Source organism: Panthera pardus, unplaced genomic scaffold, assembly GCF_024362965.1.
Source record: "Panthera pardus isolate Hobbes unplaced genomic scaffold, ASM2436296v1 HiC_scaffold_21, whole genome shotgun sequence".
Lineage (NCBI taxonomy): Eukaryota > Metazoa > Chordata > Mammalia > Carnivora > Felidae > Panthera > Panthera pardus.
Window position 1 is genome coordinate 35,464,465 of NW_026526777.1, and position 60,948 is coordinate 35,525,412.

The following is a 60,948-nucleotide window of genomic DNA, read 5'->3' on the forward strand; positions in this document are numbered from 1 at the left end:
CCTCTGGACTCATCAAAGTCACAGAATATTAGAGCTGGAAGAGTCAAGTCCTCTCAACATCATGGAGCTGACATAGCTGGTTAGAAATAGTAGTAGTCATAGTTATAGTTGTAGTAAGAGCAACAAACACAGACAGCATTCACTATGAGCCAGGCACTGTTCTAAGGTTTTAAATATAGTAGCTCATATAATCTGCACAATAACCTTACTGGGTAAATACTATGGTCATCGCCATTTCTTGGATGAGGACACCAAGACTCGGGAGGTTAAGTAACTAACAGGGTTCAGAATATGTCTCCCCAAAATACGCCATTGGGCGTGTTGATTACGTTGAGCTGAAATTAATCAAGTCCCAAAAGACTCAGGAAGAGATTTTTACCTCCTGCTTAACTGCCTAAAAGAATGTAGAAAGAGGACCTGCTCCCAGAGAAGAGAGCTATAACTGAAAGTTACCACAAAGATACAAAGACAGGTGTGGTAAGCTGGGGGAGATCACATTCCCCTGTGCGTTCCATTGTCTCTGCCTGTCATGGCAAACACTCCCTTACCAAGCTTTTCTTCTTCCTAACTTCCTGTGAATTGTCTTCCTCCCCTCTGAAGTCCTATACCCCTACACTTATCCCCTATCCTTAGCATAATAACCTGAATTGCCTGACTTCCTGTGGGCCGTATATTCTTATGTAAATTTGTAAATTTGTTTTTCTCATATTAATTGGTCCTATGCTAATATAAAACTTTTTTTTTTTTTTTTTGAAAGAGAGCGCAAGTCGGGGAGAGGGCAAAGGGAGAGAGAGAATCTCAAGCAGGCTTCATGCTGAGCGCTGAGCATGGGGCTCGATCCCACAACCCTGGGATCATGACCTGCACCGAAATCAAGAGTCAGACCCTCAACGAACTGAGCCACCCAGGCACCCCAGTCCTGTGTTCATTTGATTATTGGATGAGCCAAAGAATCAGGAAGGGTAGAGGAAAAGTTTTCCTCTCCAACACAACTTTCACAAGGTCACATGGAATCAGAGCTCAAGCTCACTCAGGTGAGGCCAGGACCCTTGGTCTCTTAATTCACCACCCAGTGTTCTTTCCCAAACACCAGGCTGTTGTCTGGAACACAAAAGCTAATAAATATCAGCAGCCAACACCCTCAGAATCTTCCTCCTGAGTCTGCTGAGCCAGACAAGAACTAAACAAAATCATCACAGAGATGCAAAAAAGAGCCCCTTGACTTTATTTCAATAACATTTGCTGACCATGTGTTCTGGGTGCTAGGTGCTGGGGGAAAGTCAGAAATGAATTACAATAGGGTCACTGCTTTGAGGCAACTTAAAAAGTAATAGAGAAAGATGGAAGAATGCAAGTGTTGAACACCAAACCACAAGGAAACAAAGGTTCCTGGGCCTCCCACCAAGCTCTCCTGCATCGACACCAACTCTCAGGGTTAAGACCCTCAGGTGAGGCTGTAATTAGCCAAGGGAATGGGGAGTCAATTCATATGTGTCAAGAGTCTCATCAGGGCTTACAAGAATGCTGGGAGGGAGCTAGTGTTAATCCCATTTTAGAGATAAGGTATTTGAGGCTCAGGACGGTCACTGATTTGCCTCCAAGCTAGTAGGTTTGCAACATATTTGAATTTGAAACCCTCTTCGGCCCCAGAGCAAATGTGCTACCCACTCTATAGTACTCCCTCCTTCCACCCACTTCCATTCCCCAGACTCCCCTCCCAGCAAAGCCTTTACCTGTGGGTCCCATTTGGTGAGTGATTGATGAGGATTTCTGAGCAATGTCAGCCCCTCCTCCAGGCCTGGCCTGGCTGCTTCGCCATTCCAGAACAAACACACGTTTGATCTACGAGGCTACTTTCTTGTCATGAAAGGATGTGTCTCCCAAGTGACCTCTTCCTTGGTAGTTGGAGAGAAAGTGTGATAAAAAGCAAAAGCCGTGTCCTTTGAAGATAATTCATACATTGGCCAATAGACGCGATAAAGTAGCTAGAAATCCAGCACAGGCTACAAACAAGTCCACATTAAAGGCATCTATGTTTAATAAAACTAATAAATCAAATGCTGTTAGGTGGCACCTCCTGGCTATGTTTTAGGCCTATAATTGGTGCACGTGGATAATACAAGAATAAAAGGCATTGAGTCAGCAGAGGGATGCTAACCTCTGAGGTGCTCCTCAAGTATTTCTAGGATTATCTTCACGATTTGTTAGGGGAAGTTTATCGAAAGTAGAGTCTCCCTTTCTTAGCAGAGCACCAGGCTACCCATCTATGCCCGTGAGTGGGGAGGATACCCTCTCTCCAGGGATCTCCAAGGATGATGAAAAAGCCAGAGAGGAAGATAAAGGAAAGGTAAGAAAGAGGGACAAAAATAATTTAAGTACGTTGATTTGTTGTGCAACTCATATGTGCACTTTCTGTGTATTTTCTGGGTTAATCCTCACAAAACCCTGTGATGTATGTGACATCATCCCTTAATTACAGGTGAGAAAACATGTGTCAGTTCAGTGACGTGTCCAATGGCAGACCTTGCTGACGCGCAAGCCAGTGAAAGAAGATGCTAAAGAAGCCTGGCGTCTTCAGCCTCGGGAAGATGGGCTACGGGAATCGCTGTTACAGATTTCAGGTCAGTCTAAGATGATTCTTTAAAGGATGGAACCCCACTTGCATTAGATCAGAAGAGACCAGAGGACATGGGCTTAGGTACAGGAGAAATCGGCAGTAGCCATCCATGAAAGCTGTTGGATCTAAAAGGAAGGAGTAGAAATTTCCTTGCCTGGGGAAAACCAAAATCTGCCAGATAGCTTGTTGTAGTAATGTTGTAGAAAGGACATTTGACAAGGTCCCTGCCCAGGAGCTGGCACTTACAAGCAGCGTGACTTTCAGCTAGTCACAGCCTCTCTGACCTTCAATTTGCTTGGTACAACAGAGACAGTAATAACTAATTTGAAGTATTTGGGAAAAGCAGTAAATGAAATGATGTATATAAAATGCTTGGTAAACACTAAAGGGCTATCAAGCATAAGGATTGTTATGACTCCACCTTTCTGGAACTTTTAATACATAATCCAGCCCAGAGACAGAGGGATGGACTACATGACTTACTGTGGCTCCTCTTTACCACCAGAAGTAGATTATTCAAAGCTTCAGAGTGAAGTCGAGCTGCTTCTAGGGATCATTAGCTTTATAGCTTTTAGAAAACCTCAGCCTAAAATAGAGATTGCTTATTCCTCCCCCTCCCCAGTGAAAGGTTTCAATGACATATTCAGCTCCATTTCTGACAGCAGAGTTGAGAGCTATGGAACAGGTCAAGGTCACCCTCCTTCTGCAAGGAAGAGAGGCAATTTGAATGAAGAGCTGGAGGGAATTCATGATTTGGGGCTAGGTGAAATTGGCCTTTTGCCTCAGAGGCCATTTAATGCCCTGGGATCCTAGGGCCCCTTTCAGACCAACTTTACAAACGAAAACAAATAAACAAAAAAAGACTGTAGGACTGTGGCCTTAATTATTATACCAGATTGATTAGTCAGGGACAGATGGCCTGAGGTCTAGTCCCTACTCTTCCTGTAACTCACCAGACACACACCAAGTTCATCTCTTAATCAATATCGTAAATAGTTATCTCCTTTCATTAAATGAGAGATAGCATCAATCCTTAATGATGAGTAATTACAATGCCAGGCTCATTCCTTGTATGATGTCTATAGAAAGGGCTGTGCAAGCTGGTGGAGAGGGACAGGCTGGAAACCTTTAAGAACTACACAGATGTCGAAGCATATAGAAAGGGAAATTGGTACAGGTATACTTGGCATGATTAATTTTAATGGCAAAGCAGTCCGAGATCTTATCTGCCATTTGTTTTACCAGTGAGAAACCACAGGTGCTTCATATCTACATCCTTATTCTCTCGATATGCCCATCAAAGAGCTTTCCGATTTTTAATAGGAGAAGAGCGTTTGGGGGTTTTTGAAAGAGTTTTGTTATCATTTTGAGAAACTTTCCCCTGAAAGTCACCAAAAATCCCTTACAGGACTAATTAAATCCCCAGAAGTGGCTGCATTTGTTAATAACTTTGCAGATCAAAGGCTAAATTAACATCAGTCTGGTACAGGCAATACATTCTCTGATGGCAGACGTAAGCTCAGACCACACAGAGGCGCTGCCCAAAGGTTTTTCTCTTACACGACTCCTAAGCATTTTGTAGATCCTGAGAAGTTGGAAGAGGTAGACTAACTCAGCTGTCTTCTCAGGGCTGACAGTCACTATGGACGCCCTGCTGGTACAAAGCACTGTGCTGGGTCGTGAGTGGCCAAATACGTACTTTACCCCATATTTCCCTCGGGGAGCTTACCATCAAGATAAACAAAGAGCTATGTTTCAAGTTGCAAATGGCAAAAAAGGTTCACCTGGTTCAATGCCACATGACTCTGTGGGTAGTTGTAAAAAACTCACTCTGACAAAAAGGTGATCAGGGAAATTCTGGAAAGGTCCAGTGAGAACTCGTTGAGCCTCTGGTATCTGCACAGTATTTTTCAGCTGTGGGCAAATGGACTCCACATAGAGCAGTATTATAAAGTTAATTTTCTCAGTGTTCTAAAGGATTTCCCATCTGTCTCATGGACATCTGACCCCAGCATTAGCTGCAGGACATTTCAATGCCTACAAAAGTATATTATTTGGTATGGCATTGGCTTTTAAACTTGAACTTCACCGTCCAAATGTAATACTGCCATTCCTTGCATTGTGAGCTTATTCCTACTTTTTAAAGTGTGTTTCCATTGTGGGACCATTTCATCTTCACAGGATTTCTGAGATCAAACAGAAACTATTAACCCGAGGTAACTGAAGTCCAAAAAGTTGTTCAAGACCTCACAAAAGTCCTGAGCAGAGGCAGGCCCAGCCCCAGGGCCTTTCAGCTCCCCATCCAGGTGGGGAAACAAACACGTCAATGCAGTTATCTGACATCGAGGCAGGAGAGTGTGATTCATGGTTGCTGGCCAAGCGTCCACAGATCCTTGGAGAAAAAGGCACCATCAAAGTACAACATATGAAGCTAATTAGTACAGAGGCCGTTCCTTGAAGATGGCATTTCATCAGAAGGTCACTTTAGAGGCTCCCCGAACAGTAGGTGACTCTGTAAAGCCAGCTTTTCCTGCGGTGCAGAAATTGTAACCACAGTTTGGCCATGCATCCCTTTCTCAGAACAGAGACCTGAACACAACGAGAAATTGCTTTCAGCTCACAGGGAGTTGGGTTGTGGACTGACCACTCGCCTTCGGCTTGCTCCGTTGAAGATGAAACCAAGCTTTCACTGGAGCCAGCTACTCGGGGGGCAAGGAAAGTGATGCAGAAGGAATCAATGCAGACTTTCAGCGGTGACGGGGACAGGGAGGCAAACAATGTTTATTGAATGTCTACAGTGCCAGGCCATTCTGCATGTGTGCTAGCCTTCAATACTCGACACACGCTATGGGGTAAGGATAATGGTACCTTTCCGGCAGATGAGGAGGACAACAGATGTACTCCAGGTCACCCGGGGCAGTAGGTGGCAGGGTCCCACCCAGCACACAAGTATGTCTGACCAAAAGCCCATGCTTGTGCATTCGCAATTCTAAGTCAAGCCAGTCCCTGAAATGAGGCTGAGAGAGTGGAGTCAGACCTTCGAGCGAAATCTACGTCTGGCCACACTTCTCCACAGGCAAGGAAGGACTGGCTACTTGGGATATGGGACCACTACAGAGTGAAAATGCAAGAGCTCTTGTTCAAAGATTCTTAAGAATTTTTTTTTAATTCTTTTAATGTCTACTCATTTTTGAGAGAGAGAGACAGACAGACAGAGCGCCTGCAGGGGAGGGGCAGAGAGAGAGGGAGACACAGAATCCGAAGCAGGCTCCGGGCTCTGGGCTGTCCTCACAGAACCTGACGTGGGGCTCGAACCCATGAACCGTGAGATCATGACCTGAGCCGAAGTCGGATGTTTAACTGACTGAGCCACCCAGGCGCCCCGATGTTTATTAAGAATTTTAAGACAGCAATAACAGAGGATTAAGCAAAGACAGGAACTTCTGAGCGCTGGGGCCTCGTTTAGCTGAACAGGTTGGATGTCCATGAAGTTGGTCCTGCTGCACCGCATGCAAGGAATAACAAAGGAAAGAGTCTTGGAGCTGGGGACAAACTTGGAAAGAGAGTCCAGTGGCAGAAAAAATGGACCATGTGGTCCTCGGGAGCCTTACATCTCATCTCATCATGGGCCAGTTCATCACACACACACACACACACACACACACACACACACGGAAGCCCATGCACACTGCCAGGGGGAACTCACAGATCAAGACTGATAAAAATTACATGGCAAGGCCCTGGGGGCAATTGTAATCCTTTTTCTAATCTCAGGAAGATTCGAAATAGCATCCTGGTGACACAGCGAATGCGAGAACATCACCCCTATTGCAGCTGTCACTTGTATCTGCAATCGGGTGAATTATAGAGATTAGCCACATCCAAGAATTACTGCACTTTTTGCATGGTTCTGTGCATGGCCCTCTTAAGGTGGAATTCTCAGGTTCGCAGTCAGAGTCTGGAGGAAGCTTAGGAAGTTCTGTGCTGCCACCCAGTGTTCGGAGCGCAGGGCCCAGGAGAAACTGCTGAAGGCCCTGCAACATGCTGGCTCCGCAAGGGGCTGGAGCCTTCCAGAAGCTACCGAGAAGAGCGTTGTAAATCTCTCCTCGGCCCCAGGCAAGCTTAGTTTTGCGGTCACATTCCACATCCCATCAAAGGTATGAAAATGTACCCACATCCCACATGAAATAAATTGGCATGTGACCATCTAAGACTTGAGTTGGTTTGGAGTCGGTTGACGTGCTACATTTTGCAGAAATTGATTTATTTTGATTTCGCAATTTTGTTTTGAATGATGGATCCAGTGTGGGGCTTTAGGGGAAAGAGGAGTTCTTAGCCATCATCCTAAGTCCGAAAGCCTCTGAAAAGCTCCTAGAGCCTAAGCTCAGCGCCTTCAGGGCCTGCTGCCGTGGGAAGGCATGAAAACAGAGGAATAGCACAGAGGAAGAGGAAACCCAAGGAACATTAGACCTGATTACCTCTGACAACCTGTGCACTCTAGGCATTAGCCCCCTTGTTATTTCCATGTCAGATAGCAGCCTCGGTCTGCTGAATTTATCTAGAAGAGTCATAGGCAAACCACAGCCAGGATCCGCTATACTCTAGTGCCAAGATTTCACTGTTAAAATAACAAAAACCAAAAAACCCTTGATCAGGTGTGCTGTCCAGTACAACTCCCAAAAACGGCCCCTGCCCTCCCACAACGATGGGTTTAGCTGCTAAAGGGCAAGCAGCCGACACCAAGCTTCAGGCTCTTGAATGCCTGAATCCCTCCGGAGGTGTGGCAAGTGGCTTTTCTTTACACGAGACAGTGAATGGGAAAGCCCCCTGTGACAGAGACCCGACATGCAAATATCAGTCCCCTGCACCTCCCACCTGGACTCTGGTTAACAGGGTCAGCCAGCTCCCGGATATGAGAGCACGGGAGTGAGACCAGAGGAGGCAGAAATAACCAGCTTTATATAAATGACGGCAAAATGCACCAAGGATGGAGGTGCCAAACCCAGTCTGGAAGAGGTCACGGTTCAGAGCCGAAACGAAGCTGTTTTGGTCACCTTATGGACTGAACTCCTCTATGTGCACACTCGTGGATTTAGGATTTCTATGGATTTAGCACGCAGTGGGGTTTATTCTGTGAAATAATCTTCTTCCTCTTTTTTTTTACCCCCTTTTATTACCTATTCTTTAAGCTCTTAAACTGTATCTCCAACCACACTGGTCAAGACCCTATTTCCTCCATTAACTGCATGTGACTGCATTTTACTACAAGCTTGTATGAACCAGCCTATATGGAAGGATTACTGAATCACATGATTCAGAGCTGGCAGAACCATCATGAAGAGACTCTAGCTCCACTCAGATCTGGTACCTTCTTTATAGTATTCCCAGTAGGTGTTTTTTTTAAGATTCTGCCTCAATGCTTACCCACTCAGCAAGGAATTTGTATCTTTCTGAAGCAGTCTGCTTCCTGTAAGTAAGGAAGAAGTATACCTGAAAAATCGTTCTTCCTTTTCTTCCCCCTTTAAGACTTAAACTGAGTGATTCAGTGATGCTGAGCCTGAGAGTTGGCATTTGATACTTCTCTGCTAGAGGACACAGTGGGAGCACTACATGGCCTCCGGGGTCCCTAGAGTGAACTGGCGACATTTTATGGGGAGACAACACACACAACCAACACTACCCTTCCCCTCCAAAGGCCTCCAAGGATCCCAGACTTTGGAGAAAGAAGCTGGTCTATTCACTCGAGGGACGATCAAGCATAGAAGACCTCTTTCTGGCACTTTTGTCATGGTCCCAGCCCGTTCCGAGAACCTGGAACTCTCCTCTGTAGAAGTCAGCCAACAGCATTCTTAAAACCAGAATCCTGCAGAGATAGGATCCACACACTGGGTATGAAACTACCACTCCAGTGCCACGGTTGTTACTTGTGGTTTGAAATGTGGCTGGGTGGGTGTTTGTTCAAAGGCCGAAATCTCAGTCATGGGCTTCTGAAATCCAGAAGGAAAAACCATCCAAACATGAAGGAAAGCTCACTGTTGCCTTTAAATTCTACACCACCTGCAAAAAAAAAAAAAAAAAGAGGGAAGAAAATCAGCTGAGTTGCCACGTCATTCAGGAGATGTGCTTCAGAGGGTAGACAGTGGTGTTTGGAATTCATCCATTTATGCATCCACTTGGGAGCTGGTGATCGCAGCCGACAAGCCCCTCAGCATGGTGCTAATATGCCAGGGATGCTAATGCCAGGGGATGAGCCAAGCAAGCCCAGATCCCTGACTTGTCTGAGTCTAAAGGGAAGGTAAAGGATTAAACAATTAAAAAAAAACTCTTGAAGCCAAGTTTAAGGAGAAAGGATTCTTATGGAGGATGTCTCAGGCTACCTGCATTTACACACTTTACCCCACTTTATTGGCGATGGCCTGGGGAAGATTGTCCCTAAACCAAAAGCTCTCCCACACCCCATCCTACTACGCTTCAGCCAGCAGGGTCTGATTGTGGGCAGTGCTTTGACAGATTATGTGAATTTCCTATTGCTGCTGTAACAAATTATCACACACTTAGCGGCTCCATACAACAAAAATTTATTTTCTTACAGTTCTGGAAGTCAGAAGTCCCACTGGGCTAAAGTCAGAGTGCCAGCAACCCAGCATTCCTTCTAGAAGTTCTACGGGAGAATTTATGTCCTTGCTTTTTGTCATTTCTAGAAGCCTCCTGCATTCCCTTGGCCCATGACCTCTTCCTCCATATTCGAAATCAGCTACATAACATCTTCAAATCTTAATGATTCTGACCTTCCTGCCTCCCTCTTACAAGGACCATAGTAATTACATTGGGCCCACCCAGATAATCCAGAATAATCTTTCCATCTCAGGATCCTTAACTGTAGCAGCAAAGTCTCTTTTGCCATGGAACGTCACATATTCACTAGTTTGGGGAATCAGAACATGGACATTCTGAGGAAGGGTTCTTTATTTTGCCTACCACATGTATCGTTTCTCCTCTGTCTTTTAGCACAAATAATCCATGTTCCTTAAAGAAAAACTAGAAAATACAGAACAGTTTAAAATAAGAAGGTACAGAATGTAGCCAGTTTTAAAATATCTCCATTTTATTCCTCAAAGAAAAACAAAACTCTACCGAATACTCTCCAATGTGCTTTTTCACTTCACGGTATAATGTCATCACCCTCCCACATGGACAGTGCTCTAACGGTATCTATCAGCATTTTAATGACTGTACAATGTTCTATTATGATATCGTGTTATAATTTTTGAACATGTAGTTTGTCTCCAGTTTCCTGTACTTGCCAATGATGTTGTAACATTCTAGTTCACACGTATTTGTATGTTTTCCTGATATTTTCTGAGGGTGGGTTTCCAGAAATGCAATTGCCCGGCCAATGGCTGTGGTTGCTTTTAAGGCTTGAAATACATATGGCCCAAGTGTGCAGGAAGTTAGTATCAATCCACAGACTTCTACCCCACATGCTCAGAATCCTGGCCAGGATCAGACTGTAAATCCCTTACCAAATTGATAGACTGATTGAAGTCCCACAATTGTTTTAATGCATATTCCTTTGATAGCCAGTAAGGTTGAATATTTTTCATATATTTTCTGCTTGACATTTTTTTGTTACTTGCCACCTTATGTCCTTTTTCTATACTAAAGGGCTTGTATTTTTCTTAATAAGTGTTGATAAAGCTGTATGTTAACCCTATGTCACTCTGCCACGGATAATTTTCTCAATTTAGTGCTTTTCCTTTTTTTAATTGAGTTTTTAATGCATAGAGCTTTTGCCTTCTTTTGGTAGTTAAATCGATTGGTCTTTCTCTCTCTCTCTTTTTTTTTAAGCGCCCGCCTTTGGTTTGGTTTCATGCTTAGTGCCGTGGTTTTGCAGTGTCATGGGCCTCGCCTCTCCTAATATTATATAAATATTCTCTAGTGGGGTTATTAATCCATCTTGATTGCTTGCCTGAAATGTATGCTCGTGTCTTTTGCTGGAAGAATTCTGTGAAGGCAGCCACTTGAAACACAAGGATGCAACTCCCTGCAGGGTTGGCATCAGGCTTTAAATAACGGGCATGTTCTGTGGCTGCATCCAAACGCTTGGCAGCAACATCTCTAATTGGGGTTGTACTTGAGGTCCTAATTCGTCGTGATTTTTAAACTAAGTAAAGAGCCTTCTGGAGAGAGAAGCTACCGCCTCTTTCTATTCAGTTAAGAAACATATGACTCATCTTTTGCTTTTCATGGTGGAGCAGTTTAGTTTTTCTGGCTTACTTCCCCTGCTCCGTTGGATCACTGAGGCGAGGGCAGAGATTTTATGATTTGGGGTCCAAGCCCTGTGGAGTTCTCAACTTGGGCTGTCCTGCTTTAGGCTACGGCCAAAGGGGATCAGGGAGTGAAGGGCTTAAGAGGATAGAACTTGAAGAGGCTACTGCAAAAGACCCATGGACGACTGCCCACTGCTCAGGGGAAGCCATCTCTTTGTTCTTGCCTCGCCTGGAGGGGTAGCTGTGGACTCATTCAGCCCGTGTCTCCTGCTGAGCCTGGGCTGATGCCAGATGGAAGCGGGACACCCAAGCTGGCATGGAGGGGATTCTACTTAGCAGGCAGGTCTCACTGTAATCTCGAGCTTGAAGACTTAGATGAAAGGACCTTCATTTTCCTGAAAATCACAACGAGTACCAGAGCTTTCCGCCGAACAGCTTCCCCTCTCCCTAGGTCTGCAAAAGCACGTGGGAGTAGAGAACCCACCGAGGACAAAGCCCCACTGCTAAGGAGGTCCCTCATTAAGGTGGGAAAGTGGACCACACCTGCTTTCTAGTCCATTTACTCAGCAAGCAGTTGGAGGCCAACTTCCACGCCTTTGTTCACGCTGTTGCCCCTGCCTAGTATGCCTTCCCCTGCACCCACCTACTGAAATCATAATGGTCAAGGCCCAACTCAGAATCTGCCTCTAAGTTAAAGCCTTCCTCGGTATCTCTCCAACCCTCCCTCCCTCCTTCCACTTCCTCCTCCTCCCCACCAACCCAGCAGTATCGCGGGGTGGCTTTGGGACTAAATGAATGTGGGTTTAAAATGACTCTCCTATCTAATCACTTCATACATTTAGAACCTTTGGAATGTTGACGTCACAGTTCTGAGCCTCAGTTTCTTCATCTGGAGGATGAAAAATGCCAGCCTTCTTAAGGGGGTTGTTTTGCAGATTAAATGAGATCACACATAAAATGAATAACAGCAGGTCTCTGGCCTCCAGGTGCTTCTATTAATTGATTAAAACCATGACACAAGATAATATCACTATCACAAAAGGGACACAGAATGCTTCAGCCGTACGGAGAAATAAAAAGAGGTTTTGTCATCCTGAATGATCTGGAAAAGTAAATGGAAGGGTGGGCATTAAGCCTCTTGAAGAAGGGGTAAAATCCACCAGGTAAAGCTGGCAGCCAAGGATGAAGGAGGGAAGTCAGGCTGTGTCCAGAGAACCAAAACAGCAAGCTTCAGCAGAGATATTTTTTTGAAAATAGAGTTAGTGACAACCCTGGAGTCAAAATAAAATGAAAATAAGAGCGTTTTTTTCTTTAGTTTTAAACTTTCAGAAATCAAGCTTTTCTGAGCATGGACTGACAGCATTAGAATTGTCTTCAGAAAGGTCAACTTGGTGATTGCGTACGGCACAGTTTAGAAGATATCCATCGGCCAGGGAAGAGGACAGTGCAATCACCCATATCGAAAACAGCAGCCTTAATTCTGGAGCCAATGAAATTGACCTGGATTGTGACCTGATTAGATGGGGGACAGGAGATGGACATGACAAAGAGGACTTACTCTTGGTGAGGTGGAGTGTGGTGGAGCCATTAAGGGAAAGAGAGACGCTCAGAGAACCACGTTTGACGTGCTGCGATGGAGACGCCAGGAAGAAGAACCATCCCATAGGAACTAGAAGCAAGAGAATGGACGTTAAGAAAGAAACTGGCATCCAAGATAAAGCTCAGGGGTCTAGCCATATGAATGAGGTCATGAAAATTGTGTGGATGGATGAGATGCCCAAAGACAGAGGGTAGGAAGAAAAGAGGACTGAGGACAGAAGCTTACGTAATGCTGACATTTAGGGAGTAGAAACGTGAAACGAGATCAGAATAAAACAATGTCATGTCTAAACGTGATATTTTCCCTTCATCTGCAATGTTCTCTAATGTTCCCTTCAGTTAAATTACCATCATCTTTCAAGGTTTAACAAAATTCTTACAAAACAATGACTAGTAGCTTGAATTTACTGAGCATGGCCCGAATGCCAGTCACTATATTAAACAATTTGTATGTATTATCTCTCTCCCATAACCGTACGATGCAGGTACATCAATTATGCCCATTTCACAGATGAGGAATTCAGATTCAGTAAGGCTTACCAATTTGCCAAGGTTTACCAGGTAATAAACAAACCCAGGGCGTCTGGCTCCAAAAATCAAACTTTACCTTCTCGGTTGTACTGTCGTTAACTAGTCTCTGGTATATTTGGAGGAAAAGCCACACGTCTTAATTTTTGAAGCTCTACGGTGCTTCTGGGAGCACCCCATTTGAGAACCCTGCAGTATTCTGCAATGGCTGATAGCAAATCTGGCCTCCTTGTTGACAACATGTGACTAACTGTTCTACCTCTTGGGTCTCAGTACCTCCCTTGCAGGGTGGGTGTAAAGGTTAAATTGGTGAAGCATGAGTAAAGTGTCTGTGTGCTGTTACCATTACGGTTACTACCGCCGTTGTTGTCGGTACTCCCCCTGAGCTCCAGTCTCTTCCTGAACCTATTCCCAATTTCCCTCTGTAAGTCCAAGGTCACTGGCACCACTCAGCTGTGGTGGTCTTTGTTTGAGGTGGTGGCCATCCCAGGAAAGCAGCATTTCACAGGGGCCTCACTGGTGATGGAATGCCCCAGGGGTTTGAACACTTGGGGTGAGACGCCTGAGGGCCGTGCAGCAGATCCAGGAGAGGGGTCTGAGCCCCTATTCCCTTCCTGCTAACAATGCCAATGCCTAGCGTGCCCTTGGGGGGAGGGGAGCCGAGAGCTGGGCAGCGCGCTTACAATTCAGCTTAAAGAGACAGTGTGGCGCAAGCAGAAGGTTCCCCCACATCAGCCAGCTCCTCCCCTTCCCCATCCAGAGCTGATGCGTCTGCTGTGGTCCCATTTGTGGCCTATTCCCAAGCAAGAGTCTACCTTAAAGCACACCCTCTACCCAGCCTTTCCCTTGGATTTTACCATCAGCTGCTCCTGCCAAGGCTCGCTCCCGCGCTCGGCTTCCAGGAGGGGAAAGCATATGGACCGCGATTTGTTGCCAAAACTGATCAGAGAACAAAACTCCGTTCTCATACAAATTGCACAGTACCTATTTCCTTCTCCTTGCCGACAATAAAAATGAAGCTCCTGCTCAGGGAGCTATCTTTCTTGAAGGAAGTATTTTTCATTCAGATCTAACTCCTCACTCAGTCATTTCTCACCTGCTCAAACACCCTGATCACCGGGGAAAAGGACTATAAATAACTAAAATGATAATTTTCTTAAGAACTGTGCTTTATACACAATAATATCCGGACCTTTCCACTGAAATCCGCTGATAATTTTAGAACTTTCCTTGCAGAGGTGGAAAAGGATCCACAGTATTTTTTAAATTTTAATTACTCACTGAATGAAATCTGAAAGTATTTAATTATTAGATTTATGCCTCAAGATAAGTTCAATGGTAATTACAGGATGTCTTTTTTTTTTTCATTCTAATTCCAAATAATTAAATCCCAAACACACTGAATCACTATGATTATAATTACAATAAAGGTGTCTCATATTTGAAACCAAAGTTTGGCTTTTTGGGCAACCTTTTTGCACCTCGCCGAAAGGGGGATGCTTTGGAAAGAAATCTGTCTCAGTCTCTCTAATGCTGCTTTAAAACAAAATAGAAAAACAGAATTGTCTGCAGGAGTGGTTTTCCACTGCAATACCAGCAGGGAGAAGGCAGGCCCCAAGCTTCCAGCTTGCTTGAGCGAAGTAGGTACAGCGAGATCATCGGGCAGTCGAGGAAGAGAGTCTGAAAAATACTCCATCTCCCGGACTTCCATCTTGTCGATCGGTTTTGGGGTCACTTTTCTGAGCTCCCCTTCAATTAAAGGTGAATGAATGAAGATGTGTGGGTTTGGGTAGGCACTCTTACAGGGAGGCACACACGGACTAGAAAATCTAAAGCAAGATCCGTAGAATAAGATCTAAGGAAGGCTTGGAAGGCATTTCACACTTGGACCAGGCAATGGTAATTAATTGAGAACGAACGTGCCTATCTTTTCCCTGTGTTGATGAGGCTGTTGAAAAACACTTGTTAGGATGGTTCAAGCAGCACAGGAACTGAGCTTAGCGTCCTGCACACATCTCCACGTTGTGCTTTGGGATTTGGGAAGTGGGAAGGTGGTGGTTTGTGGTTTCAAGGAGGAGTTGCAGGGTGGGGGTCCAGGAAGGAGAGGAGACGCACGTCTTTAAAAAGTAAATAAACCCAGCCCAGATGTCCTCCCCTGGCTGGTAGGCAGAAAGGGGAGCACTTGCTCATTGGAAAGCATTTAGAGGCCAGGGGGGTGAGGGCCTGCAAGGAGAGAAGCAAAAAGCCTATAAAGAGAAGGCCAGAGAGCAATCATAATACTTAGAAAAATGTCACATTAAAACCTCCAGCTGCCGGCGGCTGGAGGGAAAAAGAGTTCCAGACAATAGCTGAGGAAACAAGTTGAATCTTGTGTTCATTCCTGCGGTTAAAACAAGTCTGTACGACCACAAGGAAAATTCCATTCTCCTCCAACCTTAACTCCCTGCTTACCTGAGCTGTAGACACTTTTGTTGAAAGGCCCCTTGAAGTCAGAAGGTGCAACGCTCGCGAAGGCCCAGCGTCTCTTCCGCCCAGGATTTTCTCTCCTCTTGCACCCTCACATCTTGCATATCACCTCCTCTCCTCTGAGGGTCCCGGTCACCACCCTGACTAGGGCAAGAGGACAGAAGCAGGGTTCAGGAAAGAATGAATTCCCCTGCCACCCTCCCTGTCCCCACCACAGGCTATATTCATTTTCTAAGCCTTGAGAACCATGGATGGCCCATGAAATTATTCACTAATCGAATAAATGTTTGTTGAATGCCTGCTCGGTTTCAGGCTCCAGACGAGGCCTTTAGGGAGGATAACCAAGGTCAGGAGGCACAAGAAACATGAGCATCCTGCGCCTCTAACTGTTGGACGAACCAAGTGAAGCTTGGACCTTGCAAACATTGAACATCACCTTTTCCCTTCCTTCCTTGGGGTTTTTGTGGGTCCAGCCGGCAAGTGACCTGTCTGCTGGAGTCATTCCAGCCAAGTATCCCCCTCCCTCCCCAATAATTCCATCATCTCCTTTTTATCCCTATGAGACAAGCCTAGGTCACCTTGCTCTGGTAACTCTCCTATTGGAAGAAGGATATTATCAATAATTGTCCTAGGTCCAGAGGCAGGTAGAAGGCAATTCCTGATTCAGGGAGGTCTGTTTAGCATACCCAGGAGAGGGAGAATCCACTTCAGAGAAACATGGATGGTGGGATCCAACATGTCTCCCAAGTGAGAAAATACAGGAAATAATGGAATACTATAGGAAGGAGGCAAGGTTAGCAGACTGTGGTACTTAACGGAGATTATAGCTCGTTTATGGTCAAACTGGAAGGTCTGTGGCTTGCCATGGCTTCTGTTGCTTGTCTTTACCAAGCGTTCAGTAAACTTCAATATGTGTTTAGTAATATATAGAGAGCTGTGGGTACTGGTCAGTGCCCTCAGGGAGCTTGTTGTAGTGGTAAGATTACAATTTTAATAACCAGTTCTCCAGAGGGGGGGAGAAAGCCCTATTTTCTAGCTTTTGCCAATTTCTATAGTATAAATACTCCCACAGTGGTTGATTTTAAGGTACCAGCATGAGGAGTCCAGAGGAAATGCCTACAATCAGCTCGTGCTGGTTACTATGAACTAACTCCAGAACACCAAAGGCTTATACTCTAATCCTCTCATACAGAGAAACACAGGGCACATTGACAAAATCTCCTGATCAATTGACTGATTGGCATCGGATAGAAAATCTTTAGCCAAGACCCAGAGGGGAGCATGAGTTAGGGAGAGCAGGAAAAAATGACCACATCTCTAAACTGGAGACTGAGAACAGTATCTCTGTTTCCCCTTCTGGTCCCTCGGAAGCACGGAGCACCGCGGGCTGTTAGAGCAGGCAAAGACCGTGCGGATAATCAAGACCAATCCCCTCATCCAGGCCCTTCCAGAAGGGAACCTGGATCGTGTAGGCATGGGGTGATTTAGATAGGCTCTGCTTCAGACACACTTTCGTGGACAGTTTAGGACTGGGGTATTGAGCAGGAACCTAATAAACTAGGTTATTAAAGAAGAAAAACACTCAGAACCCTCTGGGGCCCTCTGAGAACCCACAGAGGACAAGTAACAGGCTCTACAGCTCATGGAAAGTGGATGGAGGTGCCACCAGCCTGAAACCACAGACTCTGACTCTGTCTGAATTTGTTATTCGGTGACATGCCCCGGACAACCCTCTCTGGCACCACAAAAACAAACCCGCACGTCCGTCAGGCTCTGGCCGCCTTAGCTTTTGAATCATTGGTGAGGAATAAGCTCTGTCTAGGAAGGAAAAAAAAAAATACATTCCCATGTGCAGAACCCCAGCAAGAATTTTCTAGGCTGCATCTCTTGGGCAAATGTAATGGGACGGCAAAGTCTTTGGTGCTGAGGGAGCTCCAGCTCCTTCCTGCCTGTAATTCATGATCCCTGAGACAATTATGAGCAATGAAAAGGCGTAAGTCAAAGGAACATCGAGTAGAGCGAGATTTAGGAAAATAACACATTACATTTAAATATCCATATATATTTAATCTGTGTTTAATAATGCAAAGAATACATTAGTCAAGGCTTAGGCAGATTCCATGTTGACGTTAGCTACAGAACAGCCTGGGCCTCTGAAGTTTCCCAGCCTTGGCACCACGGGAATGGAAACTTCTGGAGGAATGGAGCGTGTCATTGCAAACCTGGGGCACTGCAGAAATGCAAATGTTGGGATTGCGGAGGTCACCGCAAAGTCGGGCTTGCTGCAAAGAATAGAACGTAGGGTGAGCTAAAGAAAGCCAAGCTCCAGCCCCTAGGCAGACTGACTTCATCTGCCACCCTCTGCAAGGCAGGGCAGGGAGCAGAAGGTAATATCGCGGAGGGACAGAGGGACCAGGATTGCTATTCCCGTTGTTATTTTAGCTCAGCTCTCTTCTCCTGTCCTCGGGCTTTAATTCTAGACTGCCAGATGGGGAATGGCTGCCTGGGCCCCAGGGGAAAGTCAGAACACGTCTCCAGGGGGCAATTCCCCAGACTCCGAGGCTCTTACTGCCATCTGGAGGGTGAGTGTCCTCAAGGATGAAGAAGGAGTCACAAGCATGCCCAGCCTTTAGTGTAATCAGGCCTCTCCAAAAGCTGGAAAGGGAACCAGTGGGGACACAATGCAGTAGACGCCAAGTGACATCTAGGACCTGGAGAGAAGAGTCTGGATAGCCAAGAAGTAGAAGAAATCCCCCTGCTTTGATTCACTGGCACACAATGTAACAATCAGGAAGCCCCAAGTACTTTGAGCTTCTTGCACTATGGGCAGCTCATTCCCTAGACTCTAGAATCTCTCTCTAGGCTCTAATGAACTCACAGTCCCAATAAGGCAGTTTCAAGAACAAAGTTGCAACGAGAAAGTATCTCAAAGACTATCAAACCCCACCTCCTAAATTTTACGGAGAAGAAGACTGAAGCCCACAGAGGCAATGCAAGTCATCCAAGGTTGGCCAATGGTCACAGCTCTCTCACTCCAAGGATCTATCCACATACAACACTGCCCCTCCTATTAAGCACTACGTTCAGTTTTGACGGTCTGTAGTAAAGGAAGGCAAACCTGCATTAAATGCCAGGCATGGTGCTAAAAGCTTGAATATATATTATCTCCAAAAGAGTAAACACTAGTCCAGCTCAATAAAAGTTTACCATCATATAGAAAACTTGGCTGTAATTCTGGCTCTGTTATTTTTCAACTGTATGATGTTGGATTGGTCATGGCACTTCTCCAGGTGTCATTCTGCCTCTGGCACCTAGTGTGACCATCTCCCTGGTTTGTAGAACCTCCATATGTCATCCACTGAATCACAGAATCAGTGCTAGTCCAGTCCAAAGCACAAAGGAAGAGACGGGGCAAAAGAAACTTAGATGGGGAAGTGAATGAATGTGCCTCTCACAAATTCACAAATGCCCGAGGGAAGCAGAACGGTGATCAGGTTCAGATATGACCCAACCTATATTCTTGAGTGAGCACTAAAACACCCCAGTTTCCCCACTTGCACTTGGAAAATGCTTGTCCCAACTCCATTCCCTGTGAGAGTCATTCCCTGAGTAGACACCGTCCAAGTTATTCCCGGAAAAAGATGGTGGGAGATGCAAGGACCACCTCCCTAGTTTGTTTCAACCTTCCTTGCAAGAACCGAGTCCCTAAGGATTCAAATTATCTGGAATTTCCTCATCCCACCCAGGACTCCTCCCTTGGAGGGAAAGCCAAATTACCTTTTAGTGTCTTTTCAGGTTAAGCCTAACGTGGAGAAGCATGCTCATTCTGGCAGTTGGCACTTGGAAAAAACATGAGCTGTGACTCACCAGTCATTTTGAGCCAAGTATTTTGAATTTGCTCAGGACAGGAAAACGGCCAGGGGGGTGGGCAGGGGAGGAGAGGGGAGGACCCACGTAGTTGATGGCTAACAACTAACCAACTCTGTTCCAAAAAGGCAAGTACAGGGGAGACTCTCAGAACATATGCTTCTGTTCTTGTTGTTTCGCTGCCAGGAGCCTCCTAAATCATTGTGAAATGGCTGCTTTCTGCCTGCCTCGATCATGTATTATAGGGCATTAATAAATAATGGGAGGTTGTAGGACCAAAAGGCGGGAAAACCCAAAGGGAAGGTGATGGAGAGGCATAATTTAACAAGTAAATGAAAGAAGCTATTAAATCATAGTTAAATTATGCTGGCACTGGAAAAAAAAGGGGGGGGGGATTTCTCACTGCAAAATGCTTTCAATAAAATATGAAATTTCTCTCCTGGCTGACAGAGGCATCTTCCAATCATAAGGATAGAAGTCTGTGACCTGTGGCTCCCATTAGATACCGAGCTCAGGCAAGGGGCCTGAGGAAGGAGAGTTTCAAGGTGTTTCTCAGTCCATATTTTTCCTAGGATGGTTCCACATTCACCATTTGAATACCCATCTATGATCTGCCTCTTGCTGGTGGCCCCGGTAGCCAGTTCATTAATTTTATGCCCACCTTTCCATTGACTCCTTTTGGCATACTTTGGGGTTCCCACCCTGGAGGAGAGGAAATACCAAAGTTGTGACTTAAAAATAACTTATGTCATGTACAGTTTTATGCCTTCTCAGGTACCATTGCATTTATTAACTATTTGACATTTATGATAACACTGTCAGGTAGGAGATCAACTCTTTGGGTGGGAAAGCCATGTCTTATTCCTATTGGTATGCCCAGAACACAGAAAAGTGCACATTTAAAAAACACTGAATTGGATGGATGGATGAATGGATGGATGGATGGATGCATTCATGCATGCCTGGGGAGGTGAATGAATGAATGAACTCCCATCTTGGAACTGAGAGGCTCAGAGAGGTTAAGTGACTTGTCCAAGACTGAACTAGATAGTGTGGCAGTTAAAACTACCAGAAAGGCTTTCAGAATCTCAACCTGTGCTCTTTCAACACAACATGTTGTCTCTCTTCAAGGTCACACAGTAAACTAGATCAAAGCCAGTATATGGGACCCCTGTAAGTTCACACAAGCAAAAAGCAGACACGTTTTTTTTCTCTGTTGGGATTGCGTTTTCAACTGTGGCAAAGACTGTTGTTGAGCATCTGAAGGACTTTGAGGGTCTCTGTATCTAAAGGAAGTTTCTGGAATCCTCTGGCAGAAGATCCACACAGAAGCCAGGCGTTCACAGTAAGTCTGTCCCTTTCCTTGTTTCCAGGGACGTGTGCTGTGGTCTTGGCAGGAAAACCTGCTGCCATTCAATTTCTCAAACATGCTTGGGCCCCAAGCCCCACTGGGAGAAGCATGTGTATGGACATGCCAGGGGAATAAAGTCACAGCAGAGTAGATTTGTTTGGACAGGCAGGCTTAGTGGTCTGACAGGATGTGCAAGATACCCACACTACTCTGCATTTTAAGAAGGAGCTACCTGGCAAACATATCAAAAAGCTAGGGGATAAATCTCTCCAGTCTCCCCGAATGCTCAGGAGTACAGAGGTTTTTTTCAAACGTCTCTCAGGACAGTGAGGCACCTCTGAACCTCTTTACAGACAGTGGCAGCTCAACCAGACTACGCGTGCTTAGAAGAATCAGCAGACCGGGAGAGAATATCAGAAGTTCACTTTAGCGGCCCGCATTCGCTAGCAGGAAGAGATTCTGCGGTAGGCTTTGGAATGAGCGAGTACCAGGATCCACCAGTTAACAATTTGCTACCCGTGCAGTGTTACGCAAGTTATCGAACCTCTTTGAGCCTCAATTTCCTCCTCCTTTAAATGGGAATATTTGAACCCGCCGGGTCAATTGTATTGGATTCGGCTACAAGTAACACCCTAAAACCCCAAGTGCCTTAAACAAGATGCAAAAGAGAAAAAAGTGATTCAGATGCAAGCAATTTGCCACTGGTACGATGGTTCCACAACCCATCTGGAACCCAGGCTCCTTTCATCAGGTTGCTCTACCTTTCTGTAAAACATACTTAACACCACACACTTCAAGATGGCTCTGCAAGCTCCAGGGACGTTGTTCAAAGTCCAGCCGTTAGGCAGAAGGGGAATGCACTATGCCTCTTGTAAGCCTCTTAGGGGATGCCTGGGTGGCTCAGTCGGCTGAGCATCCCAATTCTTGATTTTGACTCAGGTCACGACCTCATGGTTCATGAGTTCAAACCCCATGTTGGGCTCTGCACAGACAGTGTGGAGCCTGCTTGGGATTCTTTCTCTCCCTCTCTCTCTCTGCCCCTCCCCTGCTCTCTCTCTCTCTCTCTCTCTCTCTCAAAGTAGTAAATAAACTTTTAAAAAAAAAGGATATTTCTTGAAAGTTCTACATAACCCTCCCTCTCATAGTCCGTTGGCCAGAACTTAGTCATCTGGCCACATCTCCATGCAAAGGGGGGCTGGAAGATCTCATTTTTATTCCTGGTGTCCACGTACCCAGATGAAACTCAGAGGTTCCGCTGCTTATTAAAATTGGGGGGATGAGTATTGGGGGATTGTCAGTATAGCCTCTCATGTCTCATTTGCAGGATAAATGCGAATGACTGCTATGGTTAAGGTTGACATACCTCTACCCAGGAACAGATTTCTGTGGAAATCTTGGCAATGCCTGACTTACTTGACTTCATCCCGGAGACACTGTGTAATCCCATCTGTTTCCTCGCTGAGATCAAAGTGAAGGTCCCAATAAAGTCAAATAGTGAATTTGGAGAGAATTTGTGGGGAGAAATGAAGACGAGTAAAGTGCTGTTAACTAGGACCCATGCAGGTAAGATCATAGAAATGGTGAAGTTTTCAACTAGAAGACAGGTGACTTCCAAGTTGCCATGTCTGTTTTCTCAGTCATAGCAGCCAAAGTGCTTCCCTCCACCAACTGCAAGAGCAAAGAAAAAGATAGGAAACAAAGTGAAAGTGGGGTGATAGCTGGGGTTCTCGTGTATATAGGTTTTCAAGCAGGGAAACAGATGGGGGAGGTAGAGAGGGTATTGTCAATTTAAAGATCTGTCTTATTGGCACTTTGTGGATAGCCTATAAGTATTTCCGGGGTGGAAGAAGAAATGGTGATCTTGCTGGATGACTATGGATATGAAGACTGTATCAGTCAGGGTTCTCCAGAGAAACACAGCCAATAAGATATATATATATATATATATATATATATATATATATATATATGGCATATCTATATATATATAATGTGTATATATATATATAATGTGTGTATATATATATTCATATATATATATATGAAACACAGAGAGAGAGAGACAGAGATGCATTTATGGTAAGGAATTGGCTCATCAAGTTGTGGAGGCTGCCAAGTACAAATTCCACAGGGTAGGTCTGCGGCTGGAGATCCAGGGAAGAATTGTGTTGTACTTTGAGTCCAAAGGCCATCTGCCACTGCTTGGAGAATTCTCTGTTCCTCAGGAGAAGTCAGCCTTTTTCTTAAGATATTCAACTGATGAGATAAGGCCCACATATACTCCACATTATGGAGTATGATCTGCTTTACTCAACGTCTACTGACTAACGTTGCTCTCCTCAGTGCGCTTGGGTGGCTCAGTCTGTTAAGCACCCGACTTCAGCTCGGGTCATGATATCACAATTCTTGAGTTTGAGCCCCATGTTAGGCTCTCCGCCGTCAGTGCAGAGCCCACTTCAGATTCTCTCTCTCTCTCTCAAAAATAAATAACATTTTTAAAAAGAAGAAGAAATGCTGATCTCTTCTAGAAAATACCTTCATGGCAACATCCAGATATGTCTGAGCAAATATCTGTGTACCATGGTTTAGCCAAATTGACGTATAAAATTTACCATCACGAAGACCTTCAGAGTCTTGCCCAACAATAGAATGATATTCATGGAGAGACCTCTTTTTGCCATTAGGTTTTCTTTGCTTAAAAAGTCTCTATTGGACAGATTGCTCAAATACTTGGAAATATTTTGAACAGTAAAAGAAATGCATTATTGAAGGACTTAGGATCAAGGAACAGGTAATGAATTTTCATTTCAGAGTCAAAAAAAAATTTTTTTAAAGCAAGAAGAGGGCACGTTGGGCCTTCATACTGGATAGCATGGAACAGATGGAAATGAGAAGAAAATGATTCAAACCACAGGAAGTGGCTGATGGAGAATGCTGACAGATAAAAAAAAAACCTGCTATTGACTAAAGCAGTAGATGGATATTTCATAGGAATTAGTTGAGTTTTTGTCCTCATTGCTCCCAATAGAACCAAGGTAATAGGGGGAAGAGTGAGTGAATGAATATGTTGAGCGTGTGTGTATGTGTTTATATGTGAGACATAAATAGAAAGGAAAGGAATAGGGAGGAGAAGGGAAAGAATATAAATATTTAAGAAAGCTTTATTTTATTGAAGTAAAGAATAACCTCTGGAACTGTCCACCTTGACTTCCCATGATGAGCAAAGGAGAGGAGAAGCTATGGGTGATTTTAGGGATGGTCTGAAGATGCCTATCATCTCCCTTCTCTTCTGGTAATAGCTCTTGGAAGACCCACCAGCCATCACACTGTTTGGGGCTGTAGGACTGGATGGGCTGGCATATGCAGCAGATGTCAGTCCTTGACAGGGCTGTTAGGATCATAAAGGATTCCTTTAGCACACATCCAAGTCCTGAGCAAGATCCAGGATGACTCCTCTAAAACTTGGGTATGATCTTGCCTTACTCAGCTCAGAAGGCTCCAGAGCTTTCATGGCCAGATGATTTCAGTGCCGGCGTCTTTGACCCTCACATCATGGCCCTAACTTTCCTTTCTGGCCTTGTCTACCACTATGTCCCTGCCCAGGTCCGGCACTCGAGCCAAGCCTTCTTAGACTGGCTCCCTGAATCTTTTCAATGTGTGCCTGCCTCTGTGGTTTTCCTTGTGATGTGTCTCCTCAGCCTGGAATTCTTTTCCCACCCCTCAGCCCATCCATAGAGTTTTCCAAACTCAGTCCCATGCTGCCTTCATCAAGAAGTCCTTTCTTTTTCATTACAATTGCAAGAAGAATGAATTTATTATAAAAATATTTCTTTATGCCAGGAGAGTATAAAGTAAGAGATTTCTCCATGCCTTACATCCATCACCACTATCAAGAACAACAACCCGGCACCTCCCCAGTGCCAGGTGTAAGAGTTGTGATTAGTTTGGTGACCAACTAAAGCTCTCTCATACCCTCATTTAGATAAGTGGAGAAGGTCTCTCCAATCTCTGAAGTGCCCTGGTACTTGTTATCCCTCTTATGATACTTTATCTTGTTCTGCACTATGTTATATGTAAATTTATCTCTTTTTTAATGTTTATCTATTGTTTATTTTGAGAGACAGAGAGATGAGGTCTTGTGGGTGAGAGTGGGGAAGGGGCAGAGAGAGACGAGATAGAGCACCCCAAGCAAGCTCCACGCTGTGAGCACAGAGCCCAACGCGGGGCTCAAACTCACCCACCGTGAGATCATGGCCTGAACCGAAATCAGGAGACAGATGCTTAACTGGCTGAGCCACCCAGGCACCCAATGTGTAAACTTATATTGATTGATCTCCACACTTGCCTTTCTTCACTAAAATGTAACTTATGTGAGGGTCATTTATAGATATATTAATCTAGATTCCCTCAACACAGAGATTAAGACAATTGCCTCCATATTTGGTTTAGCTCATCAAACTTCTATGAGCACCTGTGCTGAGCCTCGTTCAGCCCGGGACCAAGGAGGAGACAAACAAGCAAACAAAACCCACACAACCCAGCCTTTCAGGAACCTGCAGTTTAAGTGATCTCTCTATCCCACTGAAAAACAAGGAAAAAAAATGTTTGCAGAATTGTTAGATACTAACTACCCAGAAGCAATAGATCCTGGCTCTGTGGAGGTGACACTCATCTGAGCAAAAAATTGCTTACCAAAAATATTTAAGAGCACTTCAAAGCAATCATCAAATATGGGCAAATGAGAGTGAGCTCAAAATGAGGGAGGGGCAGGGAATGAGAAGGAGCGCCGGTAGAAAGGGGGTTAACACTGAAGGCTTTTGCAAAGCTCTCTAGAGGAGTGTGACTGAAGCTGGTAGTTGGAGCACCTGGGATGTTATTTATGATGCATTGAAGGCTGTCAACAGCATTCTTCCGGAGAATTCCGCCTGCAAGGGGGAAGTCATTAAAAGGAGAGGCACTGCCACACCGGAATGGATAAAGCCTTCCAGCTTCTGGTTTAATCCCTCTGACCCTGGAGATGAATGTCTTCTTCTGTTGATCTTTCCTGGGCTGCAGTCATCGACTATTATTTATATTTTCAGCCAGTGTAGCATACATAGTGAAGAGGCTCTGACACCAGAAAGACCAGGGATCAAATGCCAACACTGACACATCTTCACTGGGGGCCAGAGCACTGAGAGCCCAAATTTCCTCACCTGCAAAATGGGAATAACAGCACGTAACTCCTCCGGCTTTTGCGAGGATGAAACTTAACGGCATCTGTGAACTGATCTAGCGCCAGTGATGTGGCACAGAGCAAGTGTTCAAAGAATAGGAGCTGTTTCTATTGTTAGACCCGTTACCTCTCACTAGAGCATCATCGTTTTCACAAGGGGGAGAGCCCGTCCTCCGCTGCTCCCACAGCTTAGCCAGGGACCCATACGCTAAGAGCCTTCATTGACCTCTGCCCCGTTTCCTGCCTGGGGCTGGAAGAACTCTGCTCCCAGAAGAGATGCAAATACAGAAGGTCCTACAGCAGCTCATCACCAATGAAGCCAGCAAGTGGGAGGGATGGGCAGAAGGTATGCTACGCAGAGATACCAGATGGTTTAAAAGCCCAGGTAGGGACGAAAATCGAGTATGGGTATAAGCAAGATTGTGAATGACCAGAGGACCTTTCCCATTAGGCTGTGCAGGTGCTTGGAATGCCTTGGCCAAACCCCAGGTGGGTTTTTTAGGTGTTTTTCAAGACAGGGTTGAATATGCAAAAATAGAGTTTACATTTTGTTCCGTGGAAAGAAGATATTCTTGTAAAATATGGCATCTTGCGCAAGAGGCCAAAGCTATAGCTCATGAGAAAATATAGCGATGGGACAATGATCTGAAATCTTGAGAGAACTAAGCTCAACCCTTTGCACTGACCCCAAGGAGAGGGAAATTCCCACCAAAGAAGAGATGAATACAGATGATTTGTTCCACTTTTCTTGGGCCTTACAAATGTGTATTTTCATACCAAATCTCACTCTACGTACTATAAACAAGATCAAACTTAGGGAAGATGAGACCAATATTGAAGCTCTGTCTGAGATTTCATCACTTTGATGCCTTTCTCCTTTCCTTTAGTGGTAGAAATAGAGCTAATCTCTGTCTTTCAAATAGTTGGGTTTGTATTTTTTGATCGGGGAGAATTAAATTAAATTAGACAGGTCTGGAGTGGCTTTTAGAACCATTAGTTTGGCATAATGGACATACCTAGATAAAACATTTACATAAGGAAATCAAACTGGACTTATTTTTTTTACCCAGTGTTCTGACCTCTATTGGAGTTGTGACAACCAGAATTTAGCTGAATATTTCTTAAGATGGTACATATAACAAAAAATGTATCCCCTAAGATACCTATGTAAATCAACATTTCCCTTTGCTTAAAGGAAAAAAAAACTACAAAGAGAGAGAGAGAGAGAGGGAGAGAGAGAGAGAGAAATCTTTTCAAATATTTATAGGCATATTTTCCATTTGGGTCCTTATTTGAATTTTACTCTCATTTAGAATACAATTCTGACAACTCCATCATTTATGTCAGCCCTGGCAATATTCCATGAAAAAACACCAATATAACACAAAATCTAGATGCAAAGAGGATTATGATGTCATATTAAAAGAAGGAAAAGGAGCATTAAAATAAGAGACTTATCTGAAATGATCAGAAATGAAATTCTCTTTGGGATGAAATGGTCTTCCAGAAATGCAGCCATTTAACATAAGATTAAAATGATATTTTATAAGAACGAAAGCAGAATACAAACTGTCTTTCCCTGAATGAACTTAAATTTGCATACAACGAAGGGTAAATGAAAAAGAAGGCACATTTCAGGCTACTAGACCCCAGCTTCTTCACTTTGCTCAGCAATTTCTCTGCACGTGCTCCCACATCGAAGCCATCAGGAGTCCATAGGAATGATGCAAATTCTAGGGCCCCATCATATCCGAATCAGAATGTATACAGGGGAGGGGGAGAGTCTGCATTTTATACAAGCCTCCCAGTAATGCTAAAGCCCACTGGTGTTTGAGAACTAAGACCATGATAATAAAAGACTAGTTTGCTTAACCAGCAACATTGCCACCGTTAAGATTAGGAGTACAAGGACTATAAGCTAAAGAGGCCAGAAAATAACTAGCTGGTACAATTCTGCGTGATCATCAAATACTTATCAAGAGTAAGTATGAGTCAGTTGGCTGGCACATTTGGCGTTGTAAAATTATCGATGGGAATGACAAGGGAGGATTAGGGTGAGAGAAAGCCACGGTGATGTGTGAATGACCAGACCAATGTGTGGCTACGGGAAGCGTGTGGTTTTGTTTCTCAGAGGCATCTGGAAGATGAGGATTACAGGCAGGTGACTGTCTTTGTAGAAGATCTGGAGACTGAAATCAGGGAGGAAAAAAGGAAGTTTCCAAAGACTTGTGTTCAAAGACTTGTAAAGCTTTCCAAAGTTTCCAAAGACAGATAAAGCTTATCTGGATAGAGGAAGGTGAGGCAGAAATGCCATTTAGAAATCACAGCAAGGAAACAAGGAAGAATTCTGAGATTACAGTTGATTTCCAACTCTGCGGCAAATCATCAGGATGTCAAAATGGATGGAATTTTAAAATATTTCCCTGACTATAGATGATGCAAGTTTAGCTACTGAAAACCACAGCCCTGCCCTCCTGGTAGGTTTGTTGTGTGTGCGGTGGGGGAAGGGAGGCAGGACGGAGAGGAGGACAGGAGGGTGCTGTACTCCTGGAACGGGAACTGGAAACACCAGGACCAAAAGTAGCTGCATGCCAAACAGGGCAGAGCTCTGGCTTCCTTTGTGTCAAGTTCTTGGAGTTTAAATTTAAACTTCTGGGGGTCTCTCCCCTCAAAGTCCAGATAAATTGATGGTCTTCCTGGGAGTTCTATGCCGTGCCTAGCTTTTACTCATTCTGTTCCCCTGGATGGGAATACCCTTCCTTGCCCCTTTCTCTGACCTTTAAAGCCGTAATTATTCCAAGTGTGGTAAGGACTGAGTCAAAGTATCAGCTTGGCCACCACCACCCCCCCATCATTATATCCATCACTCCCTTCTCTCTGACCCGTATGAGTGTCAGGTATCTACCTATGGGTCTACATGGAGGAGGTTCTTTGAGGTCAAAGACTACATCTAATACCCTATGTGTCTCTCTAGATACCTTCTTCCATATAGTAAGGATGCTCAAAACACTTGTGAATAATATTACTTCATCCTCTACCTTTGCTGGGCCTTGAGATGTTGTCCACCCTGAACTTATAAAACCCCATACAGCAGCCCCAACAGAGGAAAGATAGCCGTGGGATTCTCTGCTCATTACAGCAGGATTTAAAGACGGCTACTTTCAGCCAGTAAGTCAAGGGATCACGGTAAAAGGCTGCCTTGAACCAAAGACCTGTGCTAGAAGGGATCATCTATTATTAAAGGTTAAGGCCCTGGGACCCCTATCTGGCCCCTCTCTGCCATCAGACCTGCCCTTTTTCACACAGTTGCATAGGGACAGGACGCCACATCTCAGTGTGCCTTGGGAGATCTGACCTCTCCACAGAGCTCTCTCTATTGGTTGCCTGTTGAAGGGGGCTCCCTACTAACTATGCCATAACACAGATCAAATCAAGATTAAAAGATGCCAGGTGCCTGAACACGGCTCCTTTGGACTCCAGGAGGAGTCAGTCAGGTGTAACTCCAGTTCATACGCTTATTTTTAATGAGGGCTTGGCTTTGAACATCCTAGTGAGTGAGTCCATATTCATAGGATATTCTCAAGCAGGGAAATGCAAGTCTAGCTTGTGTTCTCAAAGGACTCAGAGACTGTCTTCCCTGGAAGGGAATTTAATATCACCCAATACAACACCATTTCCGGAAGTAACTGGAGTCAGAGAGGGGAAGGGACTTCCCCAAAGGTACCCAATCTATGACGGGCAAAAGTGGGGTTACAGCGCTATAGTTTTTCAACCTCCCCTGCAAAGCCCTCCAGTGTAAGGAAAGCAACACTTCCGTTTCCTTTGATAAAGTATCACAGAACTTCATACCCACCCCTACCAGAGAGTGTCTTCCCACTTGCCCACTTGGTAAGTACAAATAGACGTCCCTGTCCCCATCGCGCCCCGCACCTGCGCGTTTCTGGCTTTCCACCTCCGCGGTCATTATTGTGACCTGTCCTTCTCTGTCCTGTTCTCTTAGGCACCTTCAGCACCTGCAAAGCTGCCTCGTGTACGGAGCTGGTGCTTGGTTGTTCCCTATTGTGTAAGGGAGCGACTAAATGAAAAGAGATCAGTTGAACTCTGGCTGTCCTTTACAGAAAACCAGAAGTGGCCTGCACGCGGAGGGAGGAAGAAGATGATCTTTGATACCGGCTGGTGAAGTCTAGGATCCACGCTAAGGGCCACATTCTCTTAGTTAACTACAAGTCAAGAGGAGAAAGGAGACGACGTTGGGCCACGTGTTTGGAGCAAATTGTCCGACTTATTCAAAGAGCTGGCGTGGAATTTTCACGCAGCGGTGATACGCCATCATTGGCACTACACGCGCCCACGCTGGGAGTGTGCACGCCCACGTATGCTCACTCACACCCTCCCATCTCCTCCTATTAGACGCTCCCACAAAATCTCTCACGATGTTGGCAAGTTGCTCAAGGGAATCTACCTATCCGTGGAATCCAAGATGGAAGAGAGGCTGGTCTCTTCTTGGGAAAGATAAAAGAGTCCAGAAATGATTATACTTGTCAGTTTTCCCTGGAAAGACTTATTTAGCCCAAGATCTAGTAAAGAAGTCTTGAAAAAAAGAGACTTTTTCCACAGTGCTTATTTTTTTTTTTTCATACACATATATCCCCTTTGCATTAGAGGTGCCTCCAACATTAAGATGTGAACAGCTTCCAGGGGCGCCTGGGTGGCTCAGCCGGTAAAGTATCCGACTTCGGCTCAGGTCACGATCTCGCGGTCTGTGGGTTCGAGCCCCACATCAGACTCTGTGCTGACAGCTCAGAGCCTGGAGCCTGCTTCTGATGCTGTGTCTCCCTCTCTCTCTGCCTCTCCCCCACTCGTGCTCTGTGTGTGTCTCTCTCTCAAAAATAAACATTAAAAAAATTTTTAATATGTGAACATCTTCCGACTTGAAAAAAAAAAAAGAAAAATCTGTTTTTTAATAAAGAAATTCCCACAGTGCAATTCATCTCTCACTAAGCACTGTGCTTGTCCAACTATGGCAGAGACTTTAGGAGGAAAAAGATTCAAATTCCAGTTCAATTTACTTTTTCCTGTTTAGCTCCAAGCTCAGTAGGTGATCTTATAAGTTGACGGGGGTAACATTGCACCTATTAGCACTCGTCAACCAAAAGTAGATTGTTCAGGTTTCAGTAAACGTTTTTTTTTGAATTGGTTTAGGTTGGTGAGAAAATAAATTAAGTCAGAAACTCTTTGAGGCAAATTACATATTGAAATGAACAGTCGGATGCAAAATTCCCCATCCCCCTCCTCAAAAAAAAAAAAAAACCAGGAAGAAAGCATAAATCTTGCTTTTCTGAGCTGTGAGAATTTCTACTCCTGTTACATCTGCGAACACTTCATAAGGCAATGTCTACGGTTTGATTTTCATAGCCCGTGTTTGATTGGAGCTTGCGTGACATCTGGGACTGTATTTTTGGAGAAATTTTGAAGCTAGTGATTTCCAGTGTTTAATCGCCAGCGTATTTATTTTCTACTATAGCATAATTGTCCATGGCTCCACATTTATTTTTTATGGGAGCCGTGCAAAATGAAAATCCGGGTGAATTAGTAACTTGCTCTTGTATCTGTCAAGGCTCGGTGGCTCTTACCTGCTCTAGAGGCTAAAAGCCGATGTGCTGACCTCACCGTGTCGGAAAAATCGAACACATGGCTGTTGTCAAGGACAAGACGCTGTCGGTTATAACAACAAAGGGAGCAGAAAAGGCTAATGAAGGAAGAGGCTATGCACCCCAGACAGGTACACAGCACCCTGCCCCTGGGGCTCCAAACCTGGGGTCGGGTCGGTGGCCACAGGTGCCTGCTGCAGAAAGGTAGGCTGTGCAAAAATTGTTTTCACCCCTGTCTACTGAGACGGAAAACACCTCAACTGGGCAGCCTGGTCCTCAGGAAGGGCATGAATAAGCACTTGCTTCTCCTCGTGGGGTTCGTCCAGCAGCCTGGTGTGCACGCAGGTAAGAACTAGAACGTAGGCGGCCTACCTGCACACTCACCAGGGCTCCCCCTGCCAGCTTTGTGGCATCGTGGGGGATCTTCTGTTTAGTTGGCTGGGTGTTATTGTGACCTCTCTTCTTCTGCTTTCAATTAAGCTACTGCAAGTCAAGAGACAGCAGCCACTGGACCAAAATCTAAGAAGTGATTTGCCCCGGGTCACACAGTTATTTAGCGAAAGAGTCAATCTGGACAAGATTCCTTCCCATAAACCAAAGCTGGTAAGGTGGGGTGAATGAGAGAGAGGGTGAAGGGAGGGACTGAAGTTTATAAGGGCTGCATGAAAAGGGGAGGCTTTGAGACAGAATTGATAGACAGTGTTTCAGTGGCTCAGCTGTCCCCTCCCACTTCTGGCTTCATTTCCCTCCGAGCCCCTCTTTACTCTGAGTTTCCGTCTGGGCAAGTCCTGAGCTTCTGGAATGTGTCTTCGCCTTCCTTATCTGGGAGCTAATCACTAAATAGCAGGTGGTGAAGATTCTGTTTTTCATCTCTCTTGTTCTGTCCTCTCTTTTACTCATTTCCTCAGGGCTGTGAATTTCTGAATCCCAAGCAGGAAACCTCCCTGATGTGTTCACACCTGGAACATCACTCTCTCTTTGTTTGGAGAGGATGGAAAGGTGCAGGGAGAATCAAGACAAAAGGCTGTTTTCTAAAGAAGGAAGAGAGATGTCAGCATTTAAATAGTAATGCACACACTCTATGAAGATGTATGCACACACATTTTTTTTTAACCCAGCACTCTTTCTTTCAACTCCTACATTTCCCTACATGTCTCCACTCCAGTCAACATCGTATAAGACAAAGAGTGTTTACTGGGTGTCACTTCAGTTATCAACACTCCACACAAATCGGTTGACAGAGGAAATGGGCAAAGAACGTTTGCAAGCCTCTTTGGGGTTGAAATAACAACCAGACTACCTGGAGGCTCACAGAGATTAGCTTACCTTTTGCTCCTACAAATGTAAGAAACTGGCTCTTGAAAGAAGCTGTCATCAATGTCCCTCTCTCCGTGGGTGTTGGGAAGTTCCAGCCTTTCTGAACGGTGCACTCTGTCCTCTTCATGGACCTACCATTTTGGAAGGGACTTCGGGAGGTCAACTAGCACAGGCTCCCACCTGTAGTTATCATTTGTCCAGGTGGTTGTGGTCTACTGAACATAAACTCCCTGTGGGGAAAAGGGAACAAAATACTGGATGCAAAGATGTACATCTGAATCCACAGTTTCCGGTCTGTGGGCTCCCATAGTTGGGGGCGCCATGTTTGCATGAATCAGTACCTACGGACTGGCTAAATAGTATGACTCATGTACATATACTCTGACACTTCTATTGTATTTATTGATTCAGTCTACAAATATACAGAAGGTGCCTACTTTGTGCCGGGAACTGTGCCGGGTGCTGAAATATACAACAGATGGTGGACAAGTCAAACCAACTCTGCCCCTGTGGTAGGTATTTCTGGTCCAGTGGTGAAGACAGGCACAGAGAGTTGCAGAAGGAAAGCAGTAACTCAACTTTGGGATAGTATATTAAAAAGGTTGTGATTACCAGCATTCAAATTACTTTAAAGGTGATGGCCCCTGCCATTAAGCATTTGTTCTATCAATGCATTTCTCAAATGTGAGTACCTTTATCTGCCGGTCTATAAATGTTTTTAGATGAAAATGTGCCTCCATACTAAAAATACTTGGACACCACTGACCTAAATCATCCCCAAGAGATGCCTTTTCTATCCCAGATGAATGAATTAAATAGCAAGAAGTGATATTCCATCAATATTCCAGCGACTCCCAGCTGGACAATTCTTTCTTAGATTTGAGCTTGTGTTGCTTCATGGAAAGTTAATCTCAATTTTCTCTGAACCCCCATCATCCAGGAATGCTACCTCTCTGGAGAGCCCTGGAGAAATCAAGAAAGTACACATGCATTTGGTCATCGATTCCACTTCCACAGAGGGCAGAGAGGGGCCCCACCTCTCCCCTTGACTTGGGTGAGGTGGGAGGCACGGTCTTGTGGTTGATTTCGGTATGCTATGGAATAGCAGACCTGGAGCCACGGGACATGACTTGTTGCTCTATTAGACACGCTAGATAATCTCCTGAAACAAAGAAATAAAGCAGTGATTCGGTGGGAGGATTTTCCTGTCAAGAATTATGAATGCCGAAGTAACCCAGAAAATATAGCTGTATTTGAACAGGGCCAGGCAAGATAATGGACAAGAAGACCTATTAAATGTGAGGTCCCATTTAAATCGAAATGATCCCCCAAATCTCAGCTCCCAGGGGGGGTCTCTGTTTGTGCATTCCAGGGTAGAAATACTACAGGGACACTTTTGGCGTGTGATGGGCACTGAACCTACAAATAGCAATAAAAGATGGCCTTTCAAGTGGCTTCCTTCAGTAAACAAAAGGTAAATAAACAGCACTGCTCATTTAGAAGATAACTAAGGGGCGCCCCAGTGGCTCAGTCAGTTAAGCATCTGACCTCAGGTCAGGTCATGATCTCATGGTTCATGAGTTCAAGCCCTGCGACAGGCTCTGTGCTGACAGCTAGGAGCCTGGAGCCTGCTATGGATTCTGTGTCTCCCTCTCTCTCTGCCCCTCCCCCACTCACACTCTGTCTCTCTCTCAAAAATAAATAAACATTTTTTTAAAAAAAAAGATAACTATCATGCCGGTCAGAGTGGCTAAAATGAACAAATCAGGAGACTCTAGATGCTGGAGAGGATGTGGAGAAACGGGAACCCTCTTGCACTGTTGGTGGGAATGCAAATTGGTGCAGCCACTCTGGAAAGCAGTGTGGAGGTTCCTCAGAAAATTAAAAATAGACCTACCCTATGACCCAGCAATAGCACTGCTAGGAATTTACCCAAGGGATACAGGAGTGCTGATGCATAGGGGCACTTGTACCCCAATGTTTATAGCAGCACTCTCAACAATAGCCAAATTATGGAAAGAGCCTAAATGTCCATCAACTGATGAATGGATAAAGAAATTGTGGTTTATACACACAATGGAACACCACATGGCAATGGGAAAGAATGAAATCTGGCAACATTTGCAGCAATGTGGATGGAACTGGAAGGTATTATGCTGAGTGAAATAAGTCAGGCAGAGAAAGACAGATGCCATATGTTTTCACTCAAATGTGGATCCTGAGAAACTTAATAGAGAACCACGGGGGAAGGAAAGGGTTGGGGGGAGTTACAGAGAGGGAAGGAGGAAAACCATAATAGACTCTTGAATTACAGAGAACAAACTGAGGGCTGATGGGGGGCGGGAGGGAGGGGAAAGCGGGTGATGGGCATTGAGGAGGGCCCCTGTTGGGATGAGCACTGGGTGTTGTATGGAAACCAATTTGACAATGAATTATATTATAAGAAAATTATTTAATTATGAAAAAATTTTTAAAATAATAATAAATTTTTAAAAGATAACTAAACAGTACTTTAGACTTTGTGACAGCAGGCAGAAGAGCGACATGGGCGGGGTGGGGGGCAAGCCATTGTGCAGAGAGCAGTAGGCTTTGAGTCAAGAGACTGGACTTTACCCAGGTTCTATGTCTAATGTCAGACTGACTTTTGGCAAAGTAAGACTCAGCTTCCACTCAGTTTCCTGACGCATAAAATGACAAAGGTTGCTCCCCGCGCCCCGTGCTCTGACTCCGGGTCCCCTACCAGAAAGGGCTTCTTATAAAGGTCACCTTAACTTGACAGGCCACAACTGTCCTTCCTACGAACTTCGCACAGCAGGACAGAAGCTCCACCTGTTTGCATGAGGCCTGGGTTGTGGGATAAGGGATTTCCTGACGGAACCCCAAGAGTCTGTATCGTCACATCCTCCCCAGTGAGCCCATGAGGAAGTGTACCAAAAAGCCACAGGGTGAGAACACTTTGGGGGCAGCCGTAAGAACAGGTTGTGTTTATTTAGGGGCTGGAAATGTAAGTACACGTATCAGACGCCTCCCCCACACCACCCACACCGCCCCTACCATGGTTACAAAAAAAGAAAAAGAAAAAGAAAAAAGAAAGGACACAGCGGATCTTTGGCACAGTTAGGCCTTGCCCATTTTCAGCTCTGGTCTTTCTCTGAGGTAATATCTTTATCTGCTGCCCGCCAGACCTGTTTGTTGGTGCAGGTAAGTTTTGCTTCCTTCTGACTCACCGTAGCTTGCTTTGCGGCAGTGAACCCAGAAGCCACTGTTTCCTGATGATCTTTGGCCTACTTCTTCCGAGATGCCGTGGGGCAGTCATGGCACCCTGGGCGGTGGGTTGACTTTCCCTCAGTCAAAAGCCTTTGGCACGGCCACCTCCTGGTTCCCCCGAAGCCCTGCTGAGAAGTCACGGTGGAGAAGTGCCAGGAAACGCCTCCCACACTCTGTTAATTACACAACGGACTTTCAAAAGTAAAAACTGGGTATCCAAAGCCCCCAGGAAGTACCATACGAGCCGCGACCTCCAAAATGAACCAGTTAAGGAGGTCCAGCACAGCGGAAGAGGGCTTGCATTTCGAAGTTAGATAAAGCCCAGTTGGACCAACCTTAGTGCAACATGGAACTCGTTAATAGTTCCACCTGCCTTGCTGTTTTGCAGTTCCACGCCTCGATTGTGCTGCCTCCGCTTTCTGGAATGCTCTGCCCCACCCCACGGCCTCTCTTCACGGAACTACCTCCCGCTTATCATCCGCACTTCAAACACCACCTCCTCCAGGAAGTCCACCCTGCACATCCCCAGCTGCATTAGACGCCCCTCTTGGTACTTAGCCTCATGCCCCATGTATGGCTGTCATTGCACTTACCATATTGTCGTATAATTGCTATCTTCCGCTCCTACGCTGAATTTCTTCTTGGCCAGAACCAACACATTTTATTTATCTTTGTTCTCTCCGTAGCTCAATGCATAACTTAGTATGTTCATTAAATAAATAAACAATCGGGTTCATCCACTTATCGGCAATATGTTCTGGGCAACTTAGTTCACTTCTCTGAGCCTCGGTTCTTTCCTCTGTAGGTTGGAAATAACAATCCATGCTGTTGTTCAGAGTGGAAGGAGCATATGGAAAAGTCTACTGCAATGCTGATGCACAGGCATGGAGAATTAAGTGCCCAGGGCTGTGAGTCTGCACAGGGAATGGAAAAGAAAGAAGAAGAAGCAAGCTCGCTTCCCCCACAATGAGGACTCCTTCAGTCAGTCTGCAGCCCTTTCTCCCGGGAGGTCGGGCACCAACCCATAGCTCCCTCACCGCAGGAAGCCTGGGAGTCTTTTCCTTTGTTTGTTTGTTGTTGTTGCTTTTCATAAATGAGAAACACAAAAGCAGATCCTTGCTAAACGTTTCCCTGGGACTGCAGCATCTTTAGCTGGATTGACTGAGTAGAAGATTATTTTTGTCATTTATCTCATCGATACAGGTCCCTACAAGTCTAGGCACCTCCCGGCCCCACCAACACATACACCTCTCTCAAACAGGTCCTTTTTCAAGTGAGGTCAGGCTTCCCCAGAGAGATTCTGGTGCTTTATCCACACACTCTGGGGAGGAAAAGAAGAGGCAGCAGGGGTCGGAGGCCCTGGAAACTTGACAGGTAGCCTGGCTCTTGGAGAGTCTTCTCAGTGTGTCCAGAAAAGTTTCCAAGTACTGGGGATCATAAAGGGCGGATGTGCAGAAGCCAGGTAATGCCAACGTGTCAGGTACTGGCTTGCCACAGGTGTACAGGTGCCACAGGACCATCACCACCCACTCCCGGTCCCTCCGAAACACACGGGCACAGCGGCACCCCACATATATCGAACTACCTCCCTTCTGGCAACATGCAAGGCTCTCCTTTGCTCTAGTCCCCACGAATCCTCTGGTGACTCAGGCTGGAATCAGACCCCGGGAGTCGTCTAGAGCACATGCAAGCCAGGGTTAACTTATTCACCAATCATTGACTGAGCAAGTGCCTTGTGCTAGGCAGGGCAGGCCAATCGATGCCTTCTGGAACATGCTCACGAGTCTTTCTCCCCATGGGGGGGGGGGGGGGGCAGGAACAATTTCAGGCAGAAAGCGTGGTAAGGCAAGGGCTTGGTACGGAGGTATTGAAGGGAGACGTCTGTGCTGAGCCAGGCACACATCATCAGCATTCAAGTCATTCTGCAAGGACATACAAGAGGGTGCCAGACCACTCCCGGGGACCCGCAAGACAGCTGTCAAAGCAGAGGCTGGGTACAGTGGTCAGACAATGGGGGAGGGTCACGGGTTGGAGAAAGATCAAAGGGAAAGAGGGCTTCCCACGGAAGTTCTGCCGCTTTCAAATTCAACCATGGCCAAGGAACCAAGAAGCGCTTAAGTATCTTCCCCATGATCACCTCCAAAGTACCTCAGGGTCCAAGAATTGAAGATAAAGGAGCTCCTTACAGGGAAGCTGATGGAGACTCACACGAAGCCTAGTTTGGACTTGGCCACATAGGCTACTCTGGAGGGTTTTAAACGTGTCTCAGAAACACACACAATCTTCCCTGGGATGTCCCCTCCCCTTGAACCTGGGCAGGTTTCTGACTCGCTTGCAATCACCTGAATGTGGCAGAAGAGATGCTCCATGACTTCTAAAGCCACATGCCAAAAGGCCTTGCAGTTTCTTTTTTCCCTGGGACTCTTGCACTCAGAGCCCTGAACTCCGAGCCATGCAAAAGACTGAGGCCGCCATGCTGTGAGGCAGCTCAAGTGTGTGGAGTGGCCACGTGTGGGTGTTCTGGCTGACAACCCACTGAGGTCCCAGCCCACGGCTTGCCAGATGTGTGAATGGGTGAGCCTCCTGATGACCCCAGTGCCATGCCTTGAATTGCCCCCTGCCCTTGATTCTTCCCAGCCGAGGCTCCAGACATTGTGAAGCAGAGATAAGCAGCCCTTTCCATCTCCTGTTTGAACCCCTGGCCCGCAGAGTCCAGGAGCAGAGTGAAACAGTTGTCTTACGCCACTGAGTTTGGCTGATTTGTGGTGAGTGAGTGGCAAGACGTCAGTGATTCAGTGATCCTGGAGGTGAGAGTGAACAGTGCTTGGAAAAGGAGGGGGGAATGCACAAACTAGACAATGACTCTGTGGGACAATAAGAGAAGGGCAATGACTTGAGTGATGCAGTCTGTACTCTGTTTTCTTTTCTGAGGTGAGAAAGGAAGCGAATGTAATCACATGTCACATGGGATGCTTAGGTCTTGCCTCTACTGGCCCAGCCTCGTAGTGGTTGTTGGGCACTCATGCCCACTCGCTCTGCTCTAGGAAGACAGGAGCCCCCTGCCCCTGAGAGGGCCCCTGGTGGTGGGAAGTCAACTGATGGGACATCAGTGTTACCTACAGTGGGTATGATTTGCAAACTTGCAGTCAGGAATTCATTTTTCACAGCAAGAGAGGGAGGTCACTCCTGGTGATTCAAATCTCGGCAGGGGGTTCTGCTTTTTGTCCCTGATCATGTCCCAGGCATGCTTCAGGGGGTGACAAGGAGTGTGTCCCCCCCAAAGATGTCCCAGAAATCATCCAGTTATCCCTGAGATGGCTTACAGTCCTCATGCTGAAAGAGACCCTAACCAGCACTGAGAGTGTTGATTTGACCCCAGTTTCAGGCAGTTTCTTGTGGCAAAGCTCTTTATTCTTTGAATTGTTTCAATTTCCATTGTTTGGAAAAAGGTCACTTTCTCACTCCCACCTGACTGCCAGGAATATTTACCCTTATTTAAACAGCCCTTTATTAGAGCTCAAGTAGATTTTAAGATGCCACTCTGACACCCTTGTTCTAGGAGGAAAGGGAGGAGGACTTCAACAGGCCAGGTCGGGGGTTTGGAAGCTGGCCCAGCAGTCAGGTCACAGGCTGAGGAGCATCTAGGACCTCTGGAGTGCTGGAGGATGGTCAGAGCCCTACACATTCAGGGGGGGAAGTGGGGGCGGGCTCCCAGATCTGCAGGGTTCACCTGTTGACCTCTGTTTGGGTTTCCTGAGCAGCTCCATTTTCCAAGGATCCACTTGTGTTGTCAGAAGGGCATTGCATCTGCCTCAGTTTGCTCTGATATCCTGTAGGCTTTGAACTAGAAGGGACCTTAGAAATCACCTAGGGCAACCCCCAGGAAGGGAAAGAACCCATGGTCACACAGCAAGTGTTCTTTAGTGCCAAATCTAGAACTAAGATCAGGGAAAGTAGGGCCCCTGGCTCCCAAGTCAAGGCTCTTCTCACTGTGCTGTGAGGCTACCCAGATGGGCTTCTCCTTAGACAGTATGAATTCAGAGAATCTGCTGGAGCTTAACCAAACTCCTGGGTACCAAAGGTCCTGTCTGCCAAACCACACCTCTTCCTCCCCCCACTCCATACTCTAATCCCAGCTTCCCAAACCTCTAGAATATTTTGGAGGTGAGCAGAAAAACAAGCTGCCAAGGCGGTGCTGTACTCCTTAAGCATCCTCAGATTTAAAGCTACTGATCATTCTAGAAATTAAGACTTTCCCAACCACCCTTTCTCCCCTCCCTACCCTGGCTCTGATTTCATGTCTGCCTTTTTGTTTCTTTGGCTATATGAGGCATGTCATATGACCAAGCTTCCATATAGATTGTTTCCTATAAATGCAAACACTGTATTTGAACATATTAATAAGACTTAATTTTGGTCAGTGTGCTGTTTTGGGGGTTTTTCAATAAACCGTATCCCTTGAACACATCTTTAGACAAAGTAAAATACCAAAGAGCATGATTAATTGCAGACAATGGAGAAATCACTTGGACATAAATGTTGTAATAGAGTGACAGCTTGTCTTATATTATAATTGTTTGTGTAAGCATCTATTATTTTTCCCACTGAAGCTGACTGTTAAGGGATTACATCAGGTCTTTTTTCAGTTCTGCATCACTTACAACCTCAAGCATAGTGCTTTTCATATATGAAGGCCTCTATAAATGCTTGTTAAATTGAATTTTTTTTTAATTTAGTGAGAGCTCACTATGTGATAGGCAGGGTGTTAGAGGTTTTCACAGCTTTAAAAAATTGATTCTCGTGACTACCCTGTATCAGTTAGTTATTGCCACAGTAATGATGTCATGCAAACCACCCTCAAGTTTAGTCGTTTAAAATAGTAACCTCTTATTTTTTGTGGGTCTCCATGTTGGTTAGCCAATTCTGCTGATCTAGGCTGGGCTCCGCCCATCTCAGGAGAGCACGTGTGGTCAGCTGGAGGGCAGCTGGGGGGGCGGGGGAGCTGATCTAAGATGACCTAAGCTGGGGTGGCGAGAATAATTGGGGCCTCTCCCCACATGAATTTTCACTTTCCAGCAGGTAGCCTAACCTTAATACTCATGATGGAGGTGGCAGGTTTCCAAGAGAGTAAGCTGAAGCTTACGAGCGCCTTAGAGGTCTAGGCTCAGAACTGCCACACGGTCACGTTGACCACATTTGTTGGTTAAAATGAGTCACAAGGCCAGCCCCAGATTCAAGGGCTTGAATAAATCAATTCCACTCTTGATGGGAGAACCAACAAAGTCACGTTGCAACGCACTGAAGGATTGTGCTCATTTTTGCAGTCCATCCACCACCTAAGTCCAATTTGGAGATGAAGAAAGAAAATGGGCAGAGCTTAAAGATTTGTTTAAAATGTTATACAGTTGCATTGTCGTGATGGCTGCGCAACTCTAATAAATTTACTAAAAATCATTGAACTGTACACTTACAAGAGCTGGCTTTTACGGTATGCAAATTACTCCTCAGTAAAGCTGTTTTAAAAAAAAAACTGAAAAAAAAATTTAAGTTTACTGAAGATCGTTTAACTCATGATTGTCCAAATCTGCATTTAAACTCAGGTATTCTGGCACGAAACTCAGCAATCTTCCCAGCGTGCTGTATTTATCATACCTAACGTATCCGATTCGCAGAACTGGGGAATCTACTGAGAGTAAGAAAGATCTTCTCCAGGGTATTTTGTCCATCCTTCTTCCTTCAAGCCGCTGAATGTGGAAGGTTGCTGGTGCAGGAACATGACCCATCTTCTTAGGCTGAAAACTAGAAACAGCACTACAGGAAACCTGAGCCAGGGGAAAAATAGGTCCCATCTTCCCCAATGCTTTTGGGATCCAGGATGATCAGTACGAGAAAGAACTTGACCCACTGTTCTTTTTGGAACCTGAAGCTGCAGGCCGTTCTTGCCTTTTCTGACCATATCCTTAGTAGCCTAATGGGTTTAGATTCTGGTATTTAAAAAAGCATTTTTATAACATTTTTCTTCTTATTTTATCACCCGGTGCCCAAGTCAAAGTGTCCTCTTTGGGGCTGAAAATGGTTGTATTCGTTTCGTTATTTTTATTTTTATTTTATTATTTGGGGGAGGAGGGGCAGAGGGAGAGGGAGAGAGACTCTCAAGCTCCATGCGGGGCTCAATCCCACGACCCTGGGAATCATGACCTGAACCAAAAATCAAGAGTCAACCAACTGAGACACCCAGGTGCCCTGAAAGTGGTTGTATTCAAATTAAAGTTTGCCCAAGGAACTGTCTTTGTGGATAAAATCCCCTAATATGAGGACACTAGGAATAACAACACTTTTTTGATAGTGGGTTTGTATATCTGTGGGTCCTCCCTTGTGTGCATGAAGGGATCTGTGAGAATGATGAACAAATGGGAAGGGCCACGGTTTCGTCTTCTAATTTGGGCTTGTTTCTGGAGAGAGAGAGTGACATGCCGAGGAGACACATCCAAGCTCACTATAAACAGCTTTGAAGAGCAAATTGGGCAGCTTTCATCAGTCACACACGGACCACATCAAAAGCTGCCGGAGGAGAATCACTTACCCGATGTCAGGCAGGGTCAGGCCAACGTTATCAAACGCTCTTACTCCGTATTAGAAACCAGAATCACCCGGAGAAAAGGACGTAAAGAGGAGTGTCAGAAATCAAGCCACGGGAAGGAGGGAAGCAAATAAGGCAGAAAATGAGATGCGGTGGCGGTGAGGAGAAGGAGGGAAGAGAAAGAGAGGAAGAAAAAGGGAGAGGAAGGGAAAGAGGAGGATACGTAAACAGGCAGCGAGAGATAGACAGCAGAAGACAGCAGAAAGAAAGTGGGGGAGACAGAAGAAAAGAAAAGCAACAGTGAAAGAAAGACGGAGAAAGGGGAGAGAAACAGCCTTCGTCCGGGGGTAAGGCCACACTGGCAGCCATCTGGCCTGAGGACTCACTGTCCACGCAGACTTCTGTCCGAGGTCAGATCGGTTCCATGTCTGCATCTAGAGAAGCGCCATCAAGTCTCTGGAAAAGGGGGTGGGATGCAAAGCAAAGAAAAACACACACTCCAATCCTCTTCCCCTTAGGTCCCCAGATTATCTCTCATCTCCTATGAAGGGCTATTCGATCATCCTGGCCGGCTTCACTCAGCCTCTGCAAATCAGAGGGAACAGTCATCAGAAAGCCAGCCCGACGTCCACCTAAGCCTCCCACTGGAGTGATTTCATCTTTTATTACAAGAAAGCTAGGGCAGTCATGTATCAGCTCAGGCTGTAAATCTGCCTTCTTCATAGATCAAGTTCGATTTTTCAACTAATTGGAGGGAAACAAATCCACTCCTGGGTCAAGCCAAGCAAATTTCCCCTTTTCTGCAAAGCACCTGGTTCTCTCTTAATCAAGAGGTAAGGGCCCAGGAGCCTGGGGGTCCCAGGGTGGAGCTTTGGGGAGCCCAGGGTCAGCGAGAGGATAGGAGGTACAAGAGAGGGGGGCCCATGCCACAGGGGGGCGATATGAGAAGCGGGAGATGGAGGGGCTTCCTCCAAGGCAGAATTTGCTCATTATATCTTTCCACCCCATGAAGAGATATTGGAAATAACAATGCATTAAGAACAAACAGGGCCCTGAGACCGCCTGGCTCCTTAAACTCCATGCCCATTTGCTGAAACAAAGCAAGATACTAGGAACAGTTTGAGAGTGGTTCCCAAGGCTTAACTGCAGGGTTTACATAGGAGCTGAGAGAATAACCCCCAAAAACTGTATGAGCCAGTCATTGGCATGCATCATTTCATTTCATCATCCCAGCAACCCTACGAGGTAGGCATTCTTCTTACTACTATTTCCATTTTACTGATGAGGAAACAGACACCCAGAGAGGTTAGACGATGGGCCCAAAGTCACAGAGTGAGAAATCGGAGCCGAGCCTCCCCCCGGGGCCGGTCTTCCACGGCCCCCACTGCTCAAGCCGAAGGTGGACATGACGGAAGAACAAGGCACAGGATGGAGGGGAAGGGGACTGGTCATAGCCTCAGTCCAGCTGGGCAGGACCAGGGTTCTGAATAAGATGGTAACGGACCGTGTCACGGAGAAGAGGCCAGTTTATGATACATTTTTTTAGCTTTGGGAAAGTGGCGCAGCCCTAAGCCAAGACAGAAGGTCACATTATTATGGGCAGCAACAAGTTTCGGGAGCTCTCTAAACTCTTCTATTGCCCTTTATGAAAGCAAAAGACCGGAAAATTATCCGTAATTACAGAGCCATCAGCTCTGAATTGCAACACCTCTTGCATGGGCCAACATGGCAAATGACTCCAGAGCATTCATCAGTGTCCTCAAGTCCTCCTCCCGCCCCTGCCCCACCTTGGCATGTCTTGCTATAAGCAGCCCACCCCGTACAGCAGTGGGGTCTGGAGCACGGGCTGTGCGGTCAGACAGACCGGTGTTCACGTATCGTCTCAACGACGCACGACCTGAGTAACTTTAGACACTTTGTTCAACACCTCCGAGCCACTTTCCTCATCTGCAAAATGGGGGCTACAAAAGCACCTTAGACCCAGCAATATTCGGATAAAATAAACAGATGGCTGCATAATAGCTACAACAATACCTAGCATGTAACAAACGCTCTTTACGAAAAGCTGTCATTATTACATTTTCTCCACCCCTTCATCTTCTTCATTGGAAGCTACCAGAGGAAGAGGGAAACCAAGAGCGACTGCTTACATAAAAGCCGGATAGAGCCTGGCGATTCCACTGGAGGCAATAATTATAACGCTGCTTCAGAGCACGGAGAGTTCCAAGAACAGAATACACACTTGGAACAAGTTCATTAAAAAATTGCTTACTCATAAAAGCTGCTATCGTTATAGCCTGACAAATGGAAGACACACAGCCAATAAATAAGAAGGCCGTGGTAAACAAGCCGACTGTACCGTGCGGTCGCTTGATTTCTCTCTTCCCATCCGTCAACTGTTTCCTAACCTTTTATGGGGTTATAATAACAAGTTCAGGTAGGTTTTATGTGCCTGTTTACTCTGAGTTTTCCCCAAGCTCCAAATAGAGGGAAGAAGCTTCCAGACTTCTCCACCAGGTCCCGGAATGGAAGGAGGACGAGGCAGCCGGAGCCCGGCAGGCTTGCTCCCGCTGCTTTGCCCGAGATCAGCACCAGGCTCTTCCTACCTCTTCAGCCCGGCTCGAGACCTCGGCCCCTCTGCACCTCTGCTCCCATGCCTCTGCATCAGGCCACTCCAGGAACGGCTTCCCAGCCCGCCTGGGCCCTGCTGCCTTGCCCCAGCCCACATAGGTCACCTCAGTGGAAGGAGTCCTCGCTGGAAAGTCAGGAGATGGGGATGATAGCGCCGTCCGGCCGCTTAGTAGGCAGACATTGTCACTGAACTTCTCTGAGCCTCAGTGTTGTTGTCTGTAAAATGGGTATAACGACTCCCCTGCAGCATTCCCGTGAAGCTTTAAAAAGTCTGTGCCTGTGAACTTTTCCTATGGAGTGCCTGGCGAAGGTGGCAGGCGTTGCATTCAGTCAGCCACGGTGATTAAGCCCTCCCAATCCCAGCTCTGTCCTATGAACTTGGGGGCCGGAATGGCAACAGGCAGTGAGGGAAGGACCCCTAATTAGCTGCCCTCAGAGATCTGAGTCATGACGCAGTAGACATCACCGAGACTTCAAATTGCTTTCAAAGAGTTTTTAAGGGCAGATGTGACCTGAGGAGACGGGGCAAAGAGGGCTGGGTGCTGTCACCCCTCCTCTGCCCCCACTCTCCACTGCCCTACCCCATCCCTGACGGACTTGGCTACATCCTGTTCTCTTGCCAAAGGCCGGCAACATCAGAAAGGAAGCAGCATGGTGCTTTTATAGGGCCTGAGGCCAAATAAACTTTTGCCAGCATTTACCAGAAACCACGGCAAATCATAAATTCTTATGTAATGAAAGCCAGTAATTTCCATATACTCTTTTCTCACCCAAACCCCACCTACTTGACTACTGTTTTGTGGAGGTTAAAACAAAAGCATGTGTCACTTAGTTACATAAATCAACAGCCAATTTAGGCTTTGAAAACTTTATTTATTTTGTAAAAAGGGGACTAAACACTAGGCGATACCCTTTTGGGAGCCAAATTCTTCCAGAGCTAAGTTTCCTGGAAAATCTCAGCAGCTTTTTGTGTGTGGGTGCTTGGAGAAGGGAAATGGCTGGCTTGAATTTGAATATGCAAAAGCGAGGCTTTTGGGCTCCACTAGATTATTCTAGATATCTTTATTATCAAATACGCACTATGTACAGAGCATTGTGCTAGGCGTTGAGATACAGAGATGTGTCCTACACATGATTATTTCCCGCTCACCAGAATCACCTGGCAGGGTGGGAGGGTTACATAATACAGATGTCTGGGTCCCACTGCTAGATAATCTAATTCAATTGAGATGGGGTAGGGTCCAGGCTTATCATTTCTTTTTTCCGCAGCTGAATCTCATGGTCAGTCAAGGAGGACAATGAGGCATACGATGAACAATGCAGGGGAGGGGGGTAGGTATAGGGTACAGGAGTCCTGGCTGGAAGGGAGCAGGGACCAGTCATGGCAAGCTTGATTCATTCATCCCACAAAGAGCTACAGATCTAGGACCATGTTTGGTGCTGGGAATACGAAGGAACCTAAGGCCTGGCTCCCGTTATCAAGGAGTGGGCAGAATAATAAGACAAGGGCAGTTATTCTGCATGTAGGTTCTGTGATGAACTTGAGCACAGAGGCAGATCCTGGCCCCTCGGGCAAGTCTGAAAAGACTTCTCAGAAGAGATATGCCCAAACCATATCCTGACAGATGAGAACGAGCTAAGCAAACACAGGAACAAATGCAGAAAACTTTCCTAGCTGAGGAAGCCAGCCTCGTAAAAGACCAGAGGCAAGAGAGAGCTCATCGAGTTCTGAGAACTACTACAGTTGTACAGAGCAGACGGGGGGGGCAGTGGAGGGGCTGGACGGCCAGTGGGGCAGGAGCAGAGCATGATGGGCTTCTCACACATCGGACCATTCGGTCACTACTCCTTTGTCTCAATCCCCAGCGTGTAGCACAGGACCTGACAGATGATGAACATGTAATAGCTGTTGGTCGGACAAGTCAATACTGTGGAACGCTGGGAGCAGAGCTCTGGGGAAACACAGACACTTAAAAGCTAAAGAAGAGAACCTGCAAAGTGAAGGTGCAGTCAGGGAGATAGGAGAAAACGAGACTAGTGGGAATCAGTGGTCCAGAAACCAAGGCGGGCGGGTGGGAGGGTGGACAGAATTTCCAGAAACAGGGGGCTAGTGTCAAAGGTTGGAAAGAAGCCAAAGAAACACATACCAGAAGCCAGTTGTTGAATAGCGATGAGGTGGTCGTTAGAAGTTTAGCCAAGAACCATTGCCGATGCTAAAAGAGAAGTATGGTGGTAGCAAGATGGGGGAGTTGGGGGTGGGGGGTATTGGGAAGGAAGAGACTGCCCAAATAGATTCATCTGCTGCAAGGCTTGCCCATGAAAGGGCAGGTGAGACGTGAGAAGGTGGAGAGAGAGGTGTACGAGGCTAAGAGAGGGTTTAATTTTTTGTTTTTTGAGATGAATTTTCCTAACTTGAGTTCAACTGAAAGTTCCTCTAAGAGAAAGGTTAGGCACGGAGGACAGTGCACTGGCATGAAAAGAGCAGACTTGCCACTTACTGTGTGACTCCGGGGCCATTATACAACCTCTCGGAGCCTCAATTCTCATCAGTAAAACAAGGACAATAACGCTCAACTTCAGAGGATCTCACTCAAAGATGCCCAGTGTGTGATTGGCTCCTGTAGGTTTTGATGTTCATTTTTTTTTCATTTTTAAAAAATTTTTTTAAATATTTATGGGGAAGAGAGAGAGAAAGAGAGAGAGAGACAGTACGAGTGGGGGAGGGACAGAGAGAGAGGGAGACACACAATCTAAAGCAGGTTCCAGGCTCTGAGCTGTCAGCACAGTGAGATGTGCTCACGAACAGTGAGATGATGACCTGAACTGAAGTCGGAGGCTTAACGGACTGAACCACAAAGGCAGCCCTTTTTCATTTTTTAAATTATTTATTTTATTTTATTTTATTTTATTTTATTTTATTTTATTTTATTTTTGAGGCAGGGAGGGACGGGGGGGCGGGGAGGAGGGGAGCAGTGGAGGATCCGGAGCAGACTGTGCTGACAGCAGAGAATCCGACACGGGGCTCGAACTCACGAACTGTGAGATCATGACCTGAGCCAAAGTTGGACGCCTAACTGACAGAGCCACCCAGGTGCCCTTTCTTTTTTTTTTTTTTTTTTTTTTTCATTTTTGATTGAAAAGGGGGTCCACTTAAAAGTTGTTGGGGGAGGAAAACTTGTGTTCGCCTTCTATCTCTCCTCTTAGGAGTTCAGTGACTAAACATTGTACCTACACTTCACTTTCCTCAATCAAATAGGACCCTGTTCCTTGCCTCATAAAGCTGGGGCTTTTAGATTTACTAGGAACATAACAGCAGAAGACACTTGCAAAAGTTAACAGTGTCACCGGCATGGTATGATTACCATCCCGGCAATACAAAACGGAGAACCTTGAGAGGTGACCAATATTTCCTTAGAGTCAGGGTGAATCATGAGCTCATTCTTAACAGCTATGAGACCTTTGGGAAGCTGAACAGGGGGTTTCTGCATCTTGATCTCTAAAAGTATCAAAAAAAAATTTTTTTTTAAGTGTTTGAAGTTCTCTGAATAAATGTTACTTTCTTTTCCCCCGATCTGGAAATTTTAAAATCAGTGTTGTCTTCCAACTCCATGGAGGTAATAAGAGTGGAGTTTGACTTGGTTACAAAGGAAAGACAAGAAGGTTCAAATTCAACTACATGCAACGGTCATTACAGGCTAAAGAAGTAAAAGTAAGCTGTTGCTAAACTAAGCTACTGCTGGGGACCTTCCTTGGCAATTTTTTTTTAGCTTTAACAATAGGCCATGTATTTAACAGTAGTCCCGATTCGGCCAACTCCTGTGCCAAAACAGTGCCTTGATCAGAAGATAAAGGTCAGTTTCTCTAATTTGACTCCAAGCTCCTGGGAGGCATAAGAACAGGTCTTAATTATTATTTTCCTCCTGCTCTAGGTTCAGTGCCTTCTCCACCCATAAGGGGCACTCTATAGTGGCACTAGAGAGACCCAGGCTCTGCTCTGCAGCATTCTAAGAAGGTGCCATTGACCAAGTGACTCACCCTGTTTAGGATGCAGTTTTCCTCATCTGTAAAATGGGGACACTTCTGATTTGCAAAGGTTGGAAGAAGGAGCAGAGTGAGGGTCTGTAAGGAGCTGGCCCAGTGACCAGTCTCATAGTGGAGGTCAACACATCATGGGAGCTCATATTATTGATAAGGCAGAACCAGCCAGCATCCCATGCAAGGGAGCCCCGTGAAATCAGGGTGCAGACAGGGATAGTAGAATATGAACAGTCAGATTTTATAGCAAAAAAAAAAAAAAAGTTCAAGTGAATTTTCTCCCCATTTCACTAAAATAATATGCTCCTAGCCTGAAACCTTTTTCCTCCTGTCTACTGCCCGAAACTCATTTCTCCAACAGAGATCTAAGCTACCATAAATCCCATCAGGGGTCAAAATGGCTGACACAATTTTAACTACAAGAGAGCACAGCATAAATGGCATCATTATTATCCCCAAGGGCTGCTCTCTGCTTTTTCTAGGGGACAAAAGAAAAAGTCATATTTTTTAACCTGGAAATATACAGTATTCTAGAATTTTGAGGGACAGATTCAAGAACTCAGAAGCACAAATGCTGTTAAAATGTTAAAAGAAAGTATGACCAGGCCTAAAGTGACCAATCTTTCTGCCTTCATAAAAACTCCTTACAGCTATTCTATCCAAAAAGCTAGAGACACTGTTTCTAAATAAAGTCAGTTCTGCCTCCAATGTCCTGTGATTGCACAGTCCTCTCTATTCCTCTGTGTTCTATAACCAAATCTCTTCTAGTGACAGGCACTCACTCCCTCACTGTGTCCACACACTTTCTCCTGGAGAGCTGCAACAGTGCAGGGCGATTCTGTCACTAACTCCCCACGGCTAGTTCAAACTTTACAAGTCAAAGGCACAGTCTCCAACAAGATTGCCCTCACTTCAGGCAACAACCACAAGTTCAGGGGTCCCCAGGCCACCTGCACTTCTGCCCCGCTGGCTAAACTTGAGGGGTTCCCGTGGCTCCCTCAAATTCACTAATTCCGAATGACTCACAGAATGCAGGAAAGTGCTGTCCTTCTTGTGAGACTTTTTCATTAAGGATATACATCCCCAGGCAAGCCAAATGAAAATCCATGTAACAAAGCCTGGGAGGGTCCTGAATGGGAAGCTTTTGTGTCTCTCCCAGTACAATTGAGATGCACCACCCTCCTGGCACATTGATGTGTTCACTAACCCGGAAGCTCAACCGAGTCTCAGAATGAGAGCTTTCATTGGGGTTTCATAAGGTAAGCATCATTAATTGAATCATTGGCTATGTGGTTAAATTCAATTCCCTCTATTCACGAAGACCGGACCACTATCATGTGGCTCAAAGCCCCAGTACTCCAATTACATGATTGTTCTTTCCAGCATGGCCCTCTCCCATGCTGAAACTATCTAGCGGCTCACTATGAGTCACTTCATTAGCATAAATTCAAGTGTGGTCCCAAAGGCCCACCATGAATAAAAAAGACACTCCCATCATTCTGGAAATGCCAAGGGCTTAGAATCTCCATCCCAGGAACCCAGGACAAAGACCAGGCAAATACTTTACAACACAAAGGAAGGTTCAAACTTCTAAAATACTCACTATTGACATTCTTGACGTCATGCTTGTTCACCTGTTGGCAAGTTCAGCAAGTCAAAACTTCCTTGCTTTTCATCTTTGGCACCATCATGCCTGGCCAACCTCATTTCCCCAGCACAAAATCTGCACCCTACCCCTCCTGTTCTATCTCAGTTTCCCCAGGTGAGTCACAGAATGCTGAGTAACCTCTGGACCACAGGTGAATAAGACCAGAAGAGGACCTGGGACAGAACCCACTCTGATATTTAAGAATAAGCGGAGGAAGGGCAGCCTATAAAGGCGCTTAAAGAGGGAGGGGAGGGAATTCAGCTGCTGCATCTGGTCCTGGAGGCCCAGGAAATGAGCTTTCCACCTGCAGAGAAGGACCAACAGTGTCAGCTACTACAGGGAGGTCAGAAGGATAATGGCTTCAAAGTTTCCCTCCGATTCAGCAATAAAATAGTCATCGATGACCTTGCTGAGAGCAGTTTCAGTAGAGTAATGAGGGCAGAAACCAGACTGCAGTGGGTAGAGTAGGAGAGGAAAAGCAGATACATATGTCTCTTCAAGCAGAAAGCAGTCGCTGAACAGTGCCACTGGGCCTGACAGGATTTGGATCTTCAGGACGGAAGATGTGCACATGTTCAAGTGCAGATAGGAAGAGGCCAAAAGGGAAAGGGACAGGGTGACTGCTCAGGGAGCAGAGAGGGAGAATTTACCAAGCCAAGCTACTAAGGACTAGAAGAGAAGAGCTCCAGAGGATAAGGGAAGGGATCAGCCCAAACGGGGATTCTCTTCTTCCATTACAACAGCAGTCAAGGAAGGAGGCACAGAGGTAGTGTGGCTAATTTGTAGGTTTAGTAGCAGTAAGTGAAATGGCGGAAAGGGAATGTTCCCACGGTTGGCTTCTACTTTTCCTGTGACGTAGTAAGCAATGCCATATGCTTAACTTGTGAAAGTCAAACATTTGAGGAGAGGAGATGAGTGAAGAAGGCACAAAAAGTCTGGTGTAGAGAATCAGACAGAGACCGACCAAGGGACCATGGAACGATTACAGGCCAGCAGTGGAGATCCAGGAGAGCCTGAGAACCATGAAGCGGCAGTGAAATTCATCTGCAGATCTGTGTGGGTTTTTCTCCAACATTCAGCAAAACTGGTAAAGAAGGCTGGCGGTTCATTAGAACCGAGGTTAAGGTTTCGCCAGCCAAGTAGGAAAGAAAGCCAGTGGAGCAATGATATCGGCTACACGGAGGCTGAAGTAACAGGCAGCTGGAGAGGGAATGAGGGGTGGGCTTATATAGAGAAAAAAGTATGTACAGGGAGACCAAGGATCTGAGAGTCCCTAGTTTAAAAGATACAAATAGCGTGAATGATGGAGTAGAAGTAGAAAGATCAAAAAATTATAGTCAGAAATTAGGATATGGCCTAGAAGATGACAAGGTCTAGGGTGAGACGATGTATGTGTGAGGCTCAAGCAGAGTGGAAGCGAAGGTCACTGTCCACAAGAAGACCCAGGGGAAGTCGGAGTCGTGTTGGGGCATCCTCATGACCACTGAGCTAACCCAAGATGAGGCAAGGGGTTCAGATGCAGGAAAAGGCTGTGAGTCGTGTGCTGATATCTTTAGTGAAAGGTTGGATGACTAAGAGATTGTCACTGAGGACCAAGAAATACACCATGGACATCACGAATCAGAGGCTTATGGGCCAAATCAGACCAACAGCCGGGTTTTATTTGGCTGGTACAGGGTTTTTTGCTTATTCGTTTTATGATGAATTACCTCTGACCATTTAAAAATCAGGAGAGTGCATATAGAAGTCTGGATTCTTGAGGCACCTGGGTGGCTCAGTTTGTTAAGCATCCAGTTCTTGATTTCAGCTCAGGTCATGATCTCATCCTTCGTGAGTTCAAGCCTCGCGCCCGGCTCTGTGCTGACAGCACAGAGCCTGCTCGGGATTCTCTCTCCCTCTCTCTCTGTTTCTCTGCCTCTCCCCTGCTCATGCACTTTCTCTCTCTCTCTCTCAAGATAAATAAATAAACTTAAAAAGGAAAAAAAAAAAAAAAACTGGATTCTTTGGAAGGCTGCTCCTAAAAACTATGAATATCTAGCAACGTGGGGCTGATCTTTCTCCACGGTGACCTCCAGAACCAAGGAAAACTTGTGCCCTTTTCAACTATCTTGCTGTCTCTAGCTCACTACAGTCCCCATAGGCACTCACCTAGGGTACTGGCAGATACTTGTAGGCATTTCATTGGTGACCTCTAGGAGAGGGCAGGAAATGCCAAAGAGCATGAGGCTTAAAGGGGCAGAAATGTTTCCATGAGTCATGTGGGGGAGTCATAGTAAGGAGCAGAGCCACTGACACCTGCTGACCCTGAGGTATGGGAGAATGAGCAGCTCCCCTTGAGAAGGGAGAGGCAGGTTCAAGCAAGAAGGTGGAGGGAGTGGTCAGTGAGAAGTCAGAGATTATGAATGAATTTCTTGAATGTGGAAATTCCAGAGGACAGACATAAATTTTTGGTAAGAGCAGGGCTGGTGAGAGGAAACACAGAGCAATAATAAAGGACGGGGAGAAGCAGGTGACTGGAAGTCACTTGAGAAAACAGATATTCGAGATGTGAAGCCTCTAATGTGAAACCGCAGGATTTTCTGATTATTCTTGGGAGCAACTTCGTGGTCCCTGAGCTGGACCCCTGGGCTCTCAAGTCACTTTGGCAGAGATCCCACCAGGACAGCTCAGAAATACCTAAGAATAACCCTGATCCCGAATCACGCAGAAGCAAATGAGACTGAATTTCTAAGCCTCTTATGTCTCCACTCTGTCCAACTGATCACAGAATCTCAGTAGGAAGAGTCTTAGCTGGGCACATACCCATCATCCAAAGCAGGAAGCCTCTTCAATACCATTCCTAAGCACATTGCATTTAGTCACCCTCGGGGCAACACAGGGACCTGTCAACCAGGGGAGGAAGAAGTCATAAGAGCACGCGCCAAAAACATGCTGGGTCTATTTCAAAATTTCAACAGAACTTGGCTCAAGGTCCAGGAAAAAAGAGTGAAATCTCTTGTACTTCCTCTTCCCCCACCGCATCGATTCCTGTCTCCATCCCAGTAAGACCCTTAGCAATACATTTCAGCCACAACGGTATGCCTTAAATGGACTTCAGTGAGCTGGCCAAGAAACCTGACCACCCTATTAAAGGACAATTTTCAAGTAAATTGTATTCCGGTTTTTAAACACCCAACTTGTAAACCCCAGGCACGCAGCTCGCCAGCATGGTGAAGGCTGTCTGCATATTACACCAGATTTCAGAACACATGTATGTTTCAACTTGTTTGGTTCAAGGATCCCATCGATCAAAGCATCGTGGCTTACGCCTCTGACAATAGCTACAGAGTCATCAAAAGCTGCCTTCTCTTTTTAAGCAGCAAAGCCCCTTCCCCTGATGTTTCCTCATCTTACAAAGAGCTGCTTGCCCATCCCTTTCTGGACTCAGTCCAGGCTCCTCCTGACATGTCTTAGGAGGTGTGCAGACCCCATGGTCACAGTGGCCCTGTGGGCTTCACTACAAACTTTGGCACCTAAGGGTTATTTGGGTAAATGGTGTGAACTCAAGAATCACCACGGAGATAATGCGGGTCCCTTTGTCCCTCATGAGAATTCCATACTCACTCCAAGGTTTTCCTATTAAATCTTAAACAAGTCAAATTGATCTTTGATCTTGGGATCACTTTTCAGTCAGATCTCCGATGGTAGATTTTCCTCCTCTTTTACCTTTCTGCTGTTCTCTCCTTGTCACAAAAAAAAAAAAGAAAGAAAGAAAAGAAAAGCAATAAAAGGAATCAGAGAAGAACTCATAGGTTCTCACCTTGTCTTGCTTCAGTCTAAACAAGAAAATGTCTTATTAAAAAAAAAGGGGTGGGCTGGGCAGGAGAAAGGTGATATTTAATTTTATTGGGGAGAACGAATCATTGCTGGAGAATGCCCGCGGCTAAATGAGACCATCAAGCCAAGAGCAGAGCAGCGAACCGCGTGCACAAATATGAAGTAATATCTCTCTACTCTGAGGGAAACTGACACTCAATTTCAGAAGCTACAGGCAGGCGGCTCTGAGTTTGGAGAAATCCCAGCCACCTCCTTGAAACCATTTACAACTGCTTCTACTCTCTGCAGTGAAAGCTTAAAAATGCAAATGAAATGGGGCCATTTAAAGAAAAATATCCCTGCTAACTGTGCTCTGGGAAAGAAAAAAAAAAAAGCCTATAGCTCAGAGGGCAATCTTAAAGTCAATGAAACTCAGCAGCGCTGGATGATGCTTCATTCTGATGGATAATGTGCGCTGTGCTTCTCTCTCATGAGTTTAGAAGTATTTAAAGAAAAGGGTAAAACCACCCTGTTTGGGAGATTAATTTCTTTTCTGGGAAAAAAAAAAATGTCTGTTTTTGCTGTCACTTTTGGTTTGATGAAAAGTAAAACCAGAGCTCATTCTAAATGTTCGCTGCTGAAAATTACCAAGGAAGGGGGTTGGGGAAGAAAAAAAAAAGGAAAACAAAAAAACAAACAAAAAAAAAAAACCTTGAAGAGGTCAAGTCCTGCCCCATTTCCCCAGGCAAATCATGCTTGTATTATCCAGGAAGCCGTTATAAAAGTAGTTCTTCAGGGATACAGATTCTAATAATATGTGCTGCATTTATTGAACACTAAATGTCAGGGACTGAGCTTAGCACTTTACACGACTTCTGTCATCTTCACAACAGCCTCTCCCCACGCCGACACATGCAGTAGGTCCTACTGCCCTACCCATTTTACAGGTAAGGCAACTGAGGTTGAGATCAATGATCTTGTTCAAAGTTACATTGGTGGAAAACGACGGAGCTAGACTGAGTTTAAGTTCAGGCTGTCAGCTCCAAGCCAAAAGCTATAATATGCTGTGTGGCCAACATCGTCTCAAGGCCGGTTCATTTCAATTCGAGTCAGTAAGCCGCAGCACACTGTAACATTGACACAATTCAGTAAATTCTATCTTGCTTTGAAACTTCTTTCTTCGAAGGCTGCATTTCAAATACAAGGTCATCAGCATTCGATGAGCAGGCGCTGTAAACCTAGAGCTGAGGGGCAAGGTGGGGATGGCCAGCCAGCCAAAGGATACACGGTACCTCCTGCCCTTCATGCGCTTAGGATATACTTGCGGATTTATCTCTATTAAAGCCATTTAATTCGAAAGAAGAACCTACATTTATTTGGAGCCTAAATTCGTCTTGGTGCAATTCAAAATCATTTTCCCACTTTATGACAAGATATTAGAGCCAGGCTGCCAACATCACCACCTTCTCTAATTCTTGGGTAAATGAGGCAGTCCGAATCTGACCAGTACAGTTGACCCCTGAACAACGTGGGGGTTAGGGGCACTGATCCCCCAACAGAGTCGAAAATCTGCATTTAACTTTGGACTGCCCGAAGCTTAACTAATAGCTTACTATTGACCAGAAGCCTTACCAATAACAAAAGAGTTGATTAACACAGATTTTGCATGGTACATATATTATATACTATTATGTTATTATAATAAAGTAAGCTAGAAAAAAAGAAAATGTCATTAAGAAAATCACAAGGAAGAGAAAATACATTTACAGTACTTTACCGTAAAAAATACATTACACTGTCCCATACATTGTGTCACATACATTGTGACAGTGTAAATTAATACCCTCATTAGGAAAACAGTTTGGCATTTTGAACATTTAGAGATGTGTAAACCCTCTAATCCCAGATTTCCACTCCCAGGTACCTTTGCACAAATTCTTGCACATGAGGACCAGAGGTCATGCACATGAATGTTCCTAGCTGCAGTGCCTATAAAAACTAAATGCTGGAAACAGTCCAAATGTCCAACAGTAGAAACAATAAATAAAGCGTGGTGTATACACACAAGGGAACACTCTGATCAATTGAAAATGAATTAATTACAGCTTCATGCATATACCAATGCCAATGAATCTTGTAAGCATAATGAGCTAAAGAAGGAAGTAACAAATGAAAACATCGTATGTACATGCCATTCGAAATGAGCACCACCAAGCTATGTTGTTCAGGGTTGCATGATAGGTCATAAGGCTGGTTTCTAAAAGGCAGGGAACAGATCATCATGAAAATCTGGAGGGGGTCATCTCAGGGAGGAGGGAGGGAATGTCAGGGGGAAAAGGGTTCATGGCAGGAGCGGGGAGCTTCTAAGATTCTGGCAAAATTTCAACATCAAACCTGGCTGGGGCTAAGTGGGTATGTAATTCTTTTTTAATATTCATTAAACTGGGGGCGCCTGGGTGGCGCAGTCGGTTAAGCGTCCGACTTCAGCCAGGTCACGATCTCGCGGTCCGTGAGTTCGAGCCCCGCGTCAGGCTCTGGGCTGATGGCTCGGAGCCTGGAGCCTGTTTCCGATTCTGTGTCTCCCTCTCTCTCTGCCCCTCCCCCGTTCATGCTCTGTCTCTCTCTGTCCCAAAAATAAATAAAAAATGTTGAAAAAAAAAATATTCATTAAACTGTGTATATTTAAATGCATATTTGTTATAAAACATAGACTTACGTTTTATGATATATCATATATGAATATACTCTCGTGGATGTAATACAATATGAAGAAAGGATGCTGCCTGGCTCAGTCTAGAGCATGCAGTAAGCCTCTGTTTGCATGCAGACTTACAGAAGTTCTAAAGTCATTGACACAATCCCCTCTAATCCTAAAATTCCCCCTAGGACATGCCACCATGAAGCTGCCCAGCTCCTGCTTGGATACCTACAGTTATGGGAAACTCAGCACCTCTCATAGCCTCTCATTTCTTCTTTTTTTTTTTTTTAACATTTATTCATTTTTGAGAGACACAGACAGACAGGGTGTGAGTGGGAGAGGGAGAGAGAGAGAGAGAGAGAGAGAGAGTCCAAAGCAGGCTCCAGGATCTGAGCTATCAGCACAGAGCCCGATGCCAGGCTTGAACCCATGAACCGTGAGATCGTGACCGGAGCCAAAGTTGGACGCTTAAAACTACTGAGCCACCCAGGCGGCCCTCTTCTTTGTTTTTTTTTTAAGGTTGATTCTGCAGGCAATGGAGTCCCCAATTTATTTTTTTTTAACTGTGGTAAGATGCACATAACATAAAATATTGCCATCCTCATGATTTTTAAGTGTACCGTCCAGTTGCACTAAGTACATTCACGCTGTTCTGCAACCATCACCACCATCTAGAGTTCTCTAGAACTTCTGCATCTTTCCAAACTGAAATTCTGTCCCTATTCTACAGCTCCCTGTTTCTCACTTCTGTCAGCCCTTGGCGACTCCCACTGTATTTCTGCCTTTATGAATCTGGCTACTCTAAGCACCTCATGTAAATGGAATCACACAATCTTTGTCCTTTTGTGACTGGCTTATTTCACTTAGCCTAACGTCCTCAAGGTTTATCCACGTTGGAGCATGTGTCCGAAGTTCTTTCCTTTTGCAGGCCGAAGAGCTTTCCATTGTATACACAGACCCCATGTTGTTTGTCATTCATCCACCGAAGGACCCTTGGATGGCTTCTACCGAGTAGCCATGTTGCTACCAACTGAGTGTCAGCCCATTTCTTCCTGACTAATAAGTTTCTCCATTTAGTCAACTTAAATTGGTCTCCTTATAACGTCTGGTGTTAGTATAATCCTTCTACCGCCTTAAGTTCTTGCAAGGCAAACCCTCTCCTTTTTCCTCACAAGGAAACCTCAACTTTTGGAAGACAACCTTGATATTTTAGTTACCTCAACTTTACCCTTATATTACAAGGTCTTTTGGTATTTCCATTGTTCCTCCTCCAGCCTTTCATTCTTCAGCCTTGCATCAACCTAACATGCTTTTCTGGATACAGCTCAGATTTCATTAACTTTTATGAAAATCACATCCCACCACTGTTTCATTTTCTGTTTATTGTCCAATAGAAAGCCCTTCCCTGGAAAGCCCTCTCCCTTTCAATATTAACATCTGCAAAACCAGGTCTCCTGACTCTGTGGCTGTGCGACTGATTTTTTGAGTTTCAGTGCAGCAGATTAACATTTTAGATGTGTTAAAGCTCATCTTCTTGAATTTGGTCCAGACTTCTAGTCTACTGAGAACACTTTAATGTTATTCCATATGACTCTATGTCATACAAGGAAATTGAAAAGCATATTTTGCTGCTGTGTTCCTTTAGAGTATTGACGTCTACATTGAATACACCGTGGTTAAGGCGAAGATAAATTTTACTGTCCTGTCCTTCCAGATTACCATTTATTAACATTCTTTAAATGCATTAATTCAACCAACAAGAAATCCACTTAACTGCAATATCGCTTAATCTGCCCATTGTAGTTTTATCCACTAGGATATCACAGAAGACTTTGTCAAACATGTTGCAGGAATCACGACATGCTAGGTTCGTGGGCCTTCCCAAATTTGCCAGTGTGGTTGATCCAAAATGGGCCCGTTTATGGTAGCAGTGTCCACACTGGCTGCTAGATACACCTCAATCTTTTCTAGGCATACCTAAAGCATGAGTTTAATGTACTGTTGAAGAGCTTTATCAGATCCCATGCCAAGTTCCCTTGAAGTGGGCTTCCAAAACTACCTTTTCTCTCTTTTTGAAAATTAGAAGAATATTTTCCTATTTGCAGTATTCTGGGAATCTTTCCATTCTCCAAGATTGCTGAAAGCAAGAGTTTTGAGATTTCCTCTGCAAATGTATTTGATACACGAGTATGCAAGCACCTAGACTTTGACACTGTGAACTGCTTCAAAATGGCTACATATTAGTATCTCCCACCCACCCCTAATGCACATATTCCAACCTGTCTCATTTGACTTCCCTGTTCCTGATGAAGAACGAACTTAAACCCCCATTGGTCTTCCATCCATCCTCCGCCCCTCCCCCTCTCTTTTCCCCCATATTCTCTTGGTTTTTTTCGCCATATTCTCTTGTTTATCTTTTACCATTACAGTTCCTTCAAGCACCTGGCACATCTATCCTTGGTCGTTTTCATTTGCATTGTTCTTCTTGCACTTTCAAGCCCTTTTGCTGGTTGGGAAAAATAAGATCTGTGGTCCCCACAAATAAATAAGGAGGAAAAAAATAGACATCCAGGTACCAAGAAACGCAGGCTTTGACTGTTTTCTCACTGCATAATGGAGAAGGTCTCTTCATGCCAACTGCGCAAGTGTTATTAAAATCAGCATAGTGGAACACAAGAAACTGGATCATATCAAAAACCTGTAAATCAGCCCCACTCACTGCCAGTTTATTAACCTGGGGAATATCGGGCCTCGGTATTTTTATAACTCAAACAATAAGCTGGACGCCATCTTCTAAACAAGGGCACGATTGCCCCCTTTGGACAGGGAAATTCTCAGCTGTGTGGAACCATATCAAACCATATGGCATGGAAGCATGTGGAATGCTTGCATCCATAATTTCAGAACACTAAATTCAATTGTATCTCTCAGTCATTGTAACATTCCAGAACAACCATATGCATTTCCAAGTGCCTCTGGTTGGGACCCACTGATAGATGATCTTTAACGTCCCTTTCAGCTTCGAATTTCTGGGTCTGTAATTCCTTGCAGACAGAAGCTTTGAAGTTTTAAATCATTAAGAACTTTATGTTAAGTACTAGTCAATAACACGTTACATTATTGAAAGTCATTTTCTGGATGAAATAGAAGTAGTCTGTTTTTGTTTGGTTTGGGGTTTTTTTTTGGTTTTTTCAGCAGGCAGGCAACGTTTTTCTCCAATTTTTTTAAAAATTAGCAAGAGTGACTAATTACAAATCTAGACATTCAGAAAAGCTAGCACACAAATTAATCATTTAAGTCAATCGGATGAAGAACCTAGAGGAATAAAAAATGTTGACAAATTCTTATCACAGTATCACAATAAAGAAAGCCAAGCTACTAAATCTATATATCCTTTGCCTTTGTTTCAAGGG

At 45.2% G+C, this 60,948-nt stretch overlaps 2 long non-coding RNA genes across 2 annotated transcripts; both read right to left on the minus strand.

Annotated features, from left to right (window-relative positions):
• Positions 1 to 5,831: 5,831 nt before the first annotated feature.
• LOC109255187 (uncharacterized) lies at positions 5,832 to 37,603 on the minus strand. The gene is made up of 6 exons (XR_002075120.2): positions 36,742 to 37,603; positions 36,109 to 36,321; positions 32,891 to 33,111; positions 15,466 to 15,620; positions 8,298 to 8,674; positions 5,832 to 7,235 (listed from the first exon to the last, which is right to left on the minus strand). It is a non-coding gene; the product is annotated as an uncharacterized LOC109255187 (long non-coding RNA).
• Positions 23,659 to 25,941, minus strand: LOC128778839 (uncharacterized). Its single transcript, XR_008424622.1, has 2 exons — positions 24,985 to 25,941; positions 23,659 to 24,930 (listed from the first exon to the last, which is right to left on the minus strand). It is a non-coding gene; the product is annotated as an uncharacterized LOC128778839 (long non-coding RNA).
• Positions 37,604 to 60,948: the final 23,345 nt, after the last annotated feature.